This window comes from Herpailurus yagouaroundi, unplaced genomic scaffold, assembly GCF_014898765.1.
Source record: "Herpailurus yagouaroundi ecotype Mexico unplaced genomic scaffold, PumYag 483, whole genome shotgun sequence".
NCBI lineage: Eukaryota > Metazoa > Chordata > Mammalia > Carnivora > Felidae > Herpailurus > Herpailurus yagouaroundi.
Window position 1 is genome coordinate 2,071,034 of NW_024412700.1, and position 72,089 is coordinate 2,143,122.

Consider the following 72,089-nt stretch of genomic DNA (forward strand, 5'->3'; position numbering starts at 1 on the left):
AACTCAAGAGAGCAATGAAACAAAAAACATTCCTTGTCACCAGGACCACAGGTCGTCCAAACATCAGGTCATCAGGGGAGAAGAGATCCACTGAAACAGGGACAGAGGAAGGCATGTTGAAAGAAAAGGGTCACCCAAGAGAGAAGGTCCTGGCTCCCCAGGGGAAGAACTCTGGGATCTGCCTGGCTTTGTAAAGACTCGTGCCCCTGAGAGCCATCACGGGTCAGAGTGCAACACCGTTTAACTTCCTTTATCTCTTCTGGGGAGATTCTCCTTCTGGAAATGCCTGATTCAGAAGATAAGGAGGCTTCCGGGGAGGTGCCTGGGCTCCTTTGTCTGGGCTGCTACCTGAACCTCCAGGAAGAATGGCTTCTCAGTGAAACCTGCAGGCAGCTGGATGCAGGATGCCCTAGGCTAATGCTGAGTGTCAGGTAGGGAAGGAATTTTGACACCGGATGCTCCTTCCAGAAGAAAATATAGAAATGACAGTAGGAAGATCTGGTCTTACATTAGTGTTTGTTATCTCCATGTGCAGGGAGCACAAAGGCGGCTCACTGCCAGGTCTCCTTGAGGAGCCCGACGAGGGTGACAGACACTTCCAGATCGGTCCTCCCCTTACATGCTTGCTGTGGGCTGGGGAGAGGCTCAGAAGCCCCGAGGGGTCCAGTGTGCCCAGCAGCCTGGTGGGGGTGTCAGGGGCCCCCTCCCAAGATGCCACTCTCCACTGCCCCCCCCCGCCCCTCCTCTCCTGTGACTGGCCTAGGGCTGTGACGCCGTGTCCCCATCACCCCTCAGATGCCTTGTCCAGCATTCTCCCCAACCCTTCACCTCACCAGGAAGGTGCATCCTGCTCTTGTCCCAGCCGCTCTGACCCCTGCCATGCAACCCTCTCAGTTCTGCTCCAATGTGAGCCCCTCCAAGTGCTCCATGAGCTCTGAGCTCCCAGTCCCTGCCACTTAAACTTTTTGCGGCCATTTCCCATGTGAATTTTGCTTCTGTGTCTATGTTCTAAGCTTCTTGAGAGGAGTTGGGTTCTGTGTCTGGAACTGAAATACACTGGACACTCAGGACATAACTGTCTCAGGCAGTGGTGACCACACTCACCTTTTTTCCGATGTACTAGAGGACTTCCTAAGACGGTCTTGGTTCATGGCTGGCTCAGGTTTAGAATTCAGATGCCTGCTTCATTCCTTAAGCATATTTGGGTTCTAGACAGCAAAGACTCTCTCAAACTCCAAATTCCCCACCACTAAAGCAATACTTATAAACTGTCTCCTATGGCAGGATGAAATCCTTTTGAAAAGGGTGGTATAGTATAGAAATGTGGAGTGTGGGCATTTATTAGCAAGTTTGGGAGAAAGAGAAATGGTATGTTTTCTCCATCTGTAAAATGGGAATCGTAGTAACTCATAGGATGAGGATTCAGAGTTAGTGCTCACACAGTGCCAGACATGTAGAAAACAGCCTGCAAATGTCAGCGACTGATAATTATGATTTATTCGGGAAGCTCCAGACCCACCTCTAGTAAAGCGTAAATGTTAGTTTTTCCAAAATGGTTCAGGTCTAGTTTGAAAGCGTACTTGAGTTCCATCAGGTGGCCAGTCAAATGCCACCGGTGACGTTCGGGCAACCTACACGGAACTGGTAGCTAATAATGGTCGTGGCCTTGCCCATTTGTCTTGTTGAGAAAACTCTTAGCAAGGATGGATTCTGGGGGAGGAAATCTGGCTATGTAATCATAGAAACCAGGTTGTAAGGCTTTGCTCGGATTCTCAGGACAGACATGTCCACGGCAGATCTTAAGCAATAGATACCCACCCGGAGCCACTCCCAGGGCTCTGTGATCCAGCACCGAGAGTCAAAAACTGGCCCGGGGGAGGTGGCCAGCGGGGGCCCTCCAGCCAGGTGACCAGGTTAACAGCACCAATAACACACGGAGACATGATCACCCAGGGCCACCACCTTTGTGCTATTCTTCCCCACAAGGTGGACCCCAGTCTATCATGAGGCAGCACCGGACAGCTGGCCGCTGCTCTGCCTTTTGAACTGGGTTCATGAGCTCACCCAGGGCATTTCACGGGGCACAGCGAGGTCTTGAGAGTAGCCAGCAGTACATAGTTAGGAAATACAAATTTTCATTAAGCATAATTTTAGATGTGAACACCCCCCAGCTCTCTCTTCTGAAGCAGACTCTCTGCCAGCTGGTAGCCTTTGAAAAATGCCCTCAAAGGGGCCCCAGGGACTTGTTCTCTGGTCCTGAAGTTTCAGGGTGCTCCACGGCTTTTTCTTCGCTTGTGTCAAAAACCCACTTTGCTGGGAGACTGAATTATTTACATCCATGGCAGAACCCTTCTAAGTGCCATTGCTGTGGATATTTGGGGGCCATACTTCAAATTCTTGGCTGGTTTTCTTTGTGTGTATCCATTTGCCCCTCTTCTCCCACATGCTCTGGAACTCTCCTTTAGTTCAGTAAGCCAGAAAGTGCCCACTGTCTATCGTGTACAGCTGACCACAGCGAACTTTTGAAGCCTGAAGAAAGTCGTGTGCTCGAGTCTCTGGGAATCTGTGGGGATAGCGAACAACAAAATAATGCCTAAGGAACGCAAGGCAAGATTTGCCTTGTGGCAGGTGAGAGGTAGGCAGGCTGGAGAGGGAGAGACATTGCTGGATGGAGTGGCCAGAGAAGGTCTAGTGGACAAGGTCTAATGGACAAGGTCTAGTGGATCCCTGGTCTTTGGGGGGGGGGGTGACCCCCGGGAAGGGGCCGGGGCCGCCTCTCAGGCCCGTGCAGGTGGTAACTCCGAGAGGAGCAGGTCCACTGAGCAGCCCGGATGGAAGGCTGTTCCAGAAGTGGGTATGGCCCTCTTGTGTCCGGTGAAGAGTTTGTGTTTTACAGATAATAGAGTCTCAAAGATTATTTTTTAGGAGGGGCAGTGGGGTAGCAAGGAGCAGATACCCGCTGGAGCAGTTAAGGCATGAGGAGGACCCTTGTGTCTATTTGGGAGACGAGAGAGGAAAAATCGGAGGCACCTGGGTGGCTCAGTGGGTTAAGCAAGCATCTGACTTGGGCTCAGGTCATGATCTCACAGCTCATGAGTTTGAGCCCCTTGTCAGGCTCTGTGCTGACAGCTCGGAGCCTGGAGCCTGCTTCGGATTCCGTGTCTCCCTCTCTCTCTGTCCCTCCTCTGCTCTCTCTCTCTCTCTCTCTCTCTCTCTCAGAAATAAGCAATAAGAGAGGACAAATCAGAGAAATGTCACAAAGCGTGGATGAGGTGGTGCTTCACTGAACACAGAGAGAAGGATGGCGATTCAGTGACGAGGGGAGGCAAGGGGAGGAGAAGGCAGAAAGAAAGCACGACCAGAAATCAGGAGCCTGGTGGTTCCTCCTACCGGCTCTGTGACCTTGACTTCTCCGGGCCACCATTTCATCATGGGTGAGATACGGAGCAGCCGTGTCAGGGCTCACCTGTCACGTTCGCTTGAGAGTGAAGTCAGAATTGAGAACATATCTTAAAAAGTTAGGAATCATCGCGGTCATTATCATCATTAATAACATCGTGCGACTGGAAGCCCGTGGCTCATTAATCTTGCTGGTGGAGCCCAGCTGCCGGGATTCGGAGGCGGACGCCGAGCCAGCATATGCGCGCTTCTGGAGGCCGATCAAAAGACTGCTTTGCATCACCGCAGGAAGGGAATTTCCTATTTCCAGGCAAAACAATCAAAAAGAGCAATCTCTCCCCCAGAGCTGGTCTGCAAAAGACAGGATTCTCATAAAAATCGTAACTGAGGCGTAACCATATGTGGTGCAGGAGCGATATCCCCCGTCGTCCCACCGGGGGAGGAAGTGTCCAGCAGCCGCAACAAACGTAAACACCGGTTACAATCACGGGTGTGTGATTACTTGGCCGAGCGCTCGGCCGCCCCCACTGTGTGCTCAGGCTTCCAGCCCTCCTTGTAGTTTCCAGGCCCCAAACTTAGTCTGAGGGAACCATCACCCTCCCTGACCCCATGGCTTTAAGCTAGGGAGACTTATTAGGGGCTGGGGTCCCTACCCATTTTGCTGGCTACTTGGGGCCAATAAGTCATGCCTTTCTCTCTCAGAGGCCAGTAGGAGATGTGGTACCCGGACTCTGGGAGTTAGCATGTAAATGACAGGCGAGTTAAGCCCTCATGCAGGGGCGCCTGGGTGGCTCAGTCCGTTAAGCGCCCGACTCTCTTTCAGCTCAGGTCATGATCCCAGTGTCGTGAGATGGAGCCCCACACTGGTTGGGCTCTGTGCTGAGCATGAAGCCTGCTTGGGATTCTCTCCTCTCTCTCTCTCTCTCTCTCTCTCTCTGCCCCTCCCCTGCTTGTGCTGTCTCTGTCTCCCTCAAAACTAAATAGATACACTTAAAAAAAACCCGTCATCATGTGTCCCATAAATGTCAGGACGCTCAGTATTGTCATTTTGCTAACCCAGCATTAATTCGAGGGGGTGATGTGATCTCAGTGCATCTTAGTATCAAGCAGCTTGTTCCATAGTGAATGTTTCCTATAAAATTATCTGGGTTGCCTCTGTTAGCACCTTCCAACACAGACCCTCTTCTAATGCCCATTTTATGGATGAGAACACTCAGGTGTAGAGAAGGCAAACACTTTAAGTAAAGCCACGGAGCTAATAAATGATAGTTCCAGGATCACACCACAGCCTCCACCGACCCAAGAATTTTGCTAATTTGGTCGGGTCTCTGACATCCTGGGAACAAACCCCCTGCTCTACGAGTCCCCGGCTATGCTTGGGACACACTTTGCACTCAATACTGATTTTTGGATTGATTCATCACAAATGAAAGGAGGGTGGAAGTGTGGCATCTGTAGCCCAGCGTGAGAAGGAAATTAGCTGGCCCAGCTCCTCCGAGATGATCAAGGTCCTGACTCTGACACCGTGAGAGATGGGGGAATGGAAAGATCCAGAACTAAAGCAGTGGGAGATGGTGGGGGGGGGGAGTGGCAAAAGATGAGCCAGAAATTGCTAAGAAAGTGGAGAGAAAGGGCAGAGATACATAGCAGAAGCGAGTGCTGGACGCTGGGACATGCGTGGTCTCACCTAAATGTACCATCTGAAAAAGCCACGCTCGAGACACCAAGAGTAAAATGGCGGCCAGGATGGCAGAAGAGCAGAGATGTTCAAAGACACAAACCTGAGCTCCTGGGTGTCCCCGCATCAGGCTCTGAGCTGACAATGTGGAGTCTGCTTGGGATCCTCTCTCTCTGCTCCTCCCCTTCGTCCATGCTTTTTGTCAAAATAAATAAAAAAAAAAAAACCTTTAAAAAGAATGCTATGTGAGTGACGAATAAATCTAAAATGTGTAACAGCTCACACAAAGATTTATTTGTTTTGCAACAAATGCTGTTGAGAGAGAGCTCTCTGTTTCTCTGAAACAGTCTTTTCTATTAAAAAAAAAAAATCTAGGGGCGCCTGGGTGGAGCAGTTGGTTGGGCGTCCGACTTCAGCCAGGTCACGATCTCGTGGTCGTCCATGAGTTCGAGCCCCGCGTCGGGCTCTGGGCTGATGGCTCGGAGCCTGGAGCCTGTTTCCGATTCTGTGTCTCCCTCTCTCTCTGCCCCTCCCCCGTTCATGCTCTGTCTCTCTCTGTCCCCAAAATAAATAAACGTTGAAAAAAAAAATAAAAAAATAATCTAGATTAAAAAGAAAAAGTGACACATTCTGGGGCAGGCCGGCTCTTAGGAGGAGCAAATAACATTAATTTGTTTTTTTTAACAAATATTTACTGAGTAAGTTGTCATTTATTTTGGGGGGGGGTTCCAAGCAAAGGAGATATCCTTAATGGGAAAACAAACATATTCCTGCTCTCACAGGGCTTATAATGTGGTAAGGAGGTAAACTAAAATTAGCTGTAATTATACAATTAGTGTGACTTTAATATATTCAAGGGCCCATATTATGAGGCAGTATAACAGGGTGGTCTACTCACCCTTAGGTCTTGAAAAGTATTTCTCTGACTCTCTAGTTTAAAGTGGTAATTTGTGGAGGCTACGCTCACTTCCTGTCTGGCTGAGGCAGCTGCACGTGCAAAGACCCTGACTCAGAAAAGATCTTTGCTGGAACTGAAAGAAGCCAGGCATTACTGGAGCACAGAGAGTGCAGAGAAGGGCTAACTTGGGGCCGGACCACCCAGGGTCTCTGGACCTCGATGAGGGTTCTGTGTGATGTCCTGTTTGCAAACATAAGCCATTGTAGGTTTTGAACAGGAAGTGATATACAAATACTTTCGGATGAGCACTGTGGGTACCAGTTAGGAGCCTAGGGTCAGATAAGCCGAGGGAGTCCAGATGCACGGGTGTGGATGTGGACGCCACGCGACCCGGCGATGGTGGGGGAGAAGGTAGGTGATGGTGAAGACGAACATGAGCCCAGGGTTGAACTGGAGTGTCGGCAGAGTTGACGGAGCCTGGAGGAGGAACAGGTGAGTTCAAGCCCAGGGAATTCACTCTCCTTAAATCGACCCCAAACCTGGAATGTGCTTCACTGGCGAGTTTAAGAAAAACTTGTTAGACCGAGTGATGAATGCGTGGGAGCTAGTGAGAATGAGAGGAACTTTGAATGATGATGCGTCCGTGCCTTCTTCATACCCAAAAACGTCCTAAAAAACAAAAATTCTGGGCCCTGTTGGGTCTTCTCAAAGACAGTTGGGTCATTTGTAAAGTTCTTAGGGAATTTTCTTTGGTCGTGGTATTTTTCCAAACAAAACTCTTCAGCAGTTGCTGATACATATTCCCTGAATAGATCCAGTCTCGTGGTTTCTCAGAATTCAGATTCTGGGAATGGCGACATGGAAAAGCCCAGAATGTAATCAATTGTTTCTCCAAACAGTGGTTCATGCCTTGGAACCATTTCTCAGTGAGAAAACTTGTGTTGATACTTGTACACTTAGCAGATACAATTTACAGAAACAGTGTGGGGTGCTCTCATGTGGGAAAAGGAAACGCAAGGGAAATAAAGCAGCTAGTGAGATTCCTTGCAAGTGTTCAAACGTTGGGTCATGCTGTCTGTCGTCGGTGACTGCACCGTGAAAGAGTTGAAGAAAAACAGATCTATGATAAGAAGCCTATTATTTGCTTTAATACCATCTCAATGAATAAATTTTGTACATCTATAAAGTTTCTTAAACTGTAAAATACTGATTCTTATTTTTAACATAAGAAGTATCATTATATTCAAAACCATAGGAGTTTAAAGTGAACTCTCATCATTTTGCCTGAGAATGAAGAAATTTAATCAGCAATTTCTATTCCTGGTTGCGGCTGGGGTCTGCTTGATGCGGGCAGAGGAGACAGGGTTTTGGATATTGGTAACAGAACCACTGGGTAGTCAGAAGGTGGTCAGCAGAAGTAGGTTTGGGCAGAGGGGGAATAAGAGACTAAAGTATGAGGGTTTTGTTGTTGTTTGTTTGTTTTGTTTGTTTGTTTACAAGTGGGGACATCTCCCTTCTAGATCATGAGCCCTACGAGGGCAAGGTCTTAATGTTCGTCTCTATATCCACCTAGAGGTCAGCCCAGCATACTGGTGTGCTTAGAAAATATTTATTGAATGTGGGAGGTGGAAGAGGCCCCAACACATACTTTGCCTATTTCGATCCTAAAATTGGTCCCACCTGGCCGAGACCCAGACAAGTGGACTCTTGGGCTCGCTCTTTCCATGGCTCCTCGAAACACTCTGGAACTTCAGAATGGCCTGGAAGAAACCGCAGTTGGAGGGGTGCTGTGGTCTTCATCAACTGACAACCCACCAGGGGCTTCTGAAGCTGGCAGTGGGTGGACAGAGGGAGGAAGCGTAACCTGCTCACTTACCCTCTTCTGGCTGTGTAATAACCGTATGTTGATTCAAGTGCTTTGTTAGAGTCCTCCTCCCCCTCCTCCTGTTACTCCCCCTCCTCCTCCTCTTCCTCCCACTCTTCCTCCTCTTTCTCCTCCTCCTCTTCCTCCTCCTCTTCCTCCCCCTCCTTCTCCTCTTCCTCTTCCTCTTCCCTTGCCCCTTCCCCTTCTTCTTCTTCTTCTTGTTCTTTCTTCTTTCTTCTTCAAGTATTAAGGTATAATTGACATGTAAAAATCTGTATATATTCAATGTGTACAACTCAATGAGTTTGGGGGTAAGTATTCCCTGTGAATCACTACCATTAAGGCCATAAATATGTCCATCACTCCTAAAGTTTTCTCCTGCCGCTATTATTATCATCATCATGAGAACACTTTATGTATGTATGTATGTTTGTATGTATTTTTGAGAAAGAGAGAAAGAGAGAGAAAGTAGGGGAGGAGAGAGAGAGAGAGAGAGAGAGAGAGAGAGAGAGAGAGAGAATCTCAAGCAGGCTTCATGCTCAGTGCAGAGCCTGACTCGGGGCTCAATCCCACGACCCTGGGATCATTGCCAGAGCCAAGATTGAGAGTCGGACACTCAACCTACCAAGCCACCCAGGTGATCCTAGAATACTTCCCATAAGATCTACCTTCTTCGCAAATTTTAAGTATAGGATACGTTATTGTTAGCTCTAGGATCCACACCGTATAGTGGACCTCCAGAATGTGTTCATCTTGCATAACTGAAACTTTGTGCCCTTTGACCAACTCTCCCCATCCCTGTCTGCCCCCCACCCCAGAGCCTCTGGAAGCCACTATTCTACTCTCTGCTTCTATGAGTCTGACTAGTCTAGATTCCACCTATAAGGGAGATCATATGGTATTTGTCTTTCTTTGTCATTTAATATAATGTCATCCAGGCCTATCTCTGTTGTCACAAATGGCAGAATTTCCTTCTTTTTAAGGCTAGATAACATACCACTGTATGTATATATCACATTTTCTTTACCCACTCATCCATCAATGGACAGACACTTAGGTTGTTTCTGCCTCTTGGCTACTGTGAATAATGTTGCAGTGATCATGGGGGTGCAAATGCTCCTCGTGACATCCTGATTTCAGTTCCTTTGGAAATACCACGGAGTGGGATTGCTGGATTGCTGGAGCAGACGACAACCCCAGGGCTGTGTGATTAGAGCTTTTCTCCTCATCTAACTTAACAGAGACACAGGCAGTGTCTCTGTAGAAACCAGCGGGAACTTTGTACTGAAAGAAATTATACCAAGAGCTAATTTCTGATTCAGAGAGAGCAGTGAGTTCTCAGAGGCACTTGACTTGATAAGTAAAAACAGTAGAAGTTTTCTACTTTCCCTGAGGAGCTTCTTACATCTACATAGATGATAGATAGATAGACAGATAAATAGAATGATAGAGAGGTGACAGATAGCTATGGCATATAGAAGTTACTCTTAGAGAGAATGAGGAATAAAGTTATTTTGGCCTGATTGAATGTGAGAATGGACTTAACATTAACCGATTTGTAGAACAGTGTACGAGTGGCAGATTTGAGAGGGAGAATCAAGAGTTACGTTTTGATGGGATGCCTGGGTGGCTCAGTTTGTTGGACCTCTGACTCTTGATTTCAGCTCAGGTCATAATCCAAGGGTTGTGGGATTGAGCCCCATGTCAGGATCTGCACTGAGCATTGAGTCTGCTTAAGATTCTCTCTCTCCCTCTGTCCCTCACCCACTTGGGTGTGTGCTCTCTCAGAAAAAAAAAAATACAGAGTTATGTTTGACATGCCAGTCAGACACCCAGAAGATGTTTACACAGAACTCAGGGGAAGAACATGTATGTTTTGCCAACTCTGTGGGTGAATGGAAGTCAAAGCCAGATTGGGTGAGACAACCTAGCAGGTTCATGTAAATAAAGAGTGGAGAGGTTTAAGAACTGAGGCCTCATGCACCCCCAAGTTACTGGTGGGGGAGTGAGTGCAGAGCGATGGAGTAGGGCTGAGAGTGGCTTCCCCAAGACCAGCTGAAGGCAGGTGCTTCCTGAAAAAGAGGGCCCTGTTGGTGTCAAAGGCTGAGTGGAGGATCCTGGTAAAATGACCATTAGATTTAATGACATGGGATTGACCTTGATGAAGGTGGTTTTCGTGTTATTGTGGAGATAACTGTCTAACCTGAGTAGTTTCAGAAGATGATGGTGGGACAAGACATGGATTTAGGGATTATAGACCCTCTTTTGTGGAGTCTTCAGCCAAAGGTAGAAACAGGTGAGTTCAAGGAAGGGTCTTTTGTTCATATTTGTAAAGAGGAAAAGCTCTTTGTATGATCATGGACATAATCCATAGAAAATAATCCATAGGCCAGTGGTCCATAGATGACAGTCATGAGGACAGGCAGCTAATGGCTAGGGCTTCAAAGAATGAGATTTATTTCATGGGTATGGAGGTGTGATGATCTAGAAATGAGGAGCTAGAAACACCTGCTCAACTTCCCTGCCCTCTTGCTCAAGGGGTCTGTAAGAACCAGCAGAAGAGGATGCAGGGTCCTCCCCAGGCAGCTAGGTTTCAGCGGGAGGGGGACAGAGAAGCAATGTTCGGGAAGAGGCTGAAGTGTAGAAGACTTTGAAGGATGACCTTGAGATCTAGAAGGCACAGTGGAAGGGTCTGGGCTACGTAGAGGCGCGAGGGCTCAGGGACACACAAAACTCAATGGGGCGCGTTTCTGGCTGATACGGGACGCCTATGAAATCAGTGGCTTGAATACATAGGGTGGGAGTATTTTGCAGACTCGGGTGGTCAGGCTGTGCATCTCCTCCCCAGCCCCCCCAGGGCAGAGGGTTTGAAATCCACTTGACAGACCTTCGCAGAAAGCTGGGTGGCTCCGAGCAGCCACTGGCCCACAGCGCTGGCCAGAATGTCTCCTGCCCATGGCTCTCCCTCCTTGCCCCCTTTGCCGCTGCTCCTTGGGATCCATTGCCTAAAGAAGCCCTTTAGGGTAGTATGTGTATGAAGAGGTCTGTGTTTGTGAAAGGACAGAGGGGTTTGGGGATCTAAGTGTCCCCCATAGAAACTTCCATCTCCTCTTCATAGCCCCCCAACTTGAGTCCCAATTTCGGGGCAACCTGGAGTGCTCAATGCCTGAGGCTTTTTCACAGATCAGTGGTGTGAATCACCTTGCTTTTTATTGCTTTCTTTCTCGGCAGGAGATTAGACTTCAGCCTTTTTCCACTCTGATATATTATTTACCACCTATGCATCCGCTTCACCTCTTCTAGAATTTTGTCAACGTGTTGCATCTGGCATCCCCTCTTCAATGGTCCTCTTTGTCCTTGTAGGTGCATAAGGTAACATCATGCACTGGCTTTCTTCGTAGTGGGGCTTCCACTGGGGTAGTAGGGAGATCAGACACCCATGTCTTGTGCCATACTCACCCAGGAGCTCAGCATTGTCCTAAAGCATGAAGAACACGGGATCTGATCCAGTTCTGTGTCCCTGGGAATTAATGAGAGATTTGGGGCAAGACAACAGAATGCCTCTGAGGCATGATGTCCTCGTTGGTAACATTAGCTGTGAGAGTTCATCTCTGAGAGCCGCCTCCAGCTCTAAAGTGCCCTTGACTATCTGAGCTCCACCTTTGGACCTCAGAGAAATTCACAGAAGTCACTGGTGCTCAGGACCTTAAGGCAGAATTGGGTTCATCTTCTGGCTCAGGGAGACCAAGCCCTGTACCTGCCTCCCAGGAAATGGCGGGATGGATGAGAGTTTCATCTTCTCGGGGCCCTGGAGAAGCAGGTATGAACTCCACAGAAAGTCTCACAGACAGTGTGTTTCTTTCTCTCGAAGTAATTGGACATTTTCTCCCTTTTGGCACCTTCAGGAAGCTTGGTAGAACATTGACCTTCAGTTATATGGAAATTACTGGGCTTTGTACTCACATTTTCTTCCCTTTTCTTAGATTAACTATACTTCAGAAGCAATTTGGTTTTGGATAGAGGGGCCAAAAACTGGACTCTAAACCCATGGCATACATATATATGCCATGGGTTAGGTATGTATACACCTACATGTACAGGTGCACACCTGATGAAGTTTTCGGGTGATGGTGGGGTTCGGAGCCGATGGCCAAGAAAGAGTTCTTGAAGACATCTTTAGTGCAAAAAGGTGATCATTAAAGCACAGGGACAGGACCCCTGGGCAGAAAGAACTGCACTGGGGTTGTGAAGAGTGACTAGTTATATACTAGGGAGTTTGGGGAGGTAAAGTCAAAAAGGAGGCCTCCAGAAGGACTTTGATATGCTAAAGAGGACTCAAGACCTTGCTATTGTCAAGCTAAGGTTGTTTTTCCTCTAGTAAGCCATTAAGATTAGGATGGCAGGGGGTTCCTGGAGAAATGTCCTACTCTGTATTTGTCTCATGTATTTGCCAATGGGCTGTAGGTTATAAAGCAATTGAATTTTACCTCCCATTTCCTTCCATTTACCTCCCATTGCCTTTGTTCCCCACATCACTACGGAAGGGTGATCTTGGGGCTCCAGGAAACTGAGTCTACAGGTTTCCAGAGGGCGATTGGGCTATTGATAAGATTGCCTTTTTCTTGTAATTTACTAAGATACTTGTAAACTGATGGAGACCCGTGTCCTGCATGGCTGTGATCTCTATTAGCTAATCATTTGTTTTCTTTCCTTTCCTTTGTTCTTGGGCAGCCAGGAGCGTCCAGGGAATGTCACACACATCCCACCTGGGGCGGGGGGAGGGTGCACTAGCTTGTACTTTGCCCTCAGCTTGCCTTATGCTCCCTTATCACACGACATGAAAATATTCTGATTGTCTTAAAGTCCGCATCCCGCGTGTCAGTGAAGCACACTTATATGCTGGGGTGTCGCTTCTCTCTAACTTATCTATTAAAATCCATTCCCTATTAATCCCTTTACCCCTTTCCTTTCCCTACAAACGATTTGACAGCCCCTGTGTGTCAGGCTCTGGAAACCGTTTCTGAATTCTTCTCAAGAACATGAGCTGTCACAGGCAGGGACGTATTTGGCTGTGTCAGACCTGAAATAGCACCCTGTCTACACCCCGAGCTTGAGTTTCTCCTGTTCAACCTTCAAACTCAGCTCAGATATCACTCCCTCTGCAAAGATTCCCTTCATTGTCCTAGACAAGGTGAGACACTCCCTCCTCTGTTTGCTCCCAGATTACCTGATAATTCTATTGCAATAAATACATGTTTCCATCAGAGTGAATATCACCTTGAATTGTAATTATATATGAGAAACAAGATATTAACATGAGATTCTTGTTAGTTTTGGCGGAGGTCCCAAAGGCTGGGAGCACAAAAAGCATCAGTGCATTTTAAAGAGAGGAACTAGATCACACAGCAGTTGCTTGAGGAACGAACTAAAACTGGTTAATCAATGTTCGTTCATCATCAAGCTCCAGCTCATAAAAGGTGAGGGGGAAGGAGGTGAGGAAGAAAACTCCTTGGGGAGAGTTTTCAGAGTCATGGGGCATTTCTCCTCCACTCTGCCCCTGGACCACTCCCATGATGATGGAGGGTAAGTTTTTTTATTCGAGAAAACTGCAAGGAGGCTTCACAAGTCCACAGAAATGTGCCCAACAACCCGGATCAGATGTTCCCCCGATAGGCTTGAAGGCAGAATGATGTGGCTGGGGCCCCATGACTGGAAGTGAAGCTTCACAGTTTCTGAACATTCCCTGTGTGGGAGATGCCTAGGGTTGTCTTAAAGAGGGTCTGTTCCAAAGGGTCCACTCGGAGGGGAGCAGGGTCCCCAGAGAGAGGCAGTCTGCAGGAGCTCAGGGGTGGGGGGTTGGATGGAAGAGGCGTTGCTCCATTGAAAATAGGGTGCAGTTGGAGCTGCTGATGAAGAATCTTAGAGAAGGCACAACACACACACACACACACACACACACACACACGGAGACAGAGATCGACCAATTATGTTGTGCACGTAAAACACACCTTTGCTCCTGATGCTCCTCCCTCTGCACCCAGTCTTGGAAGGGTCAGCAATATGACCTTGGGGCTGAAATGATGTGAAGCAGACACAGGACCTAACAGTGATTTCCTCCCATCTTGTTTCGCCTAGTGACACTGCAGCGTCACTGTTTTATAGCCTGCACCCGATTCCCCTTTTCCCTCCCCTCCCCCGGCCAACCCCAACCCTCTGAACTCAGCCAAAGCACACCAAGGTGCTAGCCGTCGTGGGCAATTCCTGGTGCAGTGCGGAGATTCCTCACCGGTGGTGAGCGCCGACATGGCTAGTGATGGGACACGAGGCACAGTGGCCCCATAGCACGTGGGGCAACAGAGTGGGGGAAGGCTTGCCTATGGTTGCACTTATCAGTGGAGGCTCTACAGGGTGGGCAGGCCATAGGGTCCGAATAGCACGACCATCTCTATTTGATTCAGACAGTGGTTAGTAGCAGAACCCCCACAGGAAAGTTGCAGAGCTTTGATCCACATCCAAGGGGGAATCTGGGAAGGTGGTCTTCCGTTAGATTGTCTTCTGGGGCCCTGCCACCCTATAGATAGTCCCTGCTACTTCAGAAGCAAAGCCTGGTGCCTCAGGAGAAAGCCTCTTGCGGGAACAGGTTAAGAACACGACACTTTTCTTTGTTTACGCATGTGGTGTATAGTCCAGTTTTGCGTTAACAAAATTCAGTGTGGCTGACATGATTCTAGACAGGTAATTTTCAAAGCCTAGTGGCCATAGGCCTCACTTGGAGAGCTTACTAACATATACAGAATCTTGGAGCTCACATTCAGTGTAATTGGACACTTTGGGGGTGAGCCCTGGGAATATGCACCTTGACAAGTTTCCCAGGTGATGTGACACGCGGTCCCCAGACCACTAGGGTCAAGTGACCAAATTCAGACCAATTTCCATTTTACGAAGGCTTTGTCTGTTCTGCGTTTCTCCCTCCAAGTGTTATGTAATTAAAGCTGAGCCTGTAGGCGAGCAATTCCAGAGGGGCCGGGGGACCAAGGTTGCAATTAGATTTTTTCTGCACTGGCATGACAACAGATTATTTCGGCTTGCAGACAGGCAGGTGGGGACCGATTCCAACAATGGGCAGAATGGTTTATGAGTCACTCTCCCCGCTTACTAACTGTTTGCCCACACGGAAGATTTGGTCCATCACTTGATAATGATGCTATGAAATGGTGCTCCCTCCTTTGGAACTGCCTACTGGGTAATTTATAGGACACAGAGGATCAGGAAAGTAATTAGCTTTTGTTTTTTGGTTTTTGGTTTTTTTTGTTATTGCTGGGTGATTCAGATGCGACTGTTTCCTTGTCCTTCCTGATTTCTGGAAAGTATACTGCCCTGTCACATTTGCATGCAGAAGCCAGAGGATGTTTACAGTTCTGCAAAACAACTTATTTCCAAGCTTTTTTCTTTGTGCACACAGCAGTGATTAAAAATAGAAACCATTAGCCCCAGAGGGAGTTGTGAGTAGATACTCTGGGTGCTGAACAGCTTAGGTAGTTTAGAAAAAAAAAACATTCTTGGGGCGCCTGGGTGGCTCAGTTGGTTAAGTGTCCAACTTCGGCTCAGGTCATGATCTCACAGTTTGTGAGCTTGAGCCCCACGTCTGGCTCTGTGCTGACAGCTCAGAGCCTGGAGCCTGCTTCAGATTCTGTGTCTCCCTCTCTCTCTGCCCCTCTCGCACTTGCACTCTGTTTCTCTCTCTCTCAAAAATAAATAAACATTAAAAAAATTTTTTTTTAAAAAGAAAAGAACAAAACCCAATCTCCTCTTCATTTTGGGGAGAGGAGGCAGTATTTTCAACAGGTGGAACTTGGGGGGGGGGAAGCCTGTGGTGATTACATTTCTTAGAGGTACAAATTATTCCTAGGACACTTGTTGAAAGAATGACCTGGATGCCAAATTTACAGGCAAAGATGCTAATGAGGTTTACGTTGTGTTCTTTTTTTTTTCTTTTTATTTTTTTTTCAACGTTTATTTATTTTTGGGACAGAGAGAGACAGAGCATGAACGGGGGAGGGGCAGAGAGAGAGGGAGACACAGAATTGGAAACAGGCTCCAGGCTCTGAGCCATCAGCCCAGAGCCCGATGCGGGGCTCGAACTCACGGACCGCGAGATCGTGACCTGGCTGAAGTCGGACGCTTAACCGACTGCGCCACCCAAGCGCCCCATACGTTGTGTTCTTTTAAGCAATGGATAGCTGCTAGATGACCTGTAATGTGGTTTTCTTTCCTTTGTAAATAAGGACACTCTTGTTGCCCAAAGCCTCAAGAAAAGAACAAAGCAGACCATGAGCCTGCTGTGAAATTGGAATGATGCATTTAGCTCCATGGGCATTGTGGCTCAGTGGCCTCATTCATCATTCATTCATTCAACATATATTTACAAGGAGCTCTATGCCAGATATTGGTCTAAGCACTGGCGATATGTCACTGAATAAAACAGCCCAAGTGTCTACACCTGTGCAGCTTATATTCTGATGGGATTTCAGTCTGATTCCTGGGCCCTTACTAAACTAGTTTAGGTATGACTTTGGAAAAGCTGATAAAACTCTCTGAATCTGAATTTCTTCATCTGGGAGATGAGTTTATTGTGTTATTAGTGTTTCTTCAACGTTCCTCGTCATAAGAGTGACTGGGAATGCTTGGTAGGCATAGGCCCCACCTGTAACGACTCTGATTGAGGATGTCTGAACCAGCCTTGTCCAATGGAAATGTAACATGAGCCACACATGTAATTTCAAATTTTCTAGCAGCCATGTTACAAAAAAGTATAAATAAATAAGTGAAATTAATTCTAGTATCTTTTATTTAAACCCATATACTTAAAACGATGTCATTTCAGCATGCAATCAACATAAAAATAATAATGAGACATTTTACATTCTTTCTTTGTACCAAGTGTTTAAAACCTAGAGTGTGTTTTACACAGCCAACACAACTCAGTTGGGAGTAGCCACATTTCAAATGCTTAATAGCACCTGTGGCCAGTGGCCACCATGTTGGACAGCAGGTGCACACAGAGCCTTGGAATCTATAATTTAACAAGTGGCCCAGGTGATTCTCATGAATGAGCACGTGTGACAAACGCTAGACTAGATGACCTGTAAGGAAGCTCTCCGTTCTAATGTTCTATCAGAGTATCATGGGGTGGGGTTTCATCAGTGTGTCTACCCTTCAATTGGCAATTAACACGTATCATATTTTCAGAACATCCATTTCATATCTCATTCACCCTTCCCTGTTTGCTCTCCTATCCTCTGTTTCTCAGCTGACAGTTGGGGTTTCTTAAGAAAGACATAATGGTGCTGAAGATGACCCGAAGAAGAACATTTTAAATGATCAAGAGGGTAAAGAAGCTGTCTTATGAGGATAAGCTAAAAAGAACAAAACTCTGCAAGCTGGAAGAATGACTGAAGAGTAAAGGCTGTCAAAGTCTGTAAAGTCACCAGGTAAATGGAGAGGCTGAGCCCGAACGTTCCAAAATCCAAACACAGCAGAAAAAGGGGGCCTACTGGACGGTTGGAAATACTTAGCCTTAGGACAAACAATGAGAGAAAAAAAAAAGACTTCTTTGGGCAGTAGATGCAGAGGTTGGAGAAGTCATTCCCTGTGGGATAGCAACAAATAAAATGCAAACAGATTCAAGCAACGGTTTGAGCCACAACGGTTTATGATATCCCGAAACATTTCATATCTCCGTAATAAGTAGTCAGGTTTGGTTTTAGAAAGAACACTTGCCATGTGTCCATCCACTCACCCACATCTGGTCATTAAACTTTGTTAAGGGCCCGCTCCATGAAGTAGGTTTTGTGAGAGGTTTTAATACATAGAACTTCATTTAATACATACAACAACCATGCCGAGTAGATGGAGTTCTAGCTGTTTTACAGATGAAAAAAGGGTTCAGAGAGGTTAAGTGCCATGCCCAAATTCATTTGGCTGCCAAATCATGTTAATGCCTGTTTTACTTATTTATTTATATTTATTTTTAATGGTTATTTATTTTTGAGACAGAGAAGGCGTGGGGCAAAGAGAAAGGGGGAGACACAGAATCCGGAGCTGGCTCCAGGCTCTGAGCTGTCAGCACAGAGCCTGACGCAGGGCTCGAACTCACGAACCATGAGGTCATGACCTGAGCCAAGATCAAGACTCAGATGCTTAACCGACTGAGCCACCCAGGTGCCCCTAAAACTCCAAGCATTTTAACTAAGTCCAGCGGTCTTTACAAGGAACAGGATGTGGGGCCAGATGTTGACAAGACTGTCCTAGAGCATTCTTAGGGGCATATGGAGAAGATCCTCATCTCTCAGAAGATCTATCACTGAAGCTTCATTCAGCACATCTCGTGAGGCCAAAGCCAGCGTTCCCGGTGCCCTACCACGTACGGGGTTGTGGAAGTCCCCCAGCAGTGTTTCCGGAAGCTGCTGCATTGCTAACAGGCAGTTGCAGATGTACTCGATCAGTTTGGTTCGCTGAGCTTTCTTGGGGCAATACAGCGTGATAACCTTAGGAGATACTGACAACCGTGTGTTAGAATCCCAATAGCACGCGATATCACAACCAGGGGAAACCATTAAGATCATCTTTTCCAACTTCCTTGTTCGCAGTGACGACCCAACTACTATGTGTTAGTCACCTGGCCCAGGGCTGGGATTAGAATCGGCAGCCTGACCCCCAGTCCAAAGCTCTTTTCAGGTTGGTGGGCTTTACACATGATGTCCTGTGACTGCTAATGCAAAGCAACTCGGGATTTGACATTTCAGTTCTTGACATTTGATGGAGATGCCTGAGATATGTCACATTGGACTGAAAACTCATCAGGACTAATAACATGCAAAAATGATTTACGGCTTGTAATTGAAGATTTAACGTTGGCAAAAATTATTCTGGGTGACTTCAGAGGAGAAGGTATATTTCCCGCATGTGCTTTGTTACGTCCTACTCATATGCAGGCCTTGGCACCTGCTGTTTTCTCTATCTGGGGTGCCCTCCTCACTTGCCTCTCTTTGTTGGGGCCACATCCTGAGATAGCTGATGTGTATTAGTTGAATAGAACAAACTATGGTGCAGTAGCAAATAGGTCCTAGCCTCTCAACCTCGTGATGTGTAGAGACCCTATTTCTCCCTCATGACACGTCTGATGTGGGTTGAGCAGATCTCCTACAGGGCTTTCCTGCCTGGGCCCTTCTACAGGGCTCTCCTGCAGGGGTGTCAGCACAGCTCCCTTGCAAGGCTCTTCTGCATTGGTCTCCTCCAGGCTCTCTCAATGACAGGGATTCTCCTAATGGCATTGACACTGGATCTAAGCTGTTTCCATATCACAGCTATGAGTCCTTTCCTTTTAGCTGTGTGGAAAGGGAGGAGGGAGGGAGTAAGAGAGCTGGTTAGTGTCTTTTATTACATGACACTACCTCCTTTCCTGCCTCCCCCTCCTCATTTTCCCTAATCGGGCCTTCTTCATCATAGGCAATCAATACAGGCTGGATAATTAGATGCCATGCTGAATTACAGGCAAAGGGTTGAAGGCCGCTTTGATCATACATGTGGGCAGGACAGAGAGACACAGCTTCCCAGGCACTTGAGTGAGAAAGACCATGGGGTGCATTTGCCATAAGTGCATGAGTATTTGGTCAACGGTGTTGTTCTCATCACGTGAGCTAATTGAGTCTTTGGCTGCACTGTGTTCCAGTACATAGAAGGTGACCCCTCCTCGCACCCTGGAGTAGTGTGTTTGTACTTGGGAATTATGAATGGAGAGGTTCAAATAAATGGTTAAATGAAGGAAGTGGAATCTTCAGAAGAACCATGAAAAACAGGACGTCCGTCTTCAAATATTTGTAAGTCTATAGTGTACGCTCTTGGTTGGCAAAAGATCCTTTACTTGACCCCAAGGAGCATAGCTTAATTTGCAGAGAAGTATATTTGGATTCTGTGTACAGAAAAAAAGTTTCAGCTAACAGGAAGACTCCAAGAAGGAAGGGGCTGTGAGTTACTTCACTAAGCATATGGGCAGGAGCTGGTACATCTTGCTGGGGATGTGGTAGAGAAAGTTCTAGCATCAGATACTGTGCAGGAATAGATGATAGGATTTGGGCTGCAACCAGGGATTCTATTCTTCCATCTTGTCTTTGACTCTTAAAAGAGCCAGCTGCATTGGCTTTCAGGTCTATGTTGGATCAGGAGGTACACAGCATGGCCTTTTTAGGCCTTGGATGTCTGTGAGGAATGGTACAAAAGTATACAGATGCATACAAGGTATACATGGCGGAGGAGAGACTGGACTGTCCTCCAGACTAAGGCACCTTGAGACCGAAAAATGTGACCCATACGACACTATTCACATGTTTTTACTCAATCGGGTTTTAAACGATCAGGTGCTAAGTAGACATTCTCTGCCACTCTCTCCACCCAGTCTGGACCTACAAAACTCACAGCTGTTATAGAGTGAGGGTATTGTGGTGAGGAGAAGGGCAAGTTATGAAGTCCGACACTCAACCAGCTGAGCCAGCCAGGCGCCCCTCTCTCTTTTTTTTTAATTACTATACTTCCTATTTTTAAGAAACTTTGTAACTACTTTATTCGGGTACGCTTGACGTGAAAAGTTGTACATATTTATTATATACAACTCAATGAGTTTAGATATAAGCATGCACCTGTGAAACCATATAAGCATATGTAGGTATAGGTATAGGCATATCCACTACCTCCCAAAGATCCGCCCCCCCCATTATTATTATTTCAGTATGTGGTAAGGACACATCACATAAGATCTACCTTCTTAGCAAACTTGAAGTATAGAATGCAGTGTTATCTGTAGGCTCTGCGCTGTATTGGAGATCTCTAAAACTTACTCATCTTGCATAACTGAAACTTTGTACCCTTTGACCAACATCTCCCCATCCCCACCAGCCCCTGGAAGCCACCATTCTACTCTCTGCTTTTTTGAGTTTGAATATTTTCTTTTTTTTTAATATGAAATTTATTGTCAAATTGGTTTCCATACAACACCCTGTGCTCCTCCCAACAGGTGCCCTCCTCAATACCCCTCACCCACCCTCCCTTCCCTCCCACCCCCCATCAACCCTCAGTTTATTCTCAGTTTTTAAGAGTCTCGGGGCGCCTGGGTGGCGCAGTCGGTTAAGCATCCGACTTCAGCCAGGTCACGATCTCGCGGTCCGGGAGTTCGAGCCCCGCGTCGGGCTCTGGGCTGATGGCTCAGAGCCTGGAGCCTGTTTCCGATTCTGTGTCTCCCTCTCTCTCTGCCCCTCCCCCGTTCATGCTCTGTCTCTCTCTGTCCCAAAAATAAATAAAAACGTTGAAAAAATTAAAAAAAAAAAAAAGAGTCTCTTCTGGTTGGCCTCCCTCCCTCTCTTTTTTCCCCCTTCCCCTCCCCCATGGTCTTCTGAGTTTGACTCTTTTCAATCCTACATACAAATGAAATTGTACAGTATTGGTCTTTCTGATTCTGGCTTCTTTCACTCATCGCAATGTCCTCCAGATCCACTATATTGTTGCAAATGACAGGATTTCCTTCCTTTTTAAGGCTTGATAATATTCCATTGTATATACTACCACATTTTCTCTATCCATTCATCTGGTGATGGGCATTGAGGTGGTTTCCAAATCTTGGCCATACCTTGTAAATAATGCAGCAGTGAACACAGGGATACGGGAATCTCTCCGATAGCCTGATTTCTATTCCTTTGGATAAATACCCAGAAGGGGGATTGCTGGACCATGTTGTAATTCTATTTCTAATTTTTGGAAGAGCCTCAATACTGTTTTGCTTATGAGCACCAGTTTACATTCCCACCAACAGTTTACCAGTTTCCTTTTTCTCCACATCCTTTCTAACACTTGTTATCTTTTGCTTTTTAAATACTAACCATCCTAACAGGCGGGAGGTGATATTGTGGCTTTGATTTGCATTTCCCTGATAATTACTGATCTTGAGCACTTTTTCATATTTATGATGGCCAGTTGTACGTCTTCCTTGGAGATTGCCTTTCTATGTTATTGATTGTTTCCTTTGCTGTACAGATTTTTAGCTTATTGTAGTCCTATTTGTTTACTTGTTGCCTGTGCTTTTGTATCAAATGCAAAAACTTATTACCAAGACCAATGTCAAGAAGATTTTCCCCTATGTTTACTTCTGGGAGTTTTATGGTTTCAGGTCTTTTGAAGTCTTTGATGCATTTCGAGTTAATTTTTGTGTATGGTGTAAGAAAGTGGTCCAGTTTCGTTCTTTTGCATGTGGATGTCCAGTTTTCTCAGCACTATTTATTAAAGAGACAGTCTTTTCCCCATTGTGTACTCTTGGTTCCCTTGTTCAAAACTAGCTGATCATATATGCATAGGTTTATTTGGGAGCTCTTAGTTCTTTTCCATTGGTCTATGTGTCTGTTTTTATGCTAGTACCATACTTTTTTGATTACTATAGCTTTGTAATACAATTTGTAATCAGGAAGAGTGATGCTTCCAGCTTTGTTCCTTATGCTCAAGAATGCTTTGGCTATTGGGGATCTTTTCTTCCCATACGAATCTTAAGATTTTTTTTTCTTATTTAGTAAAAAACGCTGTTGGAATTTTCATCGAGATTGCATTGAATTTGTAGATCACATTGAGTAGTATGGACATTTTCACAATATTAATTTCTTCAACACCTGTCCATTTATTTGCATCTTCTTCAATTTCTTTTATCAGTGTCTTACAGTTTTCAGTGCACAAATCTTTCATTTCCTGGGTTAAATTTATTCCTTAGGTATTCTTTCCTTTTTGATGCTATTAGAAATGGGATTGTTTTCTTAATTTCTTTCTGGATAGTTCATTGTCAGTGTATAGAAACCCCACTGACTTTTATAGGTTGATTTTTTATCCTGCAACTTTACTCATTTTGTTTACTAATCCTAACAGCTTTTGGGTGGAGTCTTTGGGGTTTTCTATGCATAAGATCACGCCGTCTACAATGGGGACAATCTTACATCTTCCTTTCCGATTTGGATGCCTTTTATTTCTTTTTTCCTGGAAAATCACTCTCCCCAGGACTTCCAGCACTGTGTTGAGTAGACGTAGTAAGAGTGAGCATTCTACTCTTTCTATGCTAAGAAACCCCGATGGCACCAAACGTAGACACGGAATGAGAGCAAACACCTACAAATGCGTGTAGACTCACTGACAGCTCAAGATGTGAACAAGACACAGTGCCTCCCTCAAACTCACACAACTCACTCCGTCACGATTCCCTGAGTGTGAGTCTTGTGATAGATACTGTGCAAGCAGTACTATCGAGCTTACAGTGTGTTTACGGAGAACGGCATCAGTGACATGAGCAAAGAAGCAGGTTCATCGGATGGTAAGTGATGTGGACTTTAGAAAGAAGAATAGGGGACTGGGGGTGGAGACACATTCAATAAAGGGAGTGAGTTAAGTGAAGTGGAGGAAGAAGCCATGAGAAGATACATGGAGAACGCAGTCCAGGCAGAGGATGACACAGGGAAAAGGCTTTAAGAGACACATGACGCACACATACAGTTCATTCTAAGCAGAGCAGATGTTGATGGGAATGATCTTTCCAGGGAGAATGATCTCAGAGCTGGAGTAACGGCAAAGGGTTTGAGTCTGGAGGGGCTGTAGGAACTGACGTTAGAGAGAGAGGGTTTCACGATTTATGTCTCCTTGGTCGTAGATGTAATTCTGATGGAAAGTGGGTGCAAATGTGTGAGCCAGGGAGTGACTGGGCCTGTGTGGCATGGCTTATGTGGGGACAGAACAAAGGGAGTGAGTATAGGGGGCAGGAGAGAAGTTTGGAGGCAGGCAGGAAAGTAGGAAGGTGTGTGGTCGTAGCAGAGAGGACGGTGAGAGTGGCTGGATTCAGGATATATGTTGAAGATAAGGCCAGGAGAACTGTCTCTATCTTGGATGTGGGCATGAGGGGAGACAGGTTCAGAGATTATTCCCACATTTATTGTGTTGAGTGATGGAGCCACCTTATCACTTAAAAAAAATGTTTATTTATTTATTTTGAGAGAGAGAGAGAGAGAGAGAGAGAGAGAGGCAGAGAGAGGGAGAGAGAGAATCCCAAGCAGGCTCTGTGCTGACAGCACAGAGCCTGATGCTGGGCTGAAACTCACAAACCACAAGATCATGACCTGAGATGAAATCGAGAGTTGAACGCTTAATCAACTGAGCCACCCAGGCGCCCTGACCTCTTCACTTCTGAGCAGACCTGGATTCTAATGATTTCTCTAGACATCGAATCTGGCCACTGCTGAGTAACTGAAGTGGAGTGAATCTTTTTTTTTTTTTTTTTTAATGTTTATTTATTTTGTGAAAGAGAGAGAGAGAGCGTGCTCGAACACACATGGGCAGGGGAAGGGTAGAGAGAGAGGGAGAGAGAGAATCCCAAGCAGGCTCTGCATGGTCAGCACAGAGCCCGCTGTGGGGCTCGATCCCATGAACCATGAGATCATGACCTGAGCTGAAATCCAGTTGGACGCTTAACCCACCGAGCCCCCCAGGTGCCCAGTGAAGTGGAGTGAATCTTAACGTTTACTCCCTCACCACAGTTGTAACCAGGACAATACATGCTTTCAGCGCCTAATGACCTTCATGAAGCGTTCTAAAAATGTATAGAGGAAAGGAAAGCCTGGTAAGACCTCAGGCCTTAGGGGACAGGTTATGGTCAAGAGATAAAGGGAAGTCTCAGTCCCTAGAAGGCAAGTCAGAAACTGAGCTATCTGAAACTGGTGCTCGCCGTAGCCCGCTCTCTAGGGAAATGGCAGAAGAAATGGCATTATGTTCTCATAATGGAGAAACGGCCCAGCTGACTTACATCCTTATCCTGCGGTCCACGACTTCATGTGATTTCCCTCTCCAAGGACAGGATTGGACCCAGAGTCTGAGTCTGGTGGTTAGATGCTTAGCTGCAAAGATTAATCACTTGGTGGGGCAGAGAGCCAAGTGTGACCACAGAGAAAGTTCACAGTCATTAAAGGGTACCGCTGGGAATTAATGGGAACAAGGCACTACCATAAAGAATGTCATTTATGAGGACAGGGCTTTCCCCCTCACTTAGGAATCACTGTCCTGGAAAACCCAGTTACAAGTTAGTGTTGCCTTTGCGATGGGCAATGAGTGGTGAGAGCTGGAAGGTACGCACACCAAAGTCAATGGTGTGACCAGACGGGGCCGGGCATTTATGGCAGAGTCTTGGTAAGAAGGCCACGCAGGGCAATGTGACAGGAGAAAGGACCAGGGAGAACACGTTCCCTGCTTGGTACAAGAGCCCGGGAGAGGTGGACTTGGCTGAGTCTTCTGGAAACTCTGGCTAACGGAGAAACCTAACTGCTCCTGTCGCATCAGTGAGTCAAAACAACCAATCGTTGTACCTGGTGGGCGTGTGTCCAACAGCTCCTAGGTTCCCAGGCGAGTGCCCCAAGGACAGACAGCCACGCAGAAGCTCTATCACGTTAAGACCCAGGCTCGGGGGTCACACCGTCTTCCAACACATGCTCCTCATTAAAATGACTTGTCTCCAAAGAGAAGGGAATAGGAACCTTCCGTTTTATGGGAGGAGTGTTAAAAACATGCAGACTGTTTTAAAAGCACCATCATCCAGACTCTCCCACAGATTATTTAGGCTCCTCCCGGCCCACTCACCTCCTCCCAAGATGCCCCAAGTCTCATCTGTCGTGGGATTCGACTCACAGTCTCTCCACCTGTGTCCAGGTATGGATGAGCTCCTTGGCGTGGCTCACCAAGTCCGGTGCCTTCAGTTCCCACCTTCTGGAGACTGAAGGAAAGACACGAGTCAGCGGCCCTTCTACCCTACAGCGTAGGGTAGTGCATTGAGTGCAAGTGCATTGAGAACAGGCACCGTTATCTCTTTGTATCCCCCACGGTGCTTAGCACAATGGATGTTAAAGGCTGTGGAGACACCCTCTTGCTGTTCTTATAATGCTTTTCTAAACCCTGCGTCCCTCCCTTCTCTTCACAAGTAATGGAATTCCTTATGGTTATCAGCTGTCTGCCACTGAGGCTGGGGGTTGCAGCAGTGATCAGTGGCAGGACCCCAGAGAGGAAGCAAACAGCGGTGCCCTGTGCACACTACATCAACAGAGGACACCAGTGGGGAGGGGGCTGTAGAAGGTACTGGGAGAGCACCAAACCCTCTAAGATCCCGAAGACTGTAGCAACTGTGTGTTTCTCCCAAGACCCTGCCCAGCCTAGGCTTCCCTGCCTTTGGGATTTCAAGCCAACTACAAAATCAAAGAGGCAGGCTTCACGCTGCAGCTCCCCAGACCCCCCCGTGGGCCACTTTTACAGTCAAATCAACCTGCCCATGGCCATAAACCGAGAGACAGGAAAGCACGGGTGCTGTGCTAACCAGAACCTCACTGTGCTTCCTTACAGGCCCAGGGATGCCCCAGAATCAAGGCAAATCTCCTCCCTGCCAGACTTCTGTCCCTGCCCTCATCGTCACCTAATGTTGCCAGGGGCCCATTCACACAAGGTCTCATGAGAACTGCTTCCTTTTGAAAAAAAAAAAAAATTCACACACAGAATCTGAAGCGGGCTCCAGGCTCTGAGCTGTCAGCAGAGGGCCCGACGCGGGGCTCGAACCCACGAACCGTGAGATCATGACCTGACCCGAAGTTGGCCGCTTAACCGACTGAGCCACCCAGGTGCCCCGTCATGAAAAGAACTTCTAAAGAACAAAGGATACTAATAGTAGAAGCTCATTTAATCTTTACGAGACCTTATCTGAGGGTAACAGATAAGCAACTAAGCGAGGTCCACGGCAGGCTAAGGGTCCAGAGCCAATGAAAGGCAGAGCCAGGGTTCAACCAGTTGATTCTGGAATGTGTTACACCTTGCTGTGGAAGCCAGTGTGTTTTGGGCATAGATGCTATATGACCCGCGATAATTATATAAACAGATTTCTTTTTAATTTTTTTAATCTTTATTTATTTTTGAGAGAGAGAGAGAGAGAGAGACACTGTGAGCGGGAAAGGAACAGAGAGAGAGGGAGACACGGGATCCGAAGCAGGCTCCAGGCTCTGAGCCATCAGCACAGAGCCTGACGCGGGGCTCGAACTCATGAACTTCAAGATCATGACCTAAGCCTAAGTCAGACGCTTAACCGACTGAGCCCCCCAGGCGCCCCAATATAAACAGATTTCTAATATAGGATTATGATAAACATATCCTACCTATAGTTCAGGAATTCCATGAAGACCAATAAGAACTCACTGAATTGAACGTACATCAATTGAGAGGTTACAGTGATTGGCTACCATGTATCGGGTGCCTTTCGGAGCCAGGCACTATACTAAGCACCTCACATAGTTTATCAAAATTCTTCATACCTTTGCAATGTAGTTATTACAAAAAATGGGAATTAAAGCTTTGAGGACTCAAATAGTTTGCCTAAATTTGCATAGCTGGCATGTGACTGCATTGGGTCCATACACTTCCCAGCTTTCCATGTAGAATTCCTGACATTCCATTTGACTTGGCTGTCTCTTTCCACCCCTGTGTGGTATCCACCCCCTTCCATGAAGTCATCAACCTGCTAAAGATAATTTCTTCAGCTGCTGGGTTATTGGTGTAGCAAACTATCTCTGTGTCCTCCCTAGAAGCCTATGGCCATGGAGCTGAGGTAGGGTAGCCCTCGGAACTCCCAGTGTTAGAGGCTCTGGGACTGAGGCTGTGCCCACTCTGACCTCTTCATCTTATTTTTAACAAGGTCCAGGGCATCTACGGATAGGGAAAGGGAGGAGGGCTCTCTCTCTCTCTCTCTCTCTCTCTACGGTGTCTTGGGCCCCCAAGGCTGTCTGCCAATCACTCCTTTCTTTTGTTTCCCACATGCAGCCTAAGTCAGAGGCAGAGAGACATCGTTCTCCAAGCTAATTCTTGTAGGTCACGTCACTTAGACCCGGCTACACCCAGACGGATGAGGGGAGAGACAAACCTCTATATTGCCCAGGTGCCACGTGCCCATCAAGGCCCTCCTTCATGTCCAACGGGGAGTTTTCTCACCAGCGCTGTGGAGTAAGTTAAGTTGGGCTGTCTGGTGCCTCGACCACAGCTCTGTAAGCTTTCCCCGAAGAGCTCACCTTGAGAGATGGGAGAAAGCAGGAGGTAGAGATTATACACACTTTGTCTATTGTCTATCCTTTGATCAATATTAGATGTGGGGCTTTGTTGTTAGTTGTTAATACATTAATAACTTTTATGTATTCCTAGTGTAGTGACCCTTTTTATTATGAACGACCCTCTTTACTCTAGCAATATTTCTTGTCTTTGAGTTTATTTTTCTATGACATTGTCTCTCCAGCTCCTTCACAATTCCTGTTCGCATAGAATATCTTCTTTCACCCTTTTATGCTCAAGCTATTTGCATCCTTGAATCTAAAGTGTTTTTCTTGCTGGCAACATATAATTGGATTTTGTTTTTTTTATCAAGTTTGAATATCTTTGTCTTTTGATTAAAGTGTATAGAATACGCACATTGTCAAAAGTTCATAAATAACGGAAGTAGAACCAATGAATGAGTAATTAGTAGGAGTTTATTGTGCACACACCAAAAAGTTTGCAAACCAGGAGCTCTGAAACCAAACAGGGGCAGAGGCTAGAGGGGCATATTGTAGTGAGAAGGCAGTGGTTACTTATTCTTCATAGTGACTGTTTATAATATTGGAATTTTCTTAAACAATAGTGAATTGGTTAGCGATTACCTCCTATCAACCTTGGGAACCAGTTCAAGTTCTGCTTATGATTTTCAGGGGCATAAGCAAGAAAGGACCCAGGTTCAGCTAAGTGAGCTTTGCTTGTATGACCAACCTGGTTTTTGTCTGCTCAGGGACTTTTCCAGGTTGGTTTCTGTCTGGTTTTAACAACATCTACTGCAATTGTTGACACGGTTGTGTTTAGATCTCATCGTGCTGTTTGTTGTCTACGGTTCTCACCCACTTTTGTTCCTCCTCCCTTTCTTTACTGCCTTTTTTGTGTCCAATTTTTTATGGTGTGGTTTTTCGTCTTCCGACTTTTAGGTGTATTTCAAGCAACATTATCGAAGTAAATTTGACATGCATTAAACTGCTAATGTTGAAAGTTTTGCCACTGGGTAAGTTTTGACCTGTGCGCACCCATGAGCATCACGGTGCCCTGCCCTGTTGCCCCGCCCACCCCACCTGTCCCCGCCCCATCGCCCCGCCCACCCCACCTGCCCCCGCCACCCACAGCGCAAAACCACTGCCATTATTCCTGTCAACATGCATTCGTTTGTATAACCTAGAATGTTATAAAAATGGAAGCCAACCATATGTATTTGTTTCATGTGACTTCACTCAACATGAATATTTTTTTAAATAATAAACAAACGATTATTTGAAGATTCGTCCAGGTTGCTGTGTACCAACGGTTCATTCTTTGAAATGATGAGTATTACTCCGTGATGGAAAGATGACAGATAAATACAGAGACATTAACACAGATATAGATGTATACTAAGTTTTGTTTACCTATTCACCTATTGATGGACATTTGGGTTTTTCCCAGGCTTAAGCTATTATAAATAATGCTGCTATAAACATTCACATCCAAGGTCTTGTGTGGATACATGCTTTTATTTCTCTTGGATATCTAGTCACTAGTGAAATCGCTGGATATTTTGGTAAGTATACTTTCATGAGATATATAATTTGAAAATATTGTGTCCGACCCTGAGGCTTGCCTTTTTGCTCTCTTCATGGTACATTTTGAAGAAAAATCTTTAATTTTAATGGAGTCCAATCAATCAGATCTTTCTATTTACTCACTCATTTTTAACCATTGCAGTCTCCACCTTTTTATATTCCTTTATTTAAAAAAAATTTTTTTTTAGAGAGAGAGAGTGAGTGTTCACGAACAGGGGAGAGGGACAGAGGGAGAGAGAGAGAATCAAGCGGGCTCCGCACTCAACACAGAGCCCAATGTGGGGCTCACTCCCACAACCCTGGGTTCATGATCTCAGCCAAAATCAAGAGCCAGACGTTCAACAGACTAAGCCTCCCAGCACCCCTATTTTAAATTCTTTATCTTAGTTTTAATTATCTGTGTTTTGGGAATCTTTTAGTCAGTATATGGTTGCATGTTGTATCTCAATCCACGGCGGTAATCTTCGCTATCCTGCAGTCTCACCTGGCAGTAGAAGGGACATCCGTACGTACCTTCAATTTCATCTTAGATTCCCCATGGTACGTAAGCAATGCCGAGCGTGCAGAAAGCTCTGGAAGAATAACAGTGGAGTATTTGGGGCATTGATCATGTTTGTTGTCTGAAAGCAGATTAAGGTTTAGGATTCATAGTCTTCCTTCAGAAAGACAAATGGTGAGGTCTGGAATATGGGGACCTCTGCAATATAACGCAAAGGCTCAGTGCCTTTTAATCAACTGGAATCAATATTTGACATCTGTCCATCCCTCCAAATTCAAAAGAACCTGCAGACATGTGCTCGTTGAGAACATTATATACACGTATGCTCCATTATCCTTTCATTAATATTAGGTGTGGCCACAGACACAGGCCTCCCCCCTTCTGCTGGAGGAGGTTGCTTCTTGTTAGCAAATGTTTGGCTCCTGCCATCCTGTGCTTGTAAAAGACCTTTTCATCACACCCCATGGAAATGTATTCTCACTCGGGTAGAGTGTGACAGGTCTCATTATACTGGCCAGGTTACAATGCAGTGGTGGGGGGAGAGCTGTGATCTTTGAGACAAACTTCACTTCCAGGTTTGTCCTGAGAGGCCCTGTCAGCCCACACCTGCCAGGCCACACCCGCCAGCCCACACCTGAGCTCACAGGTGACTGTGCTGTCTCAGGTCTCGCTTCGCCTTCTCCCTCCACCATTTTACACACATGTGTGGGAGGGCCCGCCAGAGGGCAGGTGCATGGTGCGAGCTTGTTCTCTTATGCCTGGCACACTCCAAACAATTCATAATCTAAAAACGTAAATGGTGTCCTGCCATGCACTGTGAATGGCCAGTGAGAGGCCATCCGTACGAGGGTCTGCCTGGATGTCTCCAAGGTCAGCATTCTGTAGGCCTCCTTCCTCGCGTCTTGCTTCTGGTGCAGCTCATTTGCCCCCTCTCTGCATTTCTACCACGAATCTATGCATCGCTCGATTGGGGCAGCTTCACCAGCAGCATGAACACACGTGGAAACACCGAGAAAGTTGGGTCCAGCTCCTTGGCATACACTTTGGAGATGTTGTCTATGCTTGTAAGTGATGCCGACGTGCTGGGCAGCAGAGGAAACCAAGCTCTCGGGCCAGAGCCCCTCACAGTGGGCACCACGAAGAGGTCAGTGGCTTATAGTTTGTTTGCCCGTCTGATGCCCCTTGTCCTTGACTAATCACTGGCTTTTAGGCTCTTTCAGACAATTTTTGATAATGAATATCAAAGAGCAACAAAAATACCCATTTCTGAAAATCACCCCTGCCCTCACTTCCTTAGCAATCAGGGGGAGAATTTACATTTCTGGGGTACGTGGACCAGCTTTAGTGGCAAGCATGGGCCACGGACCTCCGTGGGCAGAGGAGCAGCTGGCAGGGACCGGGTGGCCATCCTCCAGGCCCCCAGAGGACTTCCAGGCAACCCATGACCGGACAAAGACTTCATCCGCATGACGTTGTCCCAAGTCCAATCATGCTGGGCTTTCTTGGTCCAGATGCTGGTCCCGCTGGCAGGTATCTGGAGTCAGAAAGTGCTGGCTGTGGATCTTTCTCTGCTTTCGGCCTCAGGTGGGGGAAGGGCAGCCGTCTGCTGGGAGTGTGCTCCGTTGGCTTGTGTGACCACGAGTGGGGCCGACTCTCTGTGGACAAGCTGGTGACGCTGAGGAAGGCTTAGGCACATGGGTTAGGCCGAGCAGGTGCGGGCCTGTAAAGGGGACCAAAGGAGGAGGAACGTGTGATGAGATTTGCCAGACCCACCCCCAGAACCAGCTCTTTCCCTAACCTAGAACAAGACCTGGAATGAGGCATCTAACAGCCCTTTGGAGGGTTCAGCTCTGCATCTGTGAACACAGAGGTGTACTGGTGGAGTGGGCTGGGGGTGGTCTGACCAACAAGATGTCTTACTGCAAAGGGGCTTTAAGGGGACCAAACAACAGCCACAATTTCCAAAGCAAGTTAACCTGGGTACTCCAAGTCATCGGTCATTGTTTCCTTTTGTCAGAAAACAGGGTTTCCTGGGCAATTGTCACGCAAAGCTCAAATGTGCTCATCTTAAACCCTGGGAAGGGTAATCTGTCGATTACACAAAGCCTCAACAACTTTTTATCCAGTGCAGTGGTACCGAGAAAGAGTCTCCAAATTAAACTCAGTGACGCAGTCTGAGATTTCTTCTTATTAATTTCTCACTGGAAATACTGAGTGTTTCAAAAAATAAAAGAAATTTTGAATATTATCTATCGGGCATCCTTCCAAGTGCTTCAAACTGTTACCATAAAAATGCTATCTAAATGATGAGAACGTAGTTTTAAAAATCAGAAATTCATATTAACGGCCTCCCATGAAAATTTAATAGTTAAATATTGTGTGCTTTTCATTCAATTATTGCGCAAATGAATTATGCATGGGAACAACCTGGTGCTTATTTCCTTATTTACATTTATGAGAAGATCTCCATGCGGGTGGTGACTTTGGCGGGCTGTAGGGGGGGGGAGGGGACGGGGGGGGAGGGGGCAGGAGGGCAGAAGCCGGCTGCACTCAACAGCAGCGACCGTCTGAAGCCCGAATTGGAATAACAGAACAAGGGTTTGAGAAATTCGGTGAGCCTTGACTGCTTTGGTTCCTGGCAAACAGTACTGGCCTCTACGAACACAATTCCAGAGCCGTTGCTACACCACAGCGCATGTCTCGGGGCTGAACTTGGAGACAAACCTTTCTGAACAGCCCATGATGCCCAGCGCCTGTATTTTGCAAATGAGGACAGGACACGACATCTCTTGCTTCGGGTCACAGAGCCTCGTCCTGGTCTCCTTGTCCTTCACCTCCGCTCCGTCTACCTGGAAGCAATACATAATTGACTCTCCCCACTCAGGCCCACTTGAAACTTGGCCTCTGGAGGCATCCTGGCCGAGGCCTGGAGCAGAGGGTGGCAGGGATCTTTACGTCCCGTTCTTCAGCTGAACTTTGAGTCCGACCACGGGTGCTGCCTGGGTCTTCTGCTCTGCTCCCAGGTCCCACGGCTGGATTCTCGCCCTGTGTCCGGCTCCGACTCCAGTTCCCAGACCCTGATCTCAGATACTCGCTCCCCTAGCTCTCCTTGGAGCCAGCGGTTTGGGATTTGGCCAGGTCATCTGCTCTGCTCCTGCTGGATTTGGCAGTGGCCTCTGTTCTTCTTGCACATTCTCCATGGTAGGCGCAGTTCCTGGAAACCTAACTACATGGTTGACCCAAAATCGATGGCTCCCGGCATCACTGCCTACTGGCCGCCATGCCCTCCGCCCGAGTAGCTGGCCAAGTGCACCGTCTGAACCTCCCGGCTTTCTGCTGCCGGGTTGCTTCCTGCTCGGTACAAGTGAACCGTGTTTGCAGGAAATCAGCTTCCGGGTTTCACAGTCTCCTAAATTGGGCTGTTCCGACTCCCCCTAGCTCCCACCCTGCAGCATTCCAATCTACCTCCCAAGAGGGAGTCTCTCCGTGGCTTGGACCTCAGAACTCCCTCTGCCCTTCTCCTTTGGACGCTGTGTGTTGGTGGAGGTGCATCACCAGCCACCGGAAATCCCTAACAGGGAACAGCCAGAGAGGGTTCCCTCCTTCTACCCAGCGGAGCTGTTTGAGGTATCTCCTTTTTGCCCTTCATTCCTGTCCTTTCCTTACCCCTCTCTCTTTGTAGGATGCTGTCCTCCGACACCAGACTCCCGGGCCCTTTCATCAACTGGTCTCTGGCCAGAGTCAGCCAAGGGAAGACTCTGCCGGGGAACATGGCCCTTTCCTGTTTCAGGCAGTGCGCGTGGCAGTGGCCACTTCTCCCGCGAGGTTGTGGCTCCTGCAGACGGGCCCTAAGCCTCCCACTGAGGTCCCGGCTTCTGAGGAATGCACACCTGCGAAGGGGCTGTTATCGCATCTCCTCCCTTCGCACCGTTGGCCAGGGCCGTCCGTGGTGCTCCTGGGATGGCTCCTCTGGGCTGCCTCACGGAGCCCTGTTGAGATGACTTCCTTGTCAGCTGCCTCCTGCATTAACTGGTAGTCTTGGGGGGTAAATGGAGTCACACTATATTATGCATATATCAACTTTAATGAGACCATACAGCTTCAGTAAACGATGGTATAGTTTATTTATTTATTTTTAATGTTTTATTTATTTTTGAGACAGAGAGAGACAGAGCACGAGCAGGGGAGGGGTAGAGAGAGAGGGAGACACAGAATCGGAAGCAGGCTCCAGGCTCTGAGCCGTCAGCACAGAGCCCGATGTGCGGCTTGAACCCACAAGCCGTGAGATCATGACCTGAGCCGAAGTCGGACGCTCAACTGACTGAGCCCCCCAGGCGCCCCAACCATGGTATAGTTTAGAACTGTCATCTTAATCACCATTGTTACCCCCTGTTTTGAAAACTGAATATGGAAAGCATATCCTTGCAGGAATTCTCAGATCATTTAACATGTTTAGTCCTATTCATATTTAATTTTTTTTCAATTTCTCACGTTTTAAACTCCTCTGACGACAGCTACCTTTCTGTGCCACGTCTATTAGCGACCAAGGGGGATACGTTTCCACGGCCTATCCCGAGAATATTAAGTAGTAAATGAAAAGCACATGGTTCATAACAGACCTCAAATATCCCTTCTTTCCTTCTTGCTTTCCCATGCCGCCAGCCTGTGGTTGTTTTAAACCTGCAGTGGAGAGCCTTTTCATCTCTGCTTTTCAGTGAATGAAAATCTCATCTCTATTTTTTCCAATAGACTATCGGGTCCATGAGGGACTGTGGTGGACAAATTCTGAGACTGTCCCCAAAGTTCTCAGCCCCTGGTATACACACACCTCTTCCCACTTATTGGAACACTAATCAAGGTGCTGCTCTGAAGGGCGTTCCAGAACTAATTAAGAGCCCAGATTAGTTGACCTTAACATAGGGAGATGATCAAGGTGATCTAGTGAGGTAGCCCTTAAAAAAAAAAAAAAAAAAAAAGGCAAGACCTTTCTCTTTCTGGAGAAAAAGATTCAAAGCATGAGGGTATTCACTGCATGAGAGGTTACTGGCTCTGAAAATGGAAGCAGCCATGTGACAAGCGATATAGGTGGCCTTCTAGGGGCCAGAGCAGCACCCGTTGACAGCCAGCAAGGAAATGGGGACCTCAGTCCTGCAACCACCAGGAACTGAATCTTGTCACAGCCATGTAAGTTCCAGATGAGGATACAGACGGGCAGACCCCCTGAGCAGAGAACCTGATCATGGCATGCCTGGCCTCTGTCCCGCAGAAGGGTGAGCTGATTAGCGGGTGTTGTATGTGCTAATTTATTAGGCAACAACAGAAAAATAGCACAGGGACTTTTTTTGTCTTTTTGCAGAGGGGAAGTTTAAGCTAAGAGGACTGAAGTTGTGTCTCTTGATCTCGTATGTGACTCCCACAGGTGCCGTGCCAGTCCCCAGAGGTGGGCTCAAGGTGCCCACACTGGGGTCTCTTTCAAATGACAATTTTGTGGGGGCGCCTGGGTGGCTCAGTAGGTTAAGCGTCTGACTTTGGCTCTGGTCATGATCTCATGGTTCGTGGGTTCGTGTCCTATATTGTGCTCTGTGCTGACAGTGTAGAACCTGCTTGGGATTCTCTCCCCCTCTCCCCGCCCCTCCTGCACTCACACTCTCTCTCTCAAAAATAAATAAGCATGACGAGAATTTTTTAAATTTCACAAGACGATTTTGTTAAAGAAGACAAAACACCTGGTTTTCCATCAGATTAGTCCTCGGGGGCCGCAGTGCTTGTTTGTCGCTACCGCAACCCCTCTTGAGCTGTTGGGTGGGTGCCCTCCGTGAACTGTAAGTAAGGCCGGTCCTTTGAGCTTCCTTTTCGTTATTCCCAGTGTAGAAACAGGTGCAGATGGTGTGACTCCATTAGCGCCGTCCTTCGCCTGAGCCAGGATGTGGCCGCTGTGCGCCCAGGATCCCGTCGCAGACGATACAAGCCCAAGCCACTCCCAGCAGGGCGTCCCTCTGCCGTCGGGAGACAGATGGCTCTGTACTGGTGACGAAGCTGTTTCTGTGTTGTCCTTCCCGGCTGCTGAGTTCCATCTGCTTGTCCTTCCAAATTTGGCTTGTGATGAGAAGGTGCAGGGAGAAACTGGGCTTTGGGGATCACATGCTCTTCTCCACCTTTCACTGTTTCCTGGCGTTCCGCACCAAACTCAGCCTCGATAACGGCCCAAGAAGTAGCTATTTCCATATGCCAGTCTTATGCTCGGGCCGATGACTCTGCCCACCTCCACGGGTCAACCCAGTGTACATCCAGAACGCCACATGGTATGACTGGGAGACTCAGGACCGTTGACTCTGCTCTGGGCCCAGCCTCACAGGGTGGCTCTTGATTAAAGGAGACCTTGTACCACCATCACTGGAACATACCAACAAGGCTTCCTCAGCTCCTCTTACTACTCTGTAGAATCTCAGTTGTGCATGATGAACACGTTCCGGAGATCGAATGTACAGCACGACGGGCAACAATACCTTATACTTGGAACTTGGAAGAGTTAGAACCTAAGTGTTCTCATCAACACCACCACCGAAGAGCAACTGCGTGAGGTGGTAGATGGGTTAATTAGCTTGATTGTGGTTATTTCACAGAGTATATGCATGTCAAATCAGCATATCGTACACCTTATCCATATACCATAAAAAAGAAAAATAGGGTATAATTTCCACTCTCAAGTAGCTGACAGTGAATAACATACAAATTTCGGTGAGTTGCTTGGAGACACAGACAATATATACTACGTAATGTCCCGAGCCCAAAGAATCACTGTGGGTTGAATTTGATTGGGCATTTTTGTGGAGGACATAAAACCTGAACTGGACCTTGAAAAATTAATATCCAGTTATAAAAGCCTGTCTTTATTTCAGAGAGGCACATCAGTAAATCCACCCACTGAAGAAAATTTGGAAACAGAAAAGATTGGAGAAGGCAAATATTTCCTATAATCCCCCAAGACCAAGATACCAATGTGTAACGATCAGAATAAGCTTGTAAAACTTTTATTTTGCCCATTCTCCTAGTTTGTTTCTTGTATCTTGACTAGAATGTATACTTCATCTGGTGCTGATACAGTTTTGGGACATCTTAAAAATTAAGCACGGTGTAGAATACAAAAAAATTTCTTAAATTATAATAATCCCCTCATCGCCCTAGTAAAAGCTTCTTACCTTCTGTTAATTGATTTTATCCTCCTTAGCTCCTTCATTTCCAAGGCAAAAAAGTATTGATTTACATTTCCACTACTTTCTGAATTCAAATTTTCTACTTTATTTATCAAGCTTTCTACTGTTACTGAATTCAAATAGGAATGAATTAGAGAATACTGGGTAACAAAACAGATGCACTTAAATACAGTTTTGGAAAACACACATCCGTGTTGTTTAAATGCAAGAGAGTCGTAACACTGAACGACCCTAGTTGCCAGCAGAATTGCTTTTACTAGATTATAATACAGCCTGTGTTCATTGCAACCGAATGTTCTCGTTTCACCTAGCAAAAGAACATAAAAAAATCTTATCAAGGGGAGCCTGGTGGCTCAGTTGGTTGAGCGTCTCGACTCAGGTCATACATGACCTCATGGTTCCTGAGACCGAGCCCCACGTCTGGCTCTGCACTGACAGTGTGGAACGTGCTTGGGATTCTCTTCCTCCCTTCTCCCTCCCCTCTCTCCCCCTCTCCTGCTCTCTCTCTGTCAAAATAAATAAATAAACATTAAAAACCACCTTCCAGACTGTTATTGAACTTGTGCATTAGACAGCCCCCTCAAATATCACATGACTCAAGTATGCCTTCGGCAGGCCTGGATTACTGTCTACTCGTGCGTGAGTTCTCCAGCACAGAAAGTCATTGAGGCTTATCGACACATGCACGGGGAAGAGCGATCGTTCTGATGTGGCAGAGATCCAGTGGGACGAAGGGAAAAGTGGGATTAAGAGCGGTGGCCCTACCTTTCAGACTGCAGTCTCGTCTCCAAGGGGTGGGACACAGATGTTGGACCATCAGACCTGTGCTTGAGGATATCTCAGGGCAAGTGCTAGTCAACTGTTCCTTGGTGTTGATGCTCCGTGGTATTGACTGGTTTTCTTGGCTGAATGTGAATCAAGATGCATCTTGGTGCATCCCAAGAATGAGTAATTCATACGATTCATCCTCAAGCAGTCTAATCAGTTGGCGTGGGAGCACGGCTACTGAGTATCATCCACTTACGCCTTACACCACACTCAGCGCTCTCAACTCGTTTTTCACATATTTGAGGCTGAGCACCTTAATTTCGCCTGCACCGTAAAATATTATTGCTCCCAATATATTTCTCCAAAGAGGATCCCAAAGGTAGGGCTTGTATAAAATATCATTTATTCCTCCCTTTAACTCCAGACCACAAGGAGTGTGGGTCAGGCAGCCTGGAGGTGAGGATGGGGCAGGGGGCGTGGAGGGGAGGTCTGGGCCACCTCTGGGTCATCCAGCTGCAGTGAGCTAGACGGTCACTCCTCGAGAAAACGACACACACAGCTGTTCTGTTGGTGTGTTTCCTCTGAAGGTCTTTTTCTTCCTCTCTCTCTCTCTAATTATTTATAGTCCTGAGAAATGAATTTATTGCCAGAAGTCAGAGCTATAGATACGAAGTGTCAGACCCTCCACCCAAGGAGCTGTTACTTCCCGGTCTGCCTCTGGGCCCTCCCGCCATCACCCTGCACTCTAGCAGTCCGACCTGCCTAGTCACATGTTCCTGCAAAGAGTAATCGTTTTACCCGCCGACAAGCCTCCAGGTTGAACTTTATCTTGGAGAAGGTAGAAAAAGCCCATAGATAAGGTTGTCCTGGAATTTATATCAGGTATCTGGCAAACTGACTTTACTAGGTAGGTAGGTACATAAATCAGCTCAATTCCACAATCACTTCCATTAAAAAAATTGCTTTCAAAATTTAAAATGACATATCAATATATACAAAAGGTAAGTAAAAATTCTTTACGTTAAGCAAACACTAAAAATGAACGCGGGCAGAATAATTATGCTTGGAATCTACGTATGTCTTCAGATGCTGAGACCTTAGAGATCACGGCACAAGTTTGCTGAATGAAAGATAGTCTCAGTTCTGTTTCTTTTGAAAATATCAGCCCAAATATTTTTGCCTCCGTTTATACTATCTTTGCTCAAAAATGATTTTTACAAGATAAACCATATCACATTATTTGGAATGTTACCAAATCTGGATGCAAAATATCATTGGCGTTCTCCATTTTATCCTACTCCAGTACAGAATGTAATTCATCATTTTAAAGTGTTGAGCTATTCCAAAGTGCATTTATGGAATTTGAAATTAAATTTTGTATGCTATTTAAGATTTCTTGATTTAATGTATCTGGCCCTTTGCTTTTGAAGGGATATTTCAGTGTCCTTCCTGAATGATTTGTTCCAAGAATTCACTAAACACTAAAATCTAATATTTCTGTGGTATTAGATGTTGAAATTTTTGTTTCTTTTTTAAAGTTTATTTATATATTTTTAGAAATAGAAAGAGAGTACGTGGGAGGGGCAGAGAAAGAGAGAGAGAGAGAGAGAGAGAGAGAGAGAAAGAATCCCAAGCAGGCTCTGCACTGTCAGCATGAGCCCGACGTGGGGCTCACACTCATGAACTGTGAGATCGTGATCTGAGCTGAAATCAAGAGTCTCTTAACTGACTGAGCCACCCAGGTGCCCCAGGTGTTGAAATTTTTGAATGAAAATTCAACATGACTTTGAACAACATGCAGTCAAAATTTAGAGGATTCATTCACTAAAAACTGAGTTTCATGGCACTGCAGGAATTTTAGATGGATTCTGGGGAGGCTGTCTGAGGTCAGACCGATGACATTTTTAGTGTATCCAATGTCAGGTTTCCTCCCCTAAAGTTTGTTCTTTGGTAATTCTCTCTCTCTCCCTCTCCTCCCTCTACACACACACACACACACACACACACACATGCACAACATACACATACACACAAATACATGTACACACACATAATACACATGTACACACATACATACACACACACGCACACACCCTGCAATACTTTACTAATCAAAATAGAGGGCGCCACCGTTTTCTTAATAAAATATTGCTTTTCCTTTTTTAAAAAATTTTTAACATTTATTTATTTTTTGAGAGACAGAGAGAGACGTATTATGAGCAGGGGAGGGGCAGAGAAAGAGTCACAGAATCCGAAGCAGGCTCCAGGTTCCGAGCTGTCAGCACAGAGCCCGACGCGGGGCTCGAACCCACGGACCGTGAGATCATGACCTGAGCCGAAGTCGGACATTTAACCAACTGAGCCCCCCAGGCGCCCCAGTTAAATATTGCTCTTCCAATGTCATTCATCTCTACCAAAATTTGTAATATCACACAGAACCAAATAACGTTATGTTTGCCGCTTCTCTCTGCACTGACTTTGCCGCAGCATTCAGTGTCGCTCCAGCAGTGTCAGCTTCGACAGGGTGCACCCCCAGCATTTCCTCTTTGCTTCTGAATTTGCAAGAACAAGGTTGGGCCACAATCTCAACGTATGACGCTCATCTCCCGTTGGAAGCACCTGATTACAATGACATACAACCGCTTTCAACCATTTGAAAAGCTCTGCGGCTGCTAATGGAACCAGAACATCAACACCACGACAGCCACTTCTCCCTCACGTGGGAAATCTGGGAAGAGTAAATGAACGTGATTCACTCAGAGCAGTTCTCTGGTGGAAAGCAAAACGCCTTTGCAGAGTGATCTGAAAATACACCTGTGGCAGCTGTCAGTCATCAGTCTGGGGCACAGTCTTCTTAAAGTCATTCTTCAGGTGTGAGGCCCGTGCTGGGTTTGTTTCGGTGGATTTGCTCTGGTTTCCCGTGGTCACTGAGCTCCTGACTTCCAAGACCAGGGCTCGACATCGCCTCTGAACCCCAGATCCAGGCCCTAATTCCCTGACACGGACGGCTGACGGCTGATTAGCCTCTTGGAATCTACCCAAATGTTCCTCACTCCCAGCTGGGACACCTGCCTCCGACTGGATTTACTCACGCCTTTGCCCTTCCTAAACCACCACCAACCTTGGGGGTCCCTTTCTCTGTGATTTCCCTGTGACCCCATCCTGGCCAGCAATCCACTCCCTACCTGGGCACGTGGTCTCCCTCCCTCGCTCACTCACCCAGTATTAAGTCTAGATTTCGCCTTTCTGTTTGCTGCGCCTTAATCCCCTGTGGGGTAAGCCTCTATTTCCTGCTCATCTAATACATAATGGTGGCAAGTTGTTGTCCTTTGAGGAAATGGTCAGGAGACAAAATGGGTGATAGTTAATTTGGGCAGTTTGTGGCTTTGTTTCGACAACGATAGAGGCCTCTTTTAAAACCTGCTGTTCACAAATGCTATTCCAATTAACTTCACAAGCGTCCGTTTGTATCCTGCCCGGGAAAGTGGGTCCCAGTCTTTGCCAAATAACTCTGGACGCTGGAGATTTTTTTCTTGGGTAGTTTTTCTTTCATTATTATGTGGTGACGTAGGTAAAATTACTTGGTGCTGTTGTGATGTGGGTCTGGTGAGAGACAGGTCTGCGCTTCACCCACGTGTTGGCAGGATGTAGGGTAGTGTGCTAATTCCTGATCCGACCACTGAGTCCTAACAGGACGCCATTTCCAATGACCCCGCAAGGTACGGTAGGTGCCCAGCACTGGCTGTCTCAATGAAGCAGGATGGAGATCCAGCGAGCAAAGCCTAGATTTAAGGGTGTTTCAGAGTTTGCAAAGCACATTCACAAACACACAGGCCACCCTGAGAAAGGGAAAATGCAAAAACAAGTGCACTTACTAAAAGCATGAAGCAAGGTCAAATCAGGAAGCCGTGCTACCAAGACCCTGGGGTCCTCGTCCAAGGCTAATCGGTGATATTCTTACAGACTTGGGGATGGTTGGAGAATGGTTTGTTGAGGTTACCAGAAAGAAAGACCACCCCTAAAGCAATCCACATTCCCCCGAGATCCTCCTCTACCACGTGAAGAAATGGAGAGGGCATTCTAGCTGGCGTTACTATAAGGGACCATAGAAGTCATAGAAGGTCATAGAAGGGAGAAACTTGTACCAAGGGAGTTGGGTCCTTCTTGCATCCAGACCATGCGTCTCACACCTGTTATTTTTAGCAGGAAGAAATGGGACCTGAGTATCAGGTAGATGGATGGAACTTGGGGGTCTCTGCTGGAACTTGGGGGAGCAGCGAAGCGTAGAAGATGGGAATGAGGAGGAAGAGGTCCTCGAAGCAGCTATCTTGGAAGGTGGGGATCCTTCGGGTTCATGCTGGTGTGAGGGACGGGGCACTGAATGTGAGTGAGAACAGAAATATCAGCATCCCATGTGTCTTCTATGTAATAGAAGACACACATCTCTTCGAGGAAATGAATTGAAGGAAAAACTGTGCATTCCATACTTTAAGTAAAAAATACCCAAAGGACAAGGCTCACATTGTACTCAGCCTGCAACCAAACTCTGGAGAAGAGAGGCTGCGTCAGAAGCTGCCGGCAAAGGACTAGAGATGAAGCAAATACTCTGCTCCCGATTGAGACAGAAAAGAGGCCCATCCAAGTCATTGCCGAGAAAGCAGGTTGACCTGAGGTGGACCCACTACAAACCACAAAAGGCTGATGAGCAAATTCCAGAAGAAAACAAGCCTGCACAGCAATGCCTTCTGGTGGGCAATGATATCCCTGTTTTCCTCCACTTACTGCTGTCCCCTGTCCCGTGGTCATGTGACTGAGCCTCAACCAGTTTCAGCAATCAAAGGGAATGGACATAGCAGCAGAGTCTGGGCTTCAGAGGGAGCCTGTCTGTCTTCCAGAACCAACTCCTCCACTGATTGGCTGGGTGATCTTAGAATCAGGCTCCTCATCTGTAAAATGGGTAGAAGACGTCTCTGAGCGGCTCGCTTGAATAGACGAACATGAAAGGTACCTGTTAAGGCATGTCCCAAATACTGCCTGTGGCATAATGAAATGAAACATGGATTGTTGTTGATCTGAAATGGTTCTTTAACTGGGTATCCGGTAGTTAATGTGGGAACCCTACGAAGGTTACATTTGTTATCCTAAATAATTCTCCTAGGAAAATCCTAGCACATTGTGTGCACCTAGCAAGCATTAAAATGTTAATTACCATTATTTTTATTCTATAAAGATTATCCGTTGCAAGCCATTTATATAGTAGATCAGGAAGCTAAAGCTTGAAACATGTATGTTAACTCACTCAAGACGGCACACAGTTTTTTTATTTCTCCAAAGGCGGAACTCGGATCTACAGAGGCCCCACTGCTGAGGTCTCTATATCTCACTGGTAACAGCAGCTCTAAGTAGACTGTTCTGGAGAGTGTGGAGATCCATCCACAGTTTTAATTATTCCTTCTTTGAGCCTAATGCTAATCGCTTGCTACATAAAGTGGCCAGAGGACCAACAGGAGTAGCATCACCGGGGAGCTTGTTAGAAATGCAGAATCAAAGTTCCCTCCTTCATTAGAATCAGCCTTTCAGACAAAATCCCCAAGTGGTTTGTTTGCACGTGAACATTTGAGAGACTCTTTTCTAGCTCAGCTTCTGTCTCTGACCCTCAGAGTGAGTCGTTCTTACTCCCGGCTGTAAATTAGAATCACCTGAGACGTTTGGGAACCTACTGAAGTCTGAGCCCTACCCAGAGCTTCTGATTTCATCAGCCTGGGGTGGGCCCTGGGGATTGGTGTTTTCTCTCACCTCCCGGGGCGATCCTAATGCGCAGTGTTGGCTGAAAACTACGGATTTAAGGAGAACTTTCCCTCCCAAAGCAAAAGAAGTTGGATGAAAACAATGTCTCCAATGACAAAGCTTTCCTGTAGCATGGAGAGACTGAATACAAATGGACGATGGCCAGACTACACATAAAATTAGAACCCTGACCCACAATCTTCAGCGGCCAGCCAGGAGACCAACTTGTCATCTGCAGTGGCCAGCCCAGGAAACCAGCCTACCACCTAGGAGTCAGACTCATAGGAAGCCAGAGGGCTATCTCTAGCAATCAGCTTGGGACCCCCCCCCCCCAGAAGAACCCCTGTAACAATTGGTTCCAAATGGGCAGAACCTGATTAATAACGGCCAGCTTCTCTAATTTTCGTTCCCACTTTCAACTTAAGACGAAAGAGAGAAAACCAGATATGCACCCCTCACTAATCATATGGGATGCCCCGTTTCTAGTTAGCCTAGCCCCAGCGTCTCCATGGCAACAGAGAGGAGGCACACCTGAGCCTTCCTTTCCCCCACCATGAGGCTGTCCCACCCCTCTCTCTGCATTTGAGTCTGCCAAGCACAAGGGGTGCGGCTGACCCCCCTTGCTAACGCAGTCTCCGAGTGAGTGGGCTTTGCTCGTTCCCATGTGGTCGGTCTGCACGTACTGCCCCAGCATGCTGCGGGACATGAGGTGGCTGCAGGATGGCCACAGAGACAACAGAACAGACATTTACTACACTCTGAAGCTGACACTTCCTCTCCCCCTCCTGCCACATCTGTCTCAGCAAATGGGAGGGTCAGAATTCGAGGGACTAAGGCCCTGGTCATCTCAAGCTCCTGAGTCCTGCTCCCCTGACCTGTGTCGTTCTGGTCCTCTCCTTCTGAGAGTCACTGTGACATCATGGGACGGGGGCTCTGGAACTGGGCTGCCTGAGTTTGGACCTCAGCTCCACAGCAGATTAACTGTGCGACTTTGGGTGAACAATCGGTCCCTCTGTGCCTTGGTTCCTGATCCTATCTCTTGTGAGAATTCACCCCGTTGAAGTGTGTAAAGTACTTTGCCCGGGACCCGGGGCTTATTCAGGAAGCCGCTGTCAGCATTCTTCTGCAGGATGCTATTTTTTCCTCCTCACTTTGTCACTCAAGCAAAGACACAAGCTTCCTCCATCACTGAATGCAAGCACTGTCTATAATAGAATTTACTGAAGGTTGGGGGAAGGGGAGGCAGTATCGGTCAACTTCGGCTGCCCTAAAATACCATAAAGCTGGGCAGCTTAAGCAGCAGAAATTTCTCACAGTTCTGGAGGCTACAAGTCCAAGATCAAAGTTCTGGCTGATTCGGTTTCCGGTGAGAGCTCTTTTTCAGCTTGGAGACAGCCACGTTCTTTTCATCCTCACATGCCCTTTCTTCATTCAGTGTGCACACAGGAGTGGGCAGGGGGAGAGCTCACTCTCCGGTGTCTTTTCTTAGAGAGATACTAACCTTTTCAGTTCAGAGCCCCACCCGCATGACCTCATTTCATCTTAATCGCTTCCTTACTCCAAATACAGCCACACCAGGGTAAGGCTTCCACCCATGAATCTGGTGGAGATATGCATTCAGCCCGTAACAGAGGCATATTCCCAGTAGCAGGGGAACAACTCAAAAGGGCAGACATCTTTGTTCATCTTTGTTCATCTTCGTTCGCTGACGTGCCTGCCGCCGGATACCCTCTTTCATGTCTCATTCCGTCCGCAGTGGAAGCGAGGCTCACCGTCATGCCCTTGAGGGGCTTCTCTCTTCTGATTTCCAGAGTCCCAGGTCCTTCAAGACTTCTGTCATCCAGGGCATCCAGAAGCTATTAATCAATTAGCATGAGAACAGTCTGGCCCTGGAAGGGGTTCCTTTTACTTGGTTAAGGAGAATTACACAGCCCTTCTTGTCTCAATACTTCTCTCCCTCATTCTGGTTTTCTGAAATCTTATGGGTTCTTAAACCGATGGGTTCTTGAATACTGGGTTGAAAGACTCACTGAACTATTGCCATATTCATGCATTCAAACCTATTCATGCTTCCGTGTGCCAGGCATTGTGCTGAGTGATGGGGAAGTGTCACGAGTCCTCTCGTGGAGCTTTCATTTGTGGAAGAGTAAGAAATCTGACTTAGACTGAGCATCAGAAAAGACATAGGAGAGAAATGACCTTTGGTCTGAAATCTAAATAATGAATAAAAGTTTGCTTGGCAGAGGGTGTGGGGGGCCTGGGATGAGGTAGGTGGAAGGGGTAAGGAACTGGAGAGATCAATTCTGACAGAGAAAGATCCATTATTATAAGCAAATAAAGTATCAGAACTTCACAGGCATGTTAATCAGGGTCTGTTATGCCAGGCATGTTAGCTGGAAAAACAGAAACCACCTGTCATTCTTTTTTTTTTTTTTTAATTTTTTTCAACGTTTATTTATTTTTGGGACAGAGAGAGACAGAGCATGAACGGGGGAGGGGCAGAGAGAGAGGGAGACACAGAATCGGAAACAGGCTCCAGGCTCTGAGCCATCAGCCCAGAGCCTGACGCGGGGCTCGAACTCACGGACCGCGAGATCGTGACCTGGCTGAAGTCGGATGCTTAACCGACTGCGCCACCCAGGCGCCCCACCACCTGTCATTCTTAACTGGAAGGAATTCGATAGAGGAAACTGTATACTTTGGTAAAGAAAAAGCTAAGGAACCAAACTTAGGGCAGTGAGACACCATAGTGATTCACAACAGCTGGTAAGTGTTCTTAAATTTAAAAAATTAATTTTTAAAAAGATTTTTATACTTTATACTTCAACACACGCCATTAAGAAAGTTAAAATACAAGTCACAGACTGCGAGAACACATTTGCAAATCACAGCTCTGATAAAGGACTGCCATGCATCATACATAAAGAACACTTACAACTCAATTATAACAGCAAACAACCCAATTTAAAAATGGGCAAAAGACTTGACTAGTCATTTCTCCAAAGAAGACACATAAATGACTAATAAGCACATGGAAAGGTACTGGACGCAACTCATCATTAGGGAAATGAAATTAAAACCACCTCACACCCACTGAAATTCCCATTAGACTCCTGGGAATTTACTCAAGGGAAATGAAAACGTATGTCTTCTCAAAGACTCACGTAAATGAATGTTCTTAGCAGCATTATTCACGATAGCGCCAAACCAGAAACAACTGAAGTGTCTATCAACTGGTGAATTCAGAGTTTGGTATAGTCAGACAGTTGAATGCTATTTGGCACGAAACAGGAATAAACTACTGATACATTATACAACATTGAATGACCTCAAAAACATTATGCCAACTGAAGGAAGCCAGGCACAAAGGCTCCTTATTAAATGTAAATTTACAGAGCCAGAGTGCAGGTTGATGGTTATGGGGATGCAAGTGTTGACTGGCTGCAAATACACTCACAGGAAGTTTTGAGGGATGATGGAAATGTTCTTAAGCTGAACTGTAGTAATGATGTCTCAGCTCTACAAATTTACTAAAAATTATTGGATTGCACACTTGTGGTGCTTAAGATGAGGTTAAATTACACCCCCATAAAGCTGTTACAATTTGCACATAATACACCGTGTGGCTGTAAGTTGGACTCGGCTACTTCCATTGACATGGTCACATTATCTTCTCCCTTCCGTTTGTTGCTCTTGAAGATTTTCCACCCGTTTCTGGACAGCCTTGTTGTTCAGTTTCTAGTTAAGCTCATAGGTACCAGGTACTTCATTAGAACATTATGTTTCTCATTCTGAAAACTGCTTTCCTTCAAGTAATTATTAATCACGATTGCCAAAGGCCATGTCTCATGCCAGCTGGCTACACGTTTGAGTGTTCGTGGGCCATTCATCATGAAAGTGACACATCTGTTGTGCCCTCCTGGCTTTACTGCCTTGTAAGGTAGAGCATATCAGCATCCTGTGCCTACTATCCCATCTCTACTGCTTTATTCAGGACCACTTTAACTCAGAGTTAATATGAACCTGACCTGATTCCTCTCTCTGAAGTTTGGTGTGGCAAAGGGACAGTGGCAAGGTGGCATCTTTCTTTAAATGTTTATTTATTTTGAGAGAGAGAGAGAGAGAGAGTGCAGGGGAGGGGCAGAGAGAGAGAGAGACAGAGAGAGAGAGAGTGTGTGTGTGTGTGTGTGTGAGTGTGTGTGTGTGTGTGTGTGTGTGTGTGTGTGTGCAGGGGAGGGGCAGAGAGAGAGACAGAGAGAGAGAGAGAGAGAGAGAGAGAGAGAGTGTGTGTGTGTGTGTGTATGTGTGTGTGTGTGTGCAGGGGAGGGGCAGAGAGAGAGAGAGGCAGAGAGAGAGAGGAGAACCCCAAGCAGGCTCCGTACTGTCAGTACAGAGCCCCACATGGGGCTTGATCTCACGACCCTGGGATCATGACCTGAGCCAAAATCAAGAGTCAGATGCTTAACTGGGCCACCCAGGTGCCCCCAGGATGGGATTTTTAATGGTTTTCAGCTCTCCAATACGATTCTTCACAGAGGCTAACAACTGAATGTTTGTGCCCCCCAGAACTCATGTGTTGAAAACCTAATACTTGATGTGATGGTATTTTGAGGCAGGCCCTTTGGGAAGTGATTAGGTTGTAAGAGCAGAGCCCTCATAAGTAGAATCAATGTCCTTATTATTGAGGACCGAGAAAGCTCCCTTGCTCCTAACATGAGGACACAGCGGGAAGGTGTGGGCCTTCCTGAACCAGGACGTGGGCCTTCATCAGACATTGAACCTGCTGGTGTGTTTCTCTTGGACCTCCCGGCCTCCAGAGCTCTGAGAAGTATGTTTCTGTTGTTTATACATCACCTAGTCTACACTATTTTGTTATAATATTGGAACAAGGTACAGGAAAATGGTCCACATGTCATCAAGAAGTAAAACTGAGGGTGAGAAAAAGAGGCGAAGCCCAGAGGTGTCTGGGCTTATGCTTTAGAGAAATGTGACTTTTCTTCTTCCTTTCTCTTGTAGGAGGAAAAGAAGAGAAGTTGTCTTCCCACCTTTGAGTCTATCAGGGTGAGATCTGCTGTCTTTGGTGCCCCATCATTTATTTTCAAATAGCTAACCAAACCAACCAACCAACAAAAAGAGAAAACATTAATTCATTCCCTCTGCCTCCTGCACACCCCCCGAAGAAGAAGAATTAATGTCAACTCTTCCAGAAGTGTGGGAAAGACAAAAATTCCATGTGGACCCTGCTACTGTGTGACCTACGACCCCAAAGACCTTTGAGGGAACCTATCTTCTCTCAAGGAATCTTCTTCTAGGAAACAGGGATTTGTCTTTTCAGCCATAGAGGATTTTCGTGAACCTCAGTGGCAACAATAGACCTGATGGGATGTTAGAAAGAATAATTTCTAAGTGTGTGGTTGACATTACATACCACATTCCCTCACCCGCTGGAAGGAGACTGAATGTTGGCATTCGGTGAGTGAGTAGAGAGAGTAGAGTGTTTTTATTACCCACTTAGTAACCTGACCCTCAGAAGCACCCACAGGCAAAAGTATGTAGAATAAATTCACCAAATAATTCATTATTCAAACCAGGATGGGAACCTGAAAGGAGACGCTAGTAACCATCATGCTGGGGCCACAGGAATAAGACACACCTGTCTTGAGAAAACAGGGTCATGTAGACCCGTCCTTAGACCTAAGGAACATTCCTGAGAGGCTCATGGCCCTCTCTGAAATCTCCTTCACCACACCGACTGAGAATTTCCAGTAGAGCTCACTTTCCTTCACAAGCAAGCTAGCCTGGGTGGGGTGGGAGGCCGCAAGGGGAGAGCCTGTGGTAGCACGAACGTGGGCACTGGTGTGGGGACAGGTGCCCATGCTCGGTGTCCCAGCCCCAGGTGCTTGCACGGGGAGGCCAGACTTCCGGAGCCTGGGAGTCTGAGATCAAGGCGTGGGTAGGGTTGGGTCCTCCTGGGGCCTCTCTCCCTGGATGCGGTCTTATCCCCGTGTCCTCACATGGTCGCCCCTCTGTCTGTGTCTCAGTCGTCTTCTTCTTTTTTAATGCTTATTTAGTTTTGAGAGACAGAATGTGAGTGGGGAGGGGCAGAGAGAGAGGGAGACACAGACTCCGAAGCAGGCTCCAGGCTCCGAGCTGTCAGCACAGAGCCCGACGCGGGGCTCAAACCCATGAACCGCGAGATCATGACCCGAGCTGATGTCCGACACTTAACTGACTGAGCCACCCAGGCGCCCCTCAACCTTCTCTTCTTATAAGGACACTGATAACACTGAATCAGGGCCACCCTCCTGACCTCATTTTCACTTTATCAGATCTTTAGAGACCCATCTTCAAATATAGTCGCATTCTGAGGTCCTGAGGTCAGGGTGCAACATATGACTGTTGGGGGACAGAGGTCGGCCCGTAACGCTGCCTTTCTCACACACACGACTGAAGAGCCGCACTCAGAGCCCCCAGTTCCCCTGTCCTTGTCCCTCCCCCAACTTTGCTGCTTCCCCAGTTTGGGACCCACAGGACGGGGGCGCCAGGAGTAGAGAAGTGGGGTCGCTGATGTTCAGGCTCTGCTCTGCGGCTGTCACTTTGGGTCTTAGCGGCTCCTGTGCTCTGGACACCCGAGGTGGCTGGGTCGTGGATCCTGTGCGTCCTGGCCCCCATCTCACCCCAGAGCAGAGGATCCCCCCGCCCTCGTGGATCACCCACTCCGGTCTTAGTGAGCACCTCCCACGAGCTTCATCTCCTCACATCCCCACGTCCTGCAGAAATCGACCCACGGTTCTGTCCACAGCCCTGCTTCTAGCTGCTGACATGATGGGAAGTGAGACCCCCTCCTGTGGGAGCCTCCTCCCTGGGGGGGCCCTCTACATGGTGTCTGTCGAAGGTGGGGGAGCCTCACCCTGACTCCTCCTGAAATCCCACCAGGCCTCCTGTCTCACAGCCATCTAGGACCTGGGTTCTCGCTCCGTTGGGATTATTGCCTGTCTGTGGACACGGCTTTTTCCAGCACAAAGCGCCTATGCAGACGGCTGTTCATCCGTGTGGCTCGTGCCGCAGGGACAGGTGCAGACAAGCCCTTTTCCAGGCCCGGGTGGGGTGACGGGCCGCCCCTGGGCCCAGGCCCCCGGGACCCGCTGGCAGGGCCGGCCCCAGAGGCGAGGTCAGCAAGGCTCCAGACACAACCTCCCTTTGGGAGTGGGCTCTCCAGTCGAGCACAAGGGGACTCGAGTGAAGAATGGACATCTTCCCACATGCTCCACAGCAACACGGGCTCAGCACTGGGCTGCGAGGGGCTGAGGGGCCGTGGAAACACTTTGAGACTGAACATTCCCTATGTGACCGTGAGGGGAGACGGGAGGGTCCCCGGCAGACACCCGGGGAGCATGCAGGCGGTGGCGAGAGACCCCAGGTGGGAGGCACACAGAGTCCCCTCACGGCCCGGCTTTCGGGGGGAGGGGCGCCAGGCCTGTCCTGGAACAGGTGGGTTTGGGGAGGGAGAAGGTTAAAGGTTGCAAGGAGAGTCCAAAGGGAGTGGAAATCCAGCCATGGGACAGCGGAAGGGGCGGTGGTGGGAGGGGGGGCGGGATGTCTGGGGCGAGCAGACATTGTGGCCCGGCCTCCGGGGTCTGGGGGGCCGGGCGGCGCGTGGTGTCGCGGACCGGCCGGGAGAACGCGGTCCCCAGGCCCGAGGCGCCCCACGTTTCCATCTCGGTTCGCTCCCGCCGCCCACGACTCGGCCTGACGCCTCCTTTTAAGCTTGTTTTGCCAAGTGTTGTGCCGATTCCCACCTGTGAGTCCATCTGTGCGTCACCAAGGCCTGCGGCCCTCGGACGCCCGCTCGCCTCCACGCGCAGGTGTGCGGCCCGCGGCCCGCGGCCAAGGGCCGGAGCCGGGAGAGGCTCCACCTGCGAGCCGGCTGCTCCGGGGCCGGATGGCGCCAGGTCCCCGTTGTCCCCCGTCCCTCACCCTCCTTGCCACGTGCGACCGCACGCACAGCGCACGCCGGACACGCACGAATAAGCACGCGTGCACACAGGACGCCCATGCATTGCCCTTCCTGCAATTCTGGTGGCAGAACTGACCTGCTGCACTTCCGGGCTTGGCAAATACCTCCAGGGCTCTGGCCAGCCGTCTGAAGGTTGCTTGATGAAATAAGTCACGTGAACTGTTCCCCTACAACGATCCTTGCCGGCCACTCGCGTTTCTTTTTGCTTATGTAGAAATGTTTACTTATTTATTTGGGGGGGGGGCGGGCAGAGAGAGTCAGGGAGAGAATCCCAAGCAGCTCTGTGCTGTCAGCACGGAGCCTGACGCGGGGCTCAAGCTCACGAGCCATGAGATCACGACCTGAGCCGAAGTCGAGAGTCGGACACTCCACCGACGGACCCGTCCAGGCACCCCTCCGCTTCCATTCCTCTGGGGACTTTTATGCCGTCACGGTGTCCCGGTTCTTCCTCAGCTTTGCTCACATGACACAGAAACTAACCTTTTGGTGGTGCAAGTGTGGCTCGGGGCTCCTCATGGTTTGTACCACCAGGGAAGGAAGAACAGGCCCAACCAGGGCAGGTGCGAAACAGGACTCGGCGACTATCGGCCCGTCCCCCACACTCCTCTTTCTTCTGTGAAAACCAGCAGTGCAGGCTGTGTTGTGGGGGGGGGGGGTAATTTCCACCCGTTACTTGGGGGGAAAACATGGAACTCAGTGCAGATATTTTATACTGAGAACTCACCACCTGCTCGGTGACGTAATTTGAATCCATGCTGACGTGAGAACCTGTTTTGGAGACTGCAATCACTGCTTCCCTGGGAGAAACCACCCAGGTCCTGCTCCCGAAGCCTCCCTCTTAGTGGACAGGACCTCCATCTCCTGTTGCTCAAGCCAGAGATCCTCGGGGATCGTCATGGCTCCTCCCTTTCCTTGGCATCTCCATCCAACGCGGCCATGCGAATTCTGCCTCGAAGGGTTCTTTCAAGGGACTTCGGGTACATCGGTGCCATTATGGAGGCCTATGTCTGGGAGGTGGCAGATGGGGAACAGATACCGGGGCTGAGGAGGCACGTGAGCTGACTTGTCTAACAGGACGGTGACCCTGGGACTGAGCTGGGCTCACAGTGCCATATTCCTGGACCCAGGGCTCCCCACAGGAGGGAGAGTCAGCCTCTTTGACACTAAAATCATGCCATTTTCAGGAGACCATTGTAAAGAATGAACAGGGAGGACAATGATACTAAAAGGTCATCGTTTCTTTGTTTTCCTGATGCATTTTTTTTTTAAATTTTTTTTTCAACGTTTATTTATTTTTGGGACAGAGAGAGACAGAGCATGAACAGGGGAGGGGCAGAGAGAGAGGGAGACACAGAATCGGAAACAGGCTCCAGGCTCTGAGCCATCAGCCCAGAGCCTGACGCAGGGCTCGAACTCACGGACCGCGAGATCATGACCTGGCTGAAGTCGGACGCTTAACCGACTGCGCCACCCAGGCGCCCCTCCTAATGCATTTTTTTAAGTACAATGTTTGGGGATCCGACACCCACTCGTGTGCACCGTCCGTGTGTGACTCACAGCCCGGGTGGACCCAGCACAGAGCAAGGATGCGACGTTCGCTGACTCCGTGAGCGAAGGCGTGAGCGGGTGGCTGGCTGACGGCTGTGAGCACCTGACATGTCTACTTGTCCCTGTCACTTCACTAGCCACAATAGCCAGGAACCGTCCACTGTCAATATTGCATGCATTTCCTCGGAACTCTTAATCAGGAAGTTTGGAGACACTCAAGGATATGAGAAGGAAGGGCACGTCACGAGGTGTCATCTCCTGCCTTAGATGGTGACACACCTCAAGGTCCATTTGGTCGCTCAGTCAACAAATTTGTACTGAACGCTTTTTGTGTCTTAGGTACCGAAGTGAGGGCTGAGGGTCGAGCAGTAAAACCGAGCCAAGATATCCCTGCCTTCGTTCCGCCAGGAGACAGGCAATAAGCAAAAAACGAAACCAAGACTGTATATATAAAATCATAATAAAGGTTTTATAGTGTGTGTATACCACGTGATATATGTATATATATGTTAGCGTGTGTATGCATGTGGTATATGCATGTATACATATGTGTACGTAGCACGTGAGGCCATGGTAAAAGGCCGCAGGAAAACTTAGGGCAGGGTACAGGTGATGAGGAATGTCTGTACGCGAGAGGGGGCTTTAAGTCTGAAGTGGGCCCCGGGCTAGATGTCTCTAGAAGCTGTCATTTTCACTGCACGTGAGGAGGCGAAAGAATTAGCCATGCGGACCTCTGGACCATCATCTTCTCGGCAGGGGCAAATCCTGGTGTGTGTGGCGGGGCTGGCCTGGTCCTTCCCCTGGGGGGTGACCCAGCCGGCGAGGCAGGTTCCCCTCCAGGTGGGCAGTGAGGAGCACTCTGCCGGCTCAGGGAGGAAGGGCGAAGGCAGTGGTTTGCCGTTCCGTTTGGGGCTCCATGGGACACGTTCCTGGTTAGTGACGACGTGAGCTGTTGGGGGTCCCCCTTCTGTGGCAAGATTCTGACCAAGTCACAGGCACGTCTTTGTCTAGGAGGCTGGAACCGTTGTGGCTGTTTTCTTGCTGGTGCTTCCTTTCATGAAGTGCCAGTTTCATCGGAACTCGGTTTCCTGTGGAAATTCCTGCGGAATTGGGTGTTTGAGTCCATTTCCCGTAAAACACAGAGTGAAACTGAGCCCCTGCTCTCTGGAGGTAAGTGAAGGGTCAGACTCGGAGAGCAGTACCTGATTCCGTTAACATTTGGGCAGTAGCCGGAGCGCCAGCCCCGGGCGCTAGCTGCCAACGCCACGGCACGAGGGACAGACTTGGCACGCCTAGCAGGGCTGACAGCTCGCCACTCGCAGCCCCCTCTGTGCCTGCCACCTGCGTGGTCTGGACAACTTGTTGGGCTTGCTGGCGTGTGAGATGGCGTAGTGCTTCTGTGCGCCATCTGAACTGGTGCGGAGAAGTTCAGATGCGCCCAGTGTTTCTAGCGCAGTCCCCAACTGAAGCGCACGCTCACCTCGATTGGATGACAACGGCAGCTTTTCTTTCTGAAAGCAGTGATACCCTGATCTCACGGGGTACAGTTCTCACGGTGGCGTTCTGGGCTCTGTAGGAGGAAACACTTTGACGTCTCTCATCCCTCCAACCAAACCTTGAAGCCACACGTTTTTGCTACAACGGTGGTAACTTCCGTCCACCTCCCCACTGCCCATGACCTTTCGGAAACACTGTGTCTTGCTATACTTCCCCATCAGAGGGTAACTCCGATCACGCGGTTGTTGAGAAGATTCTTCCTGCAGGTGGAACGTAGGCCTGCGTGCGGGCCCCCCGCCCAACAATGCATTCTGGGGAGCAGGGTCTGCTTTATACTTGTGCGTGAACGTCACCAGGCAAAGCCTCCCACGACGGCATTTTCCAGGTCCCCTCATGGAAAATGGAGTTCCCCCAGAGACTGACCGGAGTGATGCCATGTGCACCTGTGGGGATCGTGACTGTCCACGGGTGGTTGGCTTTTCTCCCCAGACACGATGGCGAGACCCGGGTCTATGCCAAGGTACTTTGACAATAGCATGAAGGTTGTAGAGGTGAATGTGCTCGGGCTAATATTTTCTAACTCAGGAATGTGAACAGCTTTGAGAGACTGTCTTCACGTGGCAGGAAAGATGGCCACCCTGAGCCCACACCTACATTTTTACTACCCATGACTCAAGAGGATGAGACCCATGTGTCAGTTAGGGTTGTCCAGAGACATGGAACCCATAGAATGTGTGTGTGTGTGTGTGTGTGTGTGTGTGTGTGTGTGTGTGTGTGTTTAATGTATTGGCTCCAGTGATGATGGATCACTAGATGTGCATTTGGCAAGCTGCAGACCCAGGAAGCCAATGGTATAGTTCCAGTCCAGAGGCGGGCAGGCTCCAGACCCAAGATCTGATGTTTCCGTTAACAGGTAAGACAGAAAAGAACCCACGTCTCAGCTCAAAGTGGTCAGGCGGGGGAGGGGGAGCCCTCTGGCCTGCGGGAAGTTCCGCCGTCTGTTCTCATGAGGACCTCACGGATGGGGTGAGGCCCACTCCCATCAGGGAGCACCTCTGCTTTCCTCACCCACCAACTCGGATGTTCTTCTCATCCAGAATCGTCCAGAATCCCGTCTGCCCAACTGTCTGGGCACCCCGAGGCCGGGTCAGGTTGACTCCTAAAATGAACCGTCATAACCCCTCTGTCTCTTAGCTTTTATTCACCTACTTGATTCTGTTTGGCTCTGACTGGTTCCTGTCTGCCCGATGGGCCAATCGCTCTGGACAGGGGCACGAGAGGCCTTCACGGACTCTGCCCTCGGGGAGCAGGTGGGCCACGTGACTGCGTCCTCCTGAGATCATGTAGGAGCTCCGCCCTGGAGACAGGGGGTGATCACCCAAAGCAGCAAAGAGCCTCTGCTGCGGAAAGTCCACACAACAAATTTATACACTCGTATGGAGTCAGTAGTTTATAAGGTGTTTTCCTACCTATGGTTCGGTCCTCGCAGCTCCCATGTGAGCCGAGCGCTCGAGACACCAGTACCGCGGGGAGATTAGGCACCCGACCGTGGTCGTGGACCCCGACTGTGCGCGTCACAGGTGCTGTCTACTCATACTTCAATCTGGAGAGGTTTCAGGGAAAGATGGTCTGAGGTCATTGTCTTTTCTGATGCCTTCCACTCACCACAGCTAAGCTGCCGTGTCCTCTGCCCGAGGACGAGTGCTTCAGAGATGGTCGGGGGCTAACGTGGACCTGCTCTGTTAGGAACTGTTCAACACCCCCCTCCTCCGCCCCAGCTCTCCTGCTCTCCCCTGTAATTCCTGACCCGGGCTCGCGTCTCTCCTATTCATTTTGTGCTCATACCTCTCTAACCACAGCACTTCCGTTATTACCCACCTGTGACTTCTAAGAGTAGGTCATTGATCTGAGTTCTCTTTTGAGTAAATAACTAACCGAGAAACTTATCCCTCCTAAGATAGTTGTGAATTCAGGAGTCATCCATCACAGCCGACGTGTGCGATTCAGGAGTCTCCTGGAGACAGTGCTTTAAGGCGAAATAAATAAATAAAGGTTTCTATGATAGAAGCGGCATCATCTACGCTTCCAAGAACAGGAATGCTGTGTGGCATCAGACCAAAGCCTGGGGCTGGGGACCGGGGTCTGAGAGCATCTGTGAGACTTCAGGTACCCATCCCCATCCTAGAGTCAATCGGGCCTGATTCAGAGGCCACCTAAGCACTAAGCTCTCGGCAGACTTGGGGTCCCGGCTGTGGGATCCGCAGATGGAGTGAGTGGGGAAGCGAGCCAGAGAGAAACCAGAGAACTCAGTCGCCTTCCTGCCCATTCACTCATCCGTGGCCCACCTTCTGGACTCTCCACGAAGCCTTGGCTCCTTACCGGCCCCAGGTGCCTTTGCTTCAGTTGGTAATTGAGTTTCTTCCCTGGAAGCTTCTTACTCTCCAGATGCTCCTTTCTGTTTTGAATTGAGGAGGCAAAACTCTCCTAGCTATGCTTTTTCAAGAGTTATTTCGGGAAATTTGTGATTCCATTCGGAAAAACTTCAGGATACTGTGCAGGGGCTTGTTTCCACCCCAGGCTTACCGTTTAAAAATAAGACAAGAAGCTAGAATGGTTTTGAACGGGCTCCTTCTCAAAAGGCTGTCCCGGAGCCTACCTGTGGTGATGAAAGTCACAGCGCTGACCCAAGTGTTGAGGGGAGACAGCAGCCGGAGCCGGTACAGTGTCCCCGTGTAAGAGTCTCCTTCCAAATCACGGTGTGGAGCTCAGACTCACTCAAGCAGCAAGTGCTCATGTCCTTGGCCTGCCACCAACAGCGTGTGAGCTCTGAGTGCAGACAACTTAACAAAGACTTCCCTCTCTCCGCTCTGAATTCTGTGCCTTACTTGGAGAGCCATCCATTAGAATGTGTTTTAAAGGCGAGCTAGCACAAAGGTTTAACATTTTAAATGGACTCTATTTCATGGATTTATTATCCATATTGTCCAGACCTAAGGAGCACTTGATAATTAAATTTCAATACGATGTCAAATTATTTAAGTTCTGCCTTCCAAGTCTGTGTGGTTTTAAGCAAAGTAAATGGTAGTCGCTCGCAGATCTCTCTTTACATTGTTCTGTTTTTGCGAAACTTAATTAGGCAATCAGGGACCTAAAAAGAGTTCAATCCGTGGTTTAAAATAGAAAAGAATGTTGGTGGTGCCTATTTTAATGCCCTACTGCTCTTTCCAGAAGTCCATCTGTTATTAAAAGTAATGCTTTCATCCATTAATGTTCTTCGCTTTCTCCTTAAGTAAAATTTGCGCTTTTGTGCGCATTCAATCTGTGATTCTCAAGTGAAAAGCAATAATGTATAAAGAAGTCGTCATTTCAGGAATGGCAAGTTGACATGGAACCCTTCCTACTTCTGTCTTATTGTTAATTGATGGCATCTGGACTTACATGACTCCCCAGCTGATGTCACCCCGGCCTTGGGGGCCCCATGGATTCTGTGCTGATAGGGTCTTTCTGACCTTCCCATTGAAAGTCTGGGTCAAACCAGTGGAAGGTCCACGTGTGAGATGGTTCTTCCAATTTTCACCTCCCCTTCCTGTTTCTGCACTTAGCAATTTCCCCATCAGCTCCTCATACTTTGGTTTGGACCTCTACCTGCCTTGTTCTACGAAGGAAAAATACAACAGAAAACAACCAGATGTTTGAGGAAATCTCATAGGATGAAGAAGAAACATTGAAGTAAGTAGAACAACAGAAACAGAGACACTTAGGAAATAAAAGAAAAAGATAACATCTTCTATAAGAAATTGCAGGAACAATTTCATATGTTTGTGAAAAGTAAAACAAAGAAACACGGGACGAGAAAGCTTCAACCAGAAGACAAGAATTAGCCCTTGGAAGTTAACATAGGACCATGTGTGTTATGGGAGGAGGTATTAATTGTTCAATATAAGGAAAGTCTGAGGAAATCATCCAGAATTTAGAACACAGAAATGGAAAAATTATATGAGGGGAGATGAGGGCTGGAGTTTTAGTCCCGAAGGTCTGATCTTTAATTAATAGATATGACAGAGAGACCAAAGGAAGCAGAAAGAGCTACTAATTGAATAAATAATACCAATAATTATCCAGGGCCAAATGAGATTGAGCCTTCAAACTGAGAGGGCATTAAGTGTCACGTGGGATAAATGACAAGGTGCCCTTACCTGGGTAGACGCTGAAGACATCTTAGAATGTCAGGTGAGGGGCACCTGGGTGGCTCAGTCGGTTGAGCGTCCGTCCAACTTCGGCTCAGGTCATGATCTCATGGTTCATGAGTTTGAGCCCCGCATCTGGCTCTGTGCTGACAACTCAGCCTGGAGCCTGCTTCCGGTCAATCATGTCTAAGAACAGAATAAAATCACTTTCAGCTGAAAGAGAAAAAAAAAATTGCCTTCCAGAGTCTTTCAGGAAAGTTTCCTGAATTTGTACGCCAGCAAAACAGATCTGAAAATGAAGGAAAGGGAAGGTGTGGGTCATGAGAAACAGAAAGTAACTCGAATGTTTACTGAAAAGAAATCCTAGGATGACGGTGTGGCTGTCGGCCTTGAGACAAATGCGCCCAAATGTGAACTACAGGTCCAAATGAGCTGCAGAGAGAGTGTCTTTAAGAGAAACGGACTCAAGGGGCGCCTGGGTGGCGCAGTCGGTTAAGCGTCCGACTTCAGCCAGGTCACGATCTCGCGGTCCTTGAGTTCGAGCCCTGCGTCGGGCTCTGGGCTGATGGCTCGGAGCCTGGAGCCTGTTTCCGATTCTGTGTCTCCCTCTCTCTCTGCCCCTCCCCCGTTCATGCTCTGTCTCTCTCTGTCCCAAAAATAAATAAACGTTGAAAAAAAAAATTAAAAAAAAAAGAGAAACGGACCCAAGCAGTGTGCTAAAGAAAAGGATGGGACCCTATGAAAACGGCACGCCCCAAATAGAGTCCATATGGAACTTCAGGAAAAAAATGTAGGAGACAATTTAGGCTAAACTAAAATGCAGCCTGAGGACTTTAACCAATTCCTGTTGATGCAGAACAAAAGACTTGAGATTTCACTTAGATCCTATAGATATTGACGTTGAGTAACAACAATACTGAATACTTAATCGTGATCCTGGGATTCTAGAAAAGGCAGTAAATACTATTCCATATTTGCAGTAGCATGAACACATTTTTTTTGTGTTTTCAAATTTTAGGATTACGTTATAGACAAAGCCTAGGAGGCTCAATTATAGATACTAAAGACAAAGTAGAGTTAGAGTTGAAATGGGACCAATTAGAGGGAAGAAAAAGTCACGATGCAATTATAACAACCTGAAGGAGGAGAAGGCGGAAATCAGTGTGGGTAAAAGGAGTCTCCTACAACCTGCAGTCGATGAAAACCCAACAATAGTGATTCAACTACTATATAGCAATACTAAAGAAGCAGAAGCAAAATTGTAGGTGGCTATTCGTGGCTATCCCCTGGAATGTGTCCTAGGACTTTTAATGCTTCTATTACGTGGCTTTTAATATTTGTTCAAGCATTACTGGGATAAAAATCATTTATTAAAATCCGTTCCTCAACTAAAGAACCTTGAGACATCTTGACCACATAGGCAACCTTGTTAGTGGGAAAAAAATATATACTATATATATATATGCAGTTACATACACACATGTGTATGTGATCGTACTTAATATATATCATGTGCCGTATAGATCTCCTCTCCCTGGCCAGGGTCTTCGTGGGATGCCTGACCTTTGCCTAAACAACTTTCTCATTCTATTTCACAGATTATTTATGCAGATTAAATTTATTCATTTTACTTTATGGTCTTGCCAGTCTGAGAATCATTTTGTCTCCTGAAGTCTGTGTAGCAATATCCTATTTCTGATTGGCAATATGTGGATTTTAGAATCCAAAGGGTTTCCCCCTTTTTTTCAAACCTCAAGGGCCATTTCACTTCTTTTCCCCAAGGCAGTTAAGGGAAAAATACGGCGGGGGTTGGGGATTTAGTAATCATAAATATTATATGGACTATGCAGTTAGTATATGTGTAGATGAGAGTTTCTACTATCTATATGACTGGGGTGGGGTAGGAAGCAGAGGTCATGGGGGCAATAATTCAGGGATAAACCAGCAAAATCTATTTTCCTGGACATTCCGATTTTGAGTGTCTGTAGGTGTTGCCCCACTGGGCACAAAAGGAAAACGGCCAGCCTTAATATATCGTCTTGAGCAAATTACTATCCTGCCTATTAGTCTCAGCTTCCTAACCTGTAAACATGGGGGTAATAATCATCATCTCGCAGGGCCATTGTGAGGATTAAATAACAAAGTCAATGTAAAGCATTCACCTATCAAATACTGAGTCCCAAGTGCCAGATTTTGCAGAGTAATATGATGATTTCGTCAACATTGAACGTCTGAATGGGATTTATCAGCTAAGTAGTCCACATTGCCAAGTGGCCAAATGGTTCTTTTACTCAGCGGATCCCAAAACCATCTTTGAAAAATTACCATGCGTGACTGCAGATTAGCAATTCCCAAGAGATACAGAGATTAGAACAAGATCTTAGAGAAGGAGGCGAGAGTGTCATATTTATTTACAAGAGGTCATGTGTTTAAAAACAGGGTTGAGAGAATAACTCTCTGAGGATTTTCATAAAAATATTATTCTGGTACATAGAAGTCGCTTCATTGGTATTTATTGTCTACGATCTAATAGGTAAATGGCGCGAATTATCCATGCCACCAAAAAAACAAAAAATAGGTTTTTCACATTCTCTATCCATAGATGTTTAAATCGGCTCTTCTGGGGGCGCCTGGGTGGCTCAGTCAGTTAAGCCTCCGACTTCAGCTCAGGTCACGATCTCACGGTCTGTGAGTTCAAGCCCCGCGTCGGGCTCTGGGCTGATGGCTCAGAGCCTGGAGCCTGCTTCCGATTCCGTGTCTCCCTCTCTCTCTGCCCCTCCCCCGTTCATGCTCTGTCTCTCTCTGTCTCAAAAATAAATAAACGTTAAAAAAAAATTTTTTAAATCGGCTCTTCTGATTTGACAAGTCCGCCAAACTGCATTTGTCTGCAGTTTTTAAAATGCGACCTGCTTTTTAATGAGAACCTGACATTTAAAGAGTTCTAAGCTCATGTTACTGTTATTGTAAGAATTACGAGCTACCCTTGTAGCAATTTCTACAACATCTCGGCGCATGTACACCATCCATCCCAGCTCCACCTGCCTGCTGTATCCTGATTTACAAAGGAAAGGGCGCACCAAGTTATTTGATTACTCTCAACAAGGAGACTATTTCAGAACTTTAACGGCATGATAACTGGGGCTTCTTAAGTAGTAATAAGTAACTAACATTGTGGCTTGCACATTTTGCAAGGCGGTTTTACAAAAACTAATTTTTGTCTACAAAAAAATTCATCATGGACCAAAATTGGTAACGACACTAGAGAAGCTTATCACGGTATACAAATATTTGTTATGGCAAGAGAACCAGAACTTAATTCAGGAAAACTCCGGGGGCGCATCCAGCCGTAGAGATCCCCGAGGGATCAGCCAGGGTCTCCATAACAACTGCCTCTCAGTCCAGGTCCCCGGCTGTCCCACTTTCTGCTTCCTGCACAGGAGCAATTCCTGCGAGCACCCCCCACCCCGGTCAGCTTCTGGCCTGCACTCCATCTCCAAGATGCAACTCCGTGTGGCTCCCAGGATGTCCGTAGAAGAGAAAGGAAAAGGGCAGAAGGCACTCCTGCTTCTTAACCGCGTTGGTCTTGAAATGAAACACAAGCGTCTGCTCACATTTCCTTGCCCATGACGGTCACATGTGGCAAAGGATCCCGGGACGTGTAGCTCCTGGTTCGGCACCTGCTTCCTAGCACGACCACCACCACGCAGGGCACCAATCTCCATTCCTGCCCCTGCTGTAAAGGTAGGTGGTGCTGGTTGCTTATATTTGCTACCTGTTTGAGTAAGCTGGCTAAACTCTGTTATAAGCCTTAGAAGTCTATAGAAAGTTTCTGAAGCTGTATACTTAAGACATACGTATACTTTCTTGAATGCATATAATACTCCAATAAAAAGTTAAAATAAAAAAATAAAATAAAAAATCTGGGGCTTTATGTGGCTAAGGGGAGAAAGATACAAGAACTGAACAGCAATGAGTTAACTGCTTAAACCTCGTAGACCCAAGGGCACAACTTGTAAGTAATTTGGGGATTAAGGAAAGAAACCAATGCTGTTAGTTCTCAAAATGTGAAACGGTAGTGCCACATTGAGTAAGGGGCACCTCGGGAGGCACCTAGAAATATACTTCTCTTTCTTCATGGAGCTCTGATAATCATGTTTGTCGTGGGAGGTTTGAAGGCATGTGTCTATGTATCTGTCTGAGCCGCTGTATGACCATTTAAAATGTTTTTAGCTATTGTGTCATTTAGAAAGATGATATCTGGGCTCCCAAACCAGTGCAGGTATGTATTCATTCCCTATATCTTTGTAAATACTGCATTTTTGTCACTTTTAAACATATTTGCAAATCTGATGGATAAAATATTGTTTTTGCAATTTTCAGCCTTACCAGTAATAAAAGGAACACACTACGCTTATCTATCATCTGTAGTTTTACGATGAATTGCCCATTCATGTCCTTTGCCCATTTTCCACTTTGCAAAGTTAATCTTTTTTTGTTTTAATTTTTTATTTTTGAGAGAGAGAGCGAGAAAGTAAGAGAGTATGTTCATGTGAGTGGGGTGGGGGGAGGAGGGAGGGAGGGAGAGAGAGAGAGAGAGAGAGAGAGAGAGAAACTTAGTCAGGGTCCATGCTCAGCACAGAGCTCACTTGCAGCTTGATCCCACAACCCCAGGGTCATGACCTGAGCCGAAATCAAGAGTAGGATGTTCAACTGACTGAGTCACCCATGTCACCTATGCGCCCCTTTATGTTTTATTTCTTAATTGATCTATATGAAACCTATTACAACAGATGGTGGATCAGAAACCCTAAAATATAAATTTCTTCACAGGTTGGCATTTGTGTTTAAACTTTTCTTTGCAGTTTTTCTGTACATAAGTCTAAAAGTGTGTCATGCTGAAATTCATTAATCCTTTTTTAGTGTGTTCTGACTTTTTGTTATGAGAAGAAGCTGGACTACAGAATTCAGATTCAATAATGTAATCAAAATTACAAACATATCATCCATTTGTTCTCTTGGGTTGTATTTATTTTACATTTTAATATTTGATCCTTAAATGCTTTGTCTCTATGTAAGATATAAGGTAGGGGGCACCTGGGTGGCTCAGTCGGTTAAGCATCCGACTTTGGCTCGGGTCGTGATCTCACGGTTCATGGGTTTGAGCCCCACATCGGGGTCTGTGCTGATGGCTCAGAACCTGGAGCCTGCTTCTGGTTCTGTGTCTCCCTCTCTCTCTGCCCCTCCCCTACTCACACTCAGTCTCTCTGTCTCTGTGTCTCTCTCTCTCAAAAATAAACATTAGCAAAAATTTTTTTTTTAAAAAAGAAAGAAGGTAGAGACAGAGCTTTATTCTTCTTTGACAATGGCTAGCCAGTTTTTAAGGCTATTTATTATGAGTCCATTTCTTCCCTGCCACATACTGAACACCCTTCAATACTAGGGGCAAATATCAATATATGTAAGTGATTTTTAAGAAATGAATTTTGACAGGAATGATTTTTAAAATGATACTCCACCTGGTTAGGCATTTGAGATGCAACCTCCAAATATCCTTACCTCCTAATAACTCACAGAGGGAAAGAAATAGTATTGCTGGCCTGGATGCAGGAGTATGGTGGCTTCTGTGGTGTTCAGTTATTGAACGAGTATTCTCTGAGTGCCTGTCATGTGCCTGACACTGTTTTAGGAACTTTGGCCACAGGAGTCTCCCAAACGTACCACATGTCTGACCTTGTGGAACTTGCCCTTTCTGAAAGTTTATTCCATATCAAAACCCCTATGGGTCTGCCATGATGAACGGATGACCTTGAATGCTGGCCCAGTGTTTCCTAGTTTGGGGGTGGGGGGTTATGTTTTTTTCCTATTTATGTGGAGATGTTCCTGGAACGTCCCATTCACGTGAGGGTTTGGATGCGATTGGCCGCACATCTTTACCACAGCACTGCCTTGGGAGGAGTGAAACAGAAGGACCATCTTCTCACAGGAAAAGATGGAGTACTTCTCTCTTCAGGACATATTATGGAAATGGGATGGATTTCTGAGGCTTGGATGTCTTGGTCACATTTTCTGAAAATTCTTTTGAGGTTTTTCTGGGAAAAAACAGTCGGTGTTCTCCCTCTGGGAAGCTTCTACCCTATTTTCACTGCATTTCTGTTTGGAGATTTTGTCGAACTGCAAATCCTATGAAGATTTTATTAGTTTTACCTGAGAGGGCATTATGCAGATGTTGAGGAATAAATAATGGATTGAAAATCCTCTGCATTAATATTTATTAACCTAGGTACTTTGAGTATATCTCTTCTTGCCAGACCTAAGCAAATGACACTGGATGGATATCACAGTCCACTGGATATCACTGAGTTAGTCATTACTAATAATGCAATTACTGGCCAAGTTTTCCCCGAAGGAAAAAAGTCTGGCTGCAGGGATGATCCATGGTGGCAGAAACTGAATCACTTCTAGGTAAGAAAATTAGCTGATTTATTCCATTTACTTACCTCTGCCTTCTCTGGGCTCCTTGTACATACAGATTATCACATAATTATCTAGTGTCGTGCTTGATTCATTAGGTATTGGGTGTGTGTGTGTGTGTGTGCATTGTCTTTAACTAGATTTTAATGCTGCTTCAGGGAGGGCTCAATCTTCTTTTTTGCTTCCTTTTACCTTTGTTCAAATATCCTGAAACTCAACTCCGGAGGGACAGAAGATACTCAATAATTAGTTTGAAGTATGTATCAGTCAGCCCTTGCTGCATAGCAAAACGTCCTTCAAAACACAGAGGTTTATTTAGTTCACAATCCAATGAGCTGGCACAATCCAATTAGGCTGAGTGCAGCTGGACAGCACTTCTGATCTCTACTGTGCTTATCTGTGTTTTGTGATCCGCTTTGTTCTGCTAAGAACTGGTCAAATGTCATGCAAGGCTCCCGAGGTCCAGGCTCAGAAGTGGCACACCGTCTGTTCTGTCACATTCTATCGGGCCAAACAAATCCCAAGGCCATCTCAGACTCAAAGGGTGGGAAAATTGATGGCACTTCCTCACCAGATGATCAGAAAGTCTTATCGCAAAGGGCGTGGCTTCAGAGTAATTGCCTCCGTTTTGCAATCTACTACATGGTGCAAATATATTTTTGTTAACAAATTAGGATATGTGAACTATGCACGGATACATTGATCTAAAAAAAAAAATCCCAGGGACTGTCTTTGGTATAGGAAATGTTGACGTCAAAAGTGGAAACAATATAGGGATCCTAGAGATGCATCTGATAATAGCACACCCTTCCCCTGCCTCTTTCTACATTTTCAAGCGGAGAAGCCACCAGAACAGTTCCATCTCACTGAAAAGGTCCTGATTTTCCGGGACCAGAAGGGGCTGGGGCCTGGGAAGTTCTTGCTTCAATCCTGGAGACTGAGCTGGTAGAACCTGGCATAGCAACGGGTGTAGAAAAGAAAGTACCAATGCTTCCCCTGAGCAGACAGAAACTAGCTCCAGCGTGGCCCCAAACAGTCATCGTGGCCCCAAATTGCATGGTCCTTATACCTTAACAGGCGTCCACTATTTTTACTGCTTTCTAAGTCTTTTGTGCATTAAGAATGCTTACCGGGGCGCCTGGGTGGCTCAGTCGGTTAAGCGTCCGACTTCAGCCAGGTCACGATCTCACGGTCCGTGAGTCCGAGCGCCGCGTCGGGCTCTGGGCTGATGGCTCGGAGCCTGGAGCCTGTTTCCGATTCTGTGTCTCCCTCTCACTCTGCCCCTCCCCCGTTCATGCTCTGTCTCTCTCTGTCCCCAAAATAAATAAACGTTGAAAAAAAAAATTTTAAAAAAAGAATGCTTACCAATGAGCATCTAATATTCACCTGGGCAAGACAAGACTGTGGGGCCAACACTGGTCTAGGGAGTAGTAACACCTCCTCAAAATCTTCCAGCAGGGAAGGGTCAGGTCCAATTCCATTTGCAGCTAACTGAGGGGTGGGGCACTTGACTTCTGCCTTGTGTTTTCACATCAGAAGTTGTTGAGGAATAGACTGAGCTTGAAAAGAGTTAAGTGAACGCTCACGAACACACACACAGACGCAACTGTCAGACCCGTTGTCTGTTTGCTCAGCACCTGTTGACGTGATCCACAGGAGGACCAGACATGGGTGATGATAACGAGAAAGCTCCAAACGTACAGTCGCAGGGGCTTGTGTTGTAGCGCGCACACAGCCTTCAGACCCAGGCTACCACCGAAGAGTAAATGTGTGAGTAACCAGAGGGCCACAGTAGAGTCCTAAGGTGGTGATACCTCCAGGACACTGCTTGCGGCAGGTGGGAAATGTCATGCGTGATTCTGATTAATACAGATGCACGCATTCTATATATAAGCCTTTAGCATCAACATCACGACCCTTTATCATTTCTTTCACGGTTGGTTCCTAGGGATCCTGAAGAACGCGGTGTTATTCGGGTAGTACCAATTTACCTTCTGCCAGATTATTTCCGGACAACCTTCTTCTCTGGGAGAACCTCTCCACACACGTGCCCGACCGGTGGAAAGTGTGGTGGTCCCATTTCTTCCTCTTCTTGATTTAAAGATCTCCCTGGGAGCGTATGGATACCAAACATTCCCAGAATGATGAACCCACTTCCTTCTGAGCAGGGGGTCTGGGTGGACCTCTTAGGGCTGATGCCCACAGAAGAATGAAGTATTTGCCAGCATCAGTCAAGAGGCTCCCAGGGAAGGATGGGGCGGTTTGCTGCAATTTAAACCATGGTAATCACTCTAAGAACCGACGTAAACAAGACGGGTATTCCACCGCCAGTGTCCTGACTTCTACTTCCAGATTAAGATGGCTTCAGCATCACCTCCCTAGGCAACCTCCCTCCTTCGGATGCTCCTTCTTGACTTTAAGGCCCTCCTCCATGGCTACAGCTCCTTCCCTGCCCCTCCCAGTGCCCTTGCTCACTCCTGCCAAGAGCTTCACTCTCCGCCCTTCCTCCTCAATTCCACTCCCTCCTCGGGACCAGCTCCAGCTGCACACCCACCGGGAAGCCCTCCCTTGACCGTTTCTTTCTCCACGACCTCCATGCCTTCCCGGTCTGTGCTGCAGAATCTAACATTTAAGTATATGTCGACCTAAGTTATTTAACATCGCTACATGCTAGTAGCCGCAAGCCGTGCCCGCTACCCCGGGGACCTCCACGTGCCCCCACCCCTCTACTCGATGCTTTGTCCACATTAGGCATTTGATTACCTCGTGTTGCAAGACTGGCCAATTGATTGATAGGAAGCACTAACCGAATCAAGCCTCACTCATGCAGTGAACGGGGCTCCTGCTATACTCACCTCAGAAAAATGCTTTTCCTGACACTTACTACTCCTCTGTACATTTTGTAGATGCCAACACCTATTTTGGAAATTTCAAAGTGATTTTTTTCATTATCTGTTTGTGAGATTTCTATCAGTTTGTGGCTTTGCACCTCCAATATGCATACATTCATGAAATATCAAAGGAAGAATAATCTCAAGCCACATGAGATCTTCTTCCAAGTTGGGCAAATTGTATATCATTATGGCGCTTGGTATTTTAGATCATTTATTTATATTTTATATAATTTATGTTGAGTACAATTCGTTGGCATAGACTTTCAGATGTTTTTTGAAATATTCTTTTCACAGCCACCAATCTATTCATTCCAAGTTAAAACTGATTTCTTTGGTCCCCACTGGGCTCCAAATGTTGTGCTGGGAGTTAGGAACAGAAACACAGGTGAACGCATGGCCTCTGCTCTCAAGGAGCTCACAACACTGTGGGGAGGGAGTCAGAAATGCCTCTGAGATCACTTGGCCCCATTGTATCTGCTCTCACGGGGCAAGATCGAGGCACCGGGGCAGGAGGGAAGTCTGCTTGAGGCCGACGAAACACCAGTAGAGTTCTCATCTAGGCTCTGCGGCGGATAGAACTGCAACCCATAGCCACCAGACGCTTAAACATCATTTACAGAAAATGCCCAATAGCTACCTTGTAAGGTGCTTCGTCATAAAAGATCGGTTCTGGATTAAAACTTGACATTGGGGGGAAATCTCTGAAGTCAAAAAAGTCAAAAAAAAAAAAACAAAACTCAGTGCTGTCACTGCACCAAGACAAAGTACTCAAAACCCCACTGTATTTGTCACACCCAGGGGACAAACGGGGAGGCCATGCATACACGTTGCCACATCCACGCAGGTAAGGAAGCCCTACAGCTGGATGTGTGCCGGAGCCCGTGCAGTGACAGGGAACAGAAGTGTGATCAGAGGCGGCCTCCTGCCCACGAGGGGCCCAGCAACCCTCTGCGGTCACCTAAGCACTCACCACAGCACGTCCCTGCAGCTTCCGGGTCCCTCCACCCACAGACACCCCACGCTTTCCGGCTCTCTGATCTATCTGGTTAATGAGGAACACATCTGATGAAATTGCTTCTTTTTTTTTAAATTTTACTTAATTTTGAGAGACAGTGGGAGCAGGGTAGGGGCAGAGAGAAAGGGAGAGAGAGGGAGAGAGAGAGAGAGAGAGAGAGAGAATCCCAAGCAGCCTCCGCGCTGTCACTGCAGAGCCTGATGCGGGGCTCGAGCTCACAAATTGAGTAATGAGATCATGACCTGAGCCGAAATCCAGAGTCAGACCCTTACCCGACTGAGCCACCAGGTGCCCCTGATGAAATCACTTCTAAGCGAGGCCTGGGCTGCTCCGTGTCACCCTCCTGGGGTGAACACGGTTGCAGGAGCATCATCTAATATCTGTAAGGTGCATGGCAGTCTCACAGCTTTTATGTTGTTTGCACCTTGCTGTATGCTGCAGAGTGTTAGTCTGGGTATGACCATCACTGCCACAGATGGGGAAACTGAGGCTGGCCAGTCTGAGTCACAGCCCACCAGTACTGCAGTCGGAAATGTTTTCACCGATGGGTCTGTTTCCGCGACCCATCAGGACCCCGATGCTGACATCATCCTGCTGACATTGCCCAAGGCAAGGGACGAGGTTGCATGAACCCAAGATGGACAGTTCACACCTTGGAGGCGATTACGCACAGAAGTGTCTCCAACGGGACCATGAATCACGACTCCTGTCCGGCATGCCTCCTGTAGTTCTCAACGTGACCGTCTGCTGTGCTTCCAAATAGGTAACTAAAACAACAACAATAACAAAGGGAAGACAAGACGAGAACCGGACTGCTCGGAGTTTTTAAGAGCCACGTTAGAGAAGCTTCCCCACGTTTCAGTTTTGGGTCCACCTCCTCCCCGGGAAACGCCCTGGTGCCGATGGGCCGCCTCTACTTACCAAACCCAGAACCAGGAGCTCAGACACCTGCTCTAGCCCCCACGCTTGTAACTACAAGTGAACCATTTGCCACTGGGTGGGTGGGACTCTGAAAGATAATAGCTAATCACCGCATTCCCAAGAGGCACTTGGTTTTTGTTTTCATGTTTCTCTTAAATTGTATTATAAACAATCATATTCCTGCAAAACTTAGCAAGTGAAATGATTTCTTTAATAACGTGGCCCCGTTCTGTTTAATAAACAGCATTTCTTTTCTTGAGGAGTCTATTGTTGGCGAGCAATATTGGGCATTTCTTTCAGGGCTACTTCTTAAGAGAAAGTATTTGAACCAAGCGGAGATGATCCTGGAAAAACCCCAGCGTGACTTCAGGCCCGGTGAGCCCTGTGCCTCCTGTGCGTCAGTGCCAATAGGGAAGGTGGGAACGGAAGTAACGTCTCTGAGTGAACCTTTTGTGTTTATTTTGGGGTAAACGTGAGCTCTCTGCTTATGTTGGTTGAGTGCCAACATCGCCTGTGATAGACAAGCTTCTAATTGGAAGGTGTTGGCCACCGCAGGGAACGTTTCTCTCTTATTTCTGAGACAGAAACTCTTTCTGGTCCAGAAACCAAGCCACTGTCCTCAAACACACATGCACACACCCACACACACTCCTAGGAGGAAGATGGCGTTATCACGGTCCATGGATCCTCCCAGCATGCCTCTGGCTTCCTGCCTCAGCTGCTGCTTCCTGACTTTGTCTACTGCTGAGGGGCCCGGTCTACACCTGACATCAGCTTATGTTCCAGTGTCCGAGTACGACAGGGACACAGAGCTCCTGCAGGGGAGTTGAGGGATCAAGTTCCAGCCTCCACAGGCAGCGCCCTTCCCTTGATCCTCATGCCTGGGTCAGCTCAAGGCCAGGGACAGTGAGCAGCCGTGAGCAATCTGGGAATGAAGGGGATGCCTGGCTGACCTTGTCGCTTAGCCAAAGGCTTTTGCTCCCTAAAACTGAACTCTGTTTCTGCAGTGGAAGCTCTTTGTACAGCCGCAAGTAACAGGCACATGTATAAAGCAGATAAAGTAGCATCGTTACATTTCCGGCCGCGTGCTGGGGCTTAGGCTTCATCAGGCATGATCTCTACCTTCTACTGCGACTCCTGTGATTCCCGCAACCAGGGGGCATGTTGAGGGCAGCAAGTCCAAAGACCCGAAGGTCACCGGATTTGGGCTGTGGTGTGCAGCGAGACAGAAGAGCAGATTGAAACACTGTAGACAAAAAAATCTTTCTCCCAGGACTGACTCAACCAAAATGTTCACTCAACCAGAAGGTCCACCTACTCAAGCCCCCTGGTTTTTGGATATTGCAGATGCCTCGGTTTTGAACAATAGGAGTATCACATCTCCAGGAAAGGCTTGCTGCTAACTGGAAATTAACATGTCTCTCGGGGACAGCGCAATTATGGAAAAAAAATGGCATTTTATGTTGACATAATTATTGTGGTTTATTTTCAGGGACATAAGTTGTAACAATGCAACTGACTGAATTTAACACAACTTAAAATTGTATGTAGTCACCAGAGACAGTAGGGTGAGCAGGAACCGTCAGAGGAAATGCAACTTTTTTGGTCTTTCAAACATTTTGCAAATTTTTTTTTTTTTTAAGTCGTGGAACTGTTATTCGAATTAAATTTTGTGTGAAACTTAAGTATTCA

The 72,089-nt window shown here is 47.3% G+C and overlaps 1 long non-coding RNA gene across 1 annotated transcript; it reads right to left on the reverse strand.

Moving 5' to 3' along the window:
* Positions 1 to 27,053: 27,053 nt before the first annotated feature.
* On the reverse strand, positions 27,054 to 38,661 carry LOC121022962 (uncharacterized). Its single transcript, XR_005787193.1, has 3 exons — positions 38,058 to 38,661; positions 30,064 to 31,798; positions 27,054 to 27,998 (listed from the first exon to the last, which is right to left on the reverse strand). It is a non-coding gene; the product is annotated as an uncharacterized LOC121022962 (long non-coding RNA).
* Between the last annotated feature and the right edge of the window lie 33,428 nt (positions 38,662 to 72,089).